We start from the raw sequence: 72,089 nt of genomic DNA on the forward strand, positions 1-72,089 counted from the left end.
GTCAGCGTTGTATTGATACTGTTTGTAGAAAGCAGCAGCCAGATCTTCCCAGGTGTGAACTTTTGCACTTTCCAGTTGGTAGTACCACTCGAGTTATGTACCCGACAGACTTTCCTGGAAGAAATGAATCCACAATTTGTTATCTGCTGTATGAGGTAGTATCTTTCTCACATAGGACCTCAGATGTAGTTTTGGGCAAGAGACTCCATCATACTTTGCAAAGACAGGAACTTTGAACTTTGGATGGATAACAATATCTGAGACTAGTCCAAGATCATTGAAGTCTAAACCAGGTATTTTTTGTATCTCCATAGCTTTCATGCGTTCTTCCAACTGCTGGTATTTGTCATCACCCTGTTCGTCTTCGGAATGATAATCTTCTTCGTTAGAAGAAAGGGAGGGTTTGGCAGAACCCTGGTTGCTGTGGTTGTCTTCTCGATCACCTTCACCGACTATTTCAGGGATCGGCGCCTTTTTGGACCTTTTGACTGGGATTTTGACCTTCCTTGTTAGGTGACTTAAACCTACAGATCCTTTGGGCTTCTTTTTCTTTTTGATTATCAGGGCTTTCAGTTCCTGTTGCCCCTTTGCTAGCTCCAGAATTGCTATCTGAACTTGGGCGTTCTGTGCTTCGAGATTCTTGACGCTTGTTTCGGAATCCATCTCTTCTAACTGAAATAAACAGCGAGGAGATGAGAAACCTGTCATGGGAACCTGTTATGCAATGTTTATGAATGAAATGCATATGCAATGTTTTCAAGGATCTTAGAATTTAGATTTGTTTTAAAAAAGAGAAACAAACATTTATTAGTCAAACAATTTATTTCTTTTTCTTTTTTTTTTCTTTTCTCTTTTTTTTTATTTGCCTCTTTCGGGCTTACAAGATAAAATAAAGAAAATAAAGAATTCCTCAAGCCTCCCATGAACGCTTTCTCTTCGCACCCAGGAACGTGTTGATCTGTTGTTCTTCCTGGAGTTGTCTGGTGAGCTCCAACACTTTCCTCTTATAGTCTTGACAGTGTGCTTTGAAGGTGTCTCTTTCTTCTCTTAGTTGAACCCAAGATTTCTGCAGCTCTTCCAGGTCAGGTTGCATGTCCGGATGTAGAATAACTCGAGGTTCGTCCCCTTCGACTTCTGGCTCAATAGTCACAGGTAGAATAGCGGGATATGGCATGATGAGCTTCTGAGCACGAGCACGCACCCATTTGAGGTAAGGCTCCATGGGAATAGAGTTCCATTGTCCTAAAGTTTTGCTTTCTACTTTGTAGACATTGCCCCACACATGTATAAACCTTCGTCGATATCTTTGGGAATCGTCTTCGTAGTCGAACATAATGCCACGGATAATCATGTCAAGAGGACCGTTTCTTCGTGCATATCCAAATTGGCGCAAAGCTAAAGAGGGGTTGTAAGTGATGCCTCCCCTGATGCCAAGGAGTGGCACATTAGGGTACTTTCCACAATGGTCAATGAGAGTGATGTCTCTTTGAAAGAAGTTGTTCCACCGGATATCTGAATGAGACAAAGACATAATCCTGCGAGGCCATTGCATTCTTTGTTCATTTCTCAACACTGATCGGGGAAGGTGTAATGTAAACCATCTAGCTAGTAGTGGTACACAGCACATAAGAGTTCCTCGTTTCTTCATGGTACGAGTGTGTAAAGAATGTAGTATGTCACCCAGCAAGGTAGGTACCGGATTACGGGTTAAGAAAATGTTGATAATGTGCACAGTTATGAACTGGTCGGTATTAGGGAATAAAACCAACCCATAAATCAAAAGAGCCACAACTTCTTCAAAAGCTAGGTAACTTCTGTTTTTTAGTAGTAATCGAACCTTTTCCATTAAGAACTTAGCAAGCAAACCCTTGACTCCACTATTTGTTTCCCAATTGGACTCGATTTCTGACTTTCGCAAATGTAAGGCAGCAGCAATGATTTCAGGTTTTGGAATCTTTTCTAAACCAGTGAAAGGTAATTGATCTCGAACAGGTAACCCAATCAGTTCAGAGAACTCTTCCAAAGTGGGTACTAACTGGTAATCAGGAAATGTAAAACAATGATGTTTGGGATCAAAGAACTGGAACAGGACCCGTATCATGTCTTCTTCAAATTTTGAGGTAACCAAATGGAGTAGGTGACCGTGCTTTTCGGTGAATTGAGCATTTCTGGGAAATTCTGATATTAAGTCCTTAAACTCAGATGGTATTGTTGAAATGTTGATCCGGACATAATCTCTGGTAGCGGGAGCCATTACCTGTAACAACAGAACAAAGGTAAACTCTTCGATCCTTGAAATGATTAGTGAGAAAATGATATGTTTATGATGCTTATGATGTCATGATGTCAAACATGTGGCAAACACAAAGAAATCAAACAATAGCCTTAGGTTTAAAGGCTTGCATGAGGTTGATAGGTGATACCCTCCCCATTGAAGTTGAGTTGGTTAAAACCTGTCTTAAAATAGTATTCGGGTTCTATGATCCTTGGAGACAACATCTCAATACGGCGCTCGGACGGCCGATCAAAATATTCCTCGAGGATAACTAACTTCGATCAATTTCAAAGCCAGTCACTTAATAGGCCACAAGTCAAGTTCAACTAAAGGTTCTAAGACAAATTAGTGTTCAATGACATTTCGGAAGCCTAACATACTCCTTGATCGTTTTCAAGGGATATCAGTACAGACCAAAGTGTCGCACTAACGGTGACTACCAGATCAACCGTATCCGTACATGCCGTACAGTTTCCTTGGTCCATTGTCACATACTTAAGGTATCTCGAGATTCGGGTTAGAATCTTTCACACAAGTAAATACCCAAACAAACCTTTGAAAAATAGAACAATCAAGACAAGCAATTGAAAACATCGAAGTGATCTAAACTCTAAGGTAACCCCTTTTGAAAACATTTTGTTTTTTGAAATCCCCAGCAGAGTCGCCAGTTCTGTCGCCCTCGGTTTTTTCTATCTCTCGTGAGAGAGATACGAACTGACTCTTCTTTTTCTTTTTGAGTTTTGAAAATCAGAGAGTCGCCACTGACTTTTATTTTATCCAATTAAGGAAAGGTTTATAAAAGAAACAGAAAAAGACCTTTAAGAGATTTTGGGTTCAGGGGTAGGTTATACAAAGGGAAGGTATTAACACCCCTTTGTATCCATGGTTATCCATGGGCTCTTAATTGCTTAGCTCACTTGTTTTGAATCATTTGTCTTGCCTTGAAATGCTTGTATGTGGTTTTAAAATACCTTTGTAAATTGGCTTTGTAATGATCCTTGTGCGGATGTATACAAAGTTTTTTATCTTTCGAAAGATGTTTTGAAAAAAAGAGCTTTAACTTCGTAATGATCCTTGTTTGGATATATACCAAGTATTGTCTTTTTTTGAAAGTTTTATTTTGAAAAAACAATGATATATGAGACATTTGTTTGTTTTGATTTGAGCAAGCAATTAGGAAATCTACCCTAAATTTATAAGGTCCTTGCCTATTTTCTTTTAGAAAATTTTCTTTGATTGGATACAGAAAGAAGTTATTTGAATTACATTTGAAACAGTAGAATTTGATTTTGAAAAGAGTAACAGAGGGATTACCCTAAGAGGTGCAAGTGTGATTGTGTTTTGATTCAGATATTTTTGTCTTTTGAAGTTAGTGATCTAACGCTTCAGTTGTTATTCTTGGCATACATGCAGTTTTATATGTACGGAATTTAAAGTGCGGGAATGTAAAATGCGGAAAGTAAATCTACGCTATTACATCGATTGTGCGGGAAATATAAACTACGCTATTTACATGAATTTGACAACCTATACACTTATCTATGAATTTAAATTGCAATAAGATAAAAGGAAGTATTTTTGGATTTTTTAGATGGTTGATTTTAATTAGGATTAATGCATGATTAATCTAATTAAAATGCTAAGAATTAGAAATAAAATTTAAACCTAAAAAATTAAGTCTAAAATATGTTCATATTGCTTGTTAATTAATTTTAAAACAAAACTAATTTTTTTGGGATTTTTAAAATTGTTTTTGAAATTGTTAAGTTAATTAACATATAATTATGCAAATAATTATACACATATATTTAAACTTGAAGAGAAAAATATTCTAAATATGTACAAAATTAGCTTATAATATATAAACTTAATTTAATAAAAAGAAAATATTTTTTCTGATTTTTTGATGGGTTAAAAATAATTAAAAGATAAATATACACATATTATGTAATTAATTATGCAAAATATTTAAATTATGAATAAAAATAAAATATTTTCTTGTAAAAAAATAATACATTATTTTATCAACCTAGAAATATTTTTTTTTTGTATTTTTTTGATTTTTGAAACTATTTTAAATTAATTTTGCAAAGAAAATAAAATAAAATGGAAAATATATAAATATATTAAATCTGGATCATGTGTGGCGAGCTGAAGAGTCCATAGTATGGACTTGCGTGTGATAAGCGTTGGATGAGATGGTAAGTTGATCTGATGGTTCAGATTGTGAGGAGCATGGCACGTGTATCACCTGCAAAGCACTGAATCAGAGAATTTAAAAAAATAAAAACGCGCGCGCTCTAGCCAGTAGGGATGCGCCACGTCTTCGTCTTCTACCTCCAGCCTCCACTTTTAACAGCGTTTTTGCCAAAAAAACGCTGTAATAGGTGAGCTTTATCCCTGCAAAATAGCGAATAGGGGTAAACATGCACAAAAAATTTTCGCGACCTGTCCATTCTATTTGCCATGATCCACTGAATTCAAACATGCCATTATTGTTGTCTAATTTTGCCTCTAACGAAAAACCCCAAAATAGAGTTCAAGAACCCTAAAATGGTATCTTCATGGATACGTGACCAAACTTAAATTAATTATCCAGAAACAATCAGAACATCAAACCAAGTTCAAATATATGATTACATCGTGCTAAATATGCGTGTTTGATGAGATTTTGGTAAGTTTTTGTTTGAACAAACCGTGACTTCTGAGTATTGATTCGAGGGGTTTTGAGACTGCAAATTGATTTGGTTATGTTCAGGGATGTTCGAGGAACGTGTTTGAGTGTTTAGTTTGGATTGAGAATGGCTTAAACTCAAAATTCGAAATTTAAATTTCCTTGAATATTTCAAGTTGTTACAAGAGTGTTACAAGCATGAGTTTGTTCAGAATTCATCTCCCTTTTTGTTACTGAAGTGTTCTACTCCATTTATAGGCCATGGAGGTACTTAAATCTTAAGCTAACAAGCATTAAGTGCCTTTGAATTTTTGACTTTTTAAATAATATAAAGCTTTGAATTCAAGCAACCATGGCTTGATTTTTCTTCACCCTCTTGCCCTAGGCCTGCTATGTACCTTCATGCTGCAGAGTGGAATCAATTCTTGATGACTTTAGCTTAAGATCAAAGCTATGTATCATTATCATTCACCATTTCTTTTTCAATTTAACTTTAAATGTAATAAAATTAAACCAAAAAAGAAATAAAAATGCTATGGGCCTTAGGTTGGTCGTGGGAGGCCCTTAGCATTGTTAGAATCATGTTTGGATCATGGAAACTTGGCCCCTTTTGGAAAAAAACATTTTTGATCAATGTTGGTTTCATGCATTTTCCCAAAATATAGCCAACTTCAACAAGGCATAAATCCCTCAATTTTTATCACATGAAGGAGTTCTTTTACTTTTTAGAAACCTCAAGATGTCCTCTACAAGCTACTTTGGAAACTTTTTTTCATTTGGAGAAGTTATCTTGATGTTATGGCCTTTGACAAAAAAACCACTTTTTGTTGACTTTGAAAATGACCTGTAATGTCTGAGCTCATATTTTTCAAATGGTGAATCCAATGACCATGGGATCAATTGCATTTGAAAGATAATTGAATTTCATTCAAAACAAGCTTTGGTTGGAATTTTTTGAATGAACATGGAGAGAGTTACGGTCAGTCAAAGTTCAGTTGACTTTTAGGAGAAAACCCTAATTTTGAAACTTAGGGTTTTGCTGATTTTTTATCTTTCCTTGATGAATTATGATCAACCAATGATCAAATGATGAATCTTTTGACAAAATATGGATGTTGACAAAAAATTTCATTTTTGACTGTCTGTTGACTTTTCGGTCAAACTGGTCGTCTGTTGACTGTTTGAGCTGCTGACTGTGCGTCTGAGCGAATTGAAGTTTGAAAATTTGTATGGTGGTACTTTGAGATATATGGAGGTCCATGAAATCCATTTGAGGTCTCAAAAAACTTGTTCTCCTGAAAAAAAACAAAAACCCTAGTTAGGGACTGTTCGTGTAGGAGACAGTTAAGCGTACCTGATTTTTATGCAGTGCTGAGTCTCTGCTGATCATGTGATGTTCAGAAGACTTCTAGAAAAAAAATCTTGGAATTTTGAAATGCAAAAGATTGATTTGATTGATGCTACAAAACACGGAGAATTGCACTATCAGCGGGTTTGACTGTCAACTGGCTGTCTGGGCATTAACGTAACAGTTAAAGTGAAAATTCAACAGTTAAAGTTAATTTTTTTCTTTTTGTTTTTTTGTTGTGTTAATGGTGAAAATTTATTTACATGAGTTGTTAGAAAAACACAGACATAATAAAAAAATATACTGTACGCGAACGAAATTACCGATAATAACCTTGAAAAAATATTTAATGCCCAGAAAACACACATAATATTATCTGGATAATTAAACTACAGTACGATAGATAGTACGAAATTTAATACTGACAGTACAAATATTATATAATATAATGAACAATACGACAAATAAACGGTACATTATTTGAAAGCAAAAGATACGACAAACTTTAAAAATGACGATTAAAAACCCATGCTATAAATAACAACATATAGATGATCGGGAGTGTAAACAACCCAGGTCCGCATTTTTCAGGGCTATGCAGACAGAAAAAGGACATGATCACCACCAAGACGGTGATGACCATAAGAAAACACGTATCCATCCACTTCGCCATTTTTGCCGGGGAAGAAGAGAAAATAAATATGAGGTAGAAATTTGAGAGATGAGTTGAAATTCGATGTGAGAATTTATGGAAAAAAATGAGAGGTATTGATAGAGTGAAACGAAGGATAGAGACGTTGGGGAATGAAGCGATTCTGTACAAAAGAAAAGGAAAATTTGAGTGGTAGTAGGATTTGAAAGAAAGTGTATGGTAGGGTTTGAAAAAGGGAGATGTGTAGAATAAAGTTAGGATTTGATTTTGAAAGAAAGAGATTTGAAAAGAAAGGAAAAGATTTTGAAAATAATAGAAGAGATTTTGAAAATAATAATATAGTACAAAAATTAGTGGGAAACAAAAACTAATAATAATTTACTTGTTACCAGTACAGTCTGAATCCCCGGACTTTGCGCCTGCAAAAAATTTAATTCTGTACCAATTGCGTCAGCACTATTTATCTGTAAATAAATCTCAAATAAACAGCGTGTGTGAAGTGATAAACAGTAATTGGCGTTTGTGTAAGAATAAATTCAACAGCGAACCAAAATACCGTATAAGAAAAATTCTAAAAACGGAGTATTCATAAAAATCAGGATATTTGTGAAATAAAATCCAAGATTATATGAAACTCCCAATTTTTAGACAGAAATCTGTTGCCTTCTTTCTAAAAAACATGCGGGCAAATTTTGGGGTATAACAAACCGTATATAGATGTACGGGAGTGTAAACATCCCAGGTCCGCATTTTTCAGGACTATGCAGACAGAAAAAGGACATGATCACCACAAAAACAGTGATGACCACAAGAAGAAACGTATCCACCCACTTTGCCATTTTTGTCGGGGAAGAAAAGGAAATGATTAGGAGATAGTATGATAGAAATTTGGGAGATGAGTGAAATTTGATGCGAGATTTTATGGAAAAAATGAGGGGTATCTATAGAGTGAAAAGAGGGATGGAGACGTTGGGGAATGAAGTGGTACCGTACAAAAAGGAAAGTTTGAATGATAGTAGGTTTTGAAAAAAATACATGGTAGGGTTGGAAAAAGAAAGATGTATAGAATAAAGTTAGGATTTGATTTGAAAGAAAGAGATTTGAAAAGAAAGAAAGAGATTTGAAAACAATAATATAGTACAAAAATTAGTGGGAAACAAAACCAATAAATAATTTAATTGTTACCAGCACAATTTGAATCCCCGGACTCTGCACCTGCAAAATTTAATTCTGTACCAATCGCGTCAGTATTATTTATCTGAAAATAAATCTCAAATAAACAGCGTGTGAAGTGATAAAAAGTATTTGGTATCTGTGCAAGAATAAATTCAACAGCGAACCAAAATACCGTATAAAAATATTCTGAAAAAACTGAGTATTCATAAAATCAGGATATTTAAGAAATAAAATCCAAGATTATATAAAACTCCCAATTTTTAGACAGAAGTCCGTTGTCTTCTCTTTGAAAAAAGATGCGGGCAAATTTTGGGGTATAACAGTTGCCCCTATTCAATCTTCTTAAACCTGAAGAGACCGATTAGAATCTGAAGGTAGAAGATGATTAAATATTTAGATGCCCTGAAATTTGCACTTACCTCCACCAGAAGTGATGCTGGAATTTGCATTGAATGCGGTCTGAGAAATGTCGTTGGCGGATCAAACCATTACCTGAGATGGGCTTTCAGATGCCATCTAGCGAATGTATTGATGATTTGTTCATCAGAATGAATCCATTGATTATATCTTGATGAAGGATTTGAACCTCTGCGTTGACCGTTATGGAACCGTCCGAGGTTACCGCTTTAAATCTTGGAGGTTGATCGTTACAGAACTGTCCAAAGTTTCGGCTTTAGATTTTGAATTTTGATTGTTACAGAACCGTCCGAGGTGTCTGATTTTAGATCTTGAAGATTGGTTGCTTTAAGGAACCGTCTGAGGTATCGACTTAGATCTGAAGGTAGATCATTAAGGAACCGTCTGAGGTATCGACTTATATCTGAAGGTAGATCATTAAGGAACCGTCCAAGGTATCGACTTAGATCTGAAGGTAGATCATTAAGGAACCGCCCAAGGTATCGACTTAGATCTGAAGGTAGATCATTAAGGAACCGTCCAAGGTATCGACTTAGATCTGAAGGATTTGAAGTTGTTTATTCGACTGTGGTATAGCCTGGAAATGTCAGAATGAGTCACCATTAGACCGTATCTGCTTTGCTTGTTTAGAGTTGATAAGTTGTTTGGAAAGAGAGAACTCTTCAGATTGAATCTTTGGTTCTGAGAGGAATGCTTGTCTGGACAGAACCCAGGAGAATATTGCATGTAATTGAGAATAACTTGCCGAGGATATTCGTCCACCTGAAAGACCAAGTTAGTGACATGCAATGTCATGATGCATGTAATGTATATATTGAGATTTATCAAACTAAATGAGAACCGTGCATGTTATGTATGCGTTTGTCATGAAAAATTATATGCTATGTATGAATATGCATGTAACGTATGATGTATGGACATGACTTATGCAGTTTAGAGCGTATCAAACTTCTGGTTGGGAAAATAAATCCCTGCTTGTTATTTCGGAAACGATGGCATTATGACCGTTGATGATCTTTGCTATCTTGTTCGAGTATACTCAGCTGGGGAACTTCCTTACGGACCAGGATGCTCTGTTGAGGGATCTTTGACTACCGCTTGGGGATGAAGGTAATTTGAGGGTTCCGATTTTGATGCACCCTAACTGGGAATAAGAGAGATGTGTAATCCTCTGATGCACTATTTGATCAAGCCTTGGTGTGGAGGATCCAACCTTCTGGGATAGTGATCTTGAACAGCCCTGCTAGGGAACGAGGAGCAATTGTCCGATGTAATATCTATCCAAGCTTTGAGATAAGGCTTTTTGAACCATTTTGTTGGAGAGGAAAATCTCATCGAGGATTATGCTGAGAAATGTATCTCTGTTGGGGAATTGTTTCTTCTGATGCCCGTACTCGGTGTCGGTGATGAAACACTCAGTCGGGGAATTAATTGAGCCTTGCTTATCTGGAGATAACTCCTTGAAAATTGCTCTGTGGGGGATATTCCCATGTTGCTGGTTTCGGGATTACGTCCAGATGATTGGGGCATTACCTGAATGCTATTCCTGTTTTTCTTATAAACATCAATCATATTCAAATGCATATGTTCATTCAAAATTATCATTGGCACGTTTACGCGTTGAAAACAGAAAAAGTGAAAACATTGATTTTGAGCATGAATTGTATTGATTTTGAAGGAGAGCCATAATAGGCTAATTAGTTCAAGGAGACAAAAATCCTAGTAATAGGAAGTTGTCATAAAACTTTGGAAAGCACTTATAAAGGAAAATAGCTATGCGAAAAAACAATCCAGTCAAGTTTCAACTCTGCTATTTCCAATCTGTCTTTGAGTATCTCATCCCTCACTTGTTGGAAGAAAATGATTGGACTGATTTGTGCCTTTCGGACTTTGACTCGTTGAATCTTGAATGTGAGTAGGTAGCCAAACGGGACATAGTCGTACGCTTTATTCCCTAACTTTTGCCTAGGCTGCCTTTTCAGGTTTTCAGCCTAACGGGATAATATATATATATATATATATATATATATATATATATATATATATTTTTTAGTCTCTAACTTTTTCCTGGATCGCCCTTTCAGGTTTTCAATCCACCGAGACGCTCATTTTTGCCTAAGTCGCCCTTTCAAGTTTTCAACTTAGCGAGCTTTTCTTTTCTTTAAGCGAAGTACTTTTTGACTATGTCCGCATTTACAGGGTGTGGGAAATCCTCGCCATCCATAGTGGTAAGCAACATGGCTCCGCCGGAGAATACTTTCTTGATTACAAATGGTCCCTCATAAGTGGGAGTCCACTTTCCCCTGGGGTCACCTTGTGGTAAGATGATGCGTTTTACAACCAAATCACCGATTTGATATGCCTAATTTTTGACTTTCTTGTTGAAGGCTTTGAACATACGTTTCTGGTACAACTGACCATGACAAATAGCCGCAAGCCTCTTCTCGTCAATCAAGTTCATCTGGTCCAATCGAGTCTGAATCCAATCGTCTTCATCTAGATCGGCTTCTTTCATAATCCTTAGAGAAGGAATCTGAATTTCAATTGGAAGAACTGCCTCCATACCATAGACTAAGGAGAATAGAGTTGCCCCTATTGAGGTACGTGTTGAAGTGCGATAACCGTGAAGAGCAAAAGGTAACATCTCATGCCAGTCTTTGTAGGTTACTGACATCTTCTGTATGATCTTATTGATGTTCTTGTTGGCCGCTTCCACCGCGCCATTCATCTTTGGTCGATATGGGGATGAATTATGATGTTTGATCTGGAACTGCGTGCAGAGTTCGGTAATCATCCTGTTGTTTAAATTCGTGCCATTGTCTGTGATGATCCTTTCAGGGACGCCATACCGACAAATGAGATTGTGTTTGATAAACTGGGCCACAACATTTTTGGTGACTGAAGCAAACGAGGCTGCCTCTACCCATTTTGTGAAGTAATCAATAGCGACCAGGATAAAACGATGTCCGTTGGAGGTAGTAGGCTTGATTTCTCCAATCATATCAATACCCCACATTGCAAAAGGCCAAGGAGCCGTCAGAATGTTTAATGGGACTAGAGGTACATGTACTTTGTCGGCATATATCTGGCATTTGTGACAAGTTCTGGAGTGATGGTGGCAGTTTGTCTCCATGGTAGACCAATAATAACCTGCTCTTAAGATCTTTCTAGCCATTGTATGTCCACTTGAATGAGTACCAAAGGCACCATCGTGTATATCTTCCATAATCTGTTCCGCTTCCTTCTTGTTCACACAACGAAGCAAAGTTGAGTCATGGTTGCGCTTGTACAGGATTCCATTACTTAGAAAGAATGTGGCAGCAAATCTTCTCAGAAACTTTCTATCATTAATGGATGCCCCTTCAGGATATTCCTGGGCTTCGAGATATCTTTTTACTTCATGGAACCATGGTTTTTCTTCCACTTCTTCAGTATCAATCTCATTGCAATAGGCTGGTTCATCCTGTCTGTAAATGGTGATCATTGGCGCCTCATTGTCCCACCTGACTTTGAACATAGATAACATGGTAGCTAGAGCATCAGCCAGTTGATTTTCTTCTCGCGGGATATGTTCAAAAGTGATTTCTTCAAAGTAAGGAATCAAACTCAGCACATATTCTTTGTAAGGAATTAGATTCGGGTGCTTCGTGTCCCATTCCCCTTTAACTTGATAAATTACAAGGGCCGAGTCTCCGTAGACCTCCAGGAACTTGATTCTCAGATCGATTGCAGCTTTGAGACCCAGAATACATGTTTCATACTCGGCTATATTGTTAGTGCAATTGAAACATAATCTGGCAGTGAATGGTGTATGTCCTCCTGCAGGAGAAATGATCACAGCTCCGATGCCATTGCCAAGCGCATTAGAGGCTCCATCAAAAACCATAGTCCATCGGGAACCTGGCTCGGGTCCTTCCTCCGGTCCAGGTTGTTCATAGTCAGTAACTAGCATAATATCTTCATCTGGGAAATCAAAGTTCAATGCTTGATAATCATCCACTGCTTGATGAGTCAAATGATCAGCTACCACACTTCCTTTGATCGCCTTTTGCGAAGTGTACTGGATGTCATACTCTGTTAGGATCATTTTCCATCTTGATATTCTTCCAGAGAGAGCAGGCTTTTCGAACACATATTTGATAAGATCCATTTTGGAGATCAGCAAAGTGGTATGGTTTAGCATATACTGTCTTAGTCGGCGAGCTGCCCATGCCAAGGCACAGCAAGTTTTCTCGAGCAGTGAGTATCTTGTTTCACAATCGGTAAACTTTTTGCTAAGATAGTAGATTGCATGCTCTTTTCGGCCAGACTCGTCATGTTTCCCCAGTACACACCCCATTGAATCTTCTAACACTGTTAGGTACATTATCAGAGGTCTTCCTTCCACTGGTGGTAGCAAGATTGGCGGTTTTTGAAGATATTCTTTGATCTTGTCAAAGGCTAATTGGCATTTGTCGTTCCATCTTTCTACTTGATCTTTCTTCAACAATTTGAAGATTGGCACACAAGTAGTAGTCATATGGGCAATAAATCTGGCGATGTAGTTCAGACGTCCCAAGAATCCTCTGACTTGTTTCTCGGTACGGGGTATGGGCATTTCTTGAATGGCTTTAACCTTGGCAGGATCAACTTCAATACCCTTGCTGTTGACTATGAAACCCAAGAGCTTACCGGATCTTACTCCAAAGGTACACTTGTTCGAATTCAGTCGCAACCTGTACTTCCTGAGTCTGTCAAACAGCTTGTGCAGATGACCCAGATGTTCTTCTTCGGTGTTGGACTTTGCAATCATATCATCCACATAAACCTCTATTTCCTGATGAATCATATCATGGAACAGAGCTACCATTGCACGCTGATACGTTGCTCCTGCATTCTTTAAACCAAAGGGCATCACTTTGTAACAAAAGGTTCCCCAGGGTGTTGTAAAGGTTGTCTTTTCCATGTCTTCGGACGCCAACTTGATTTGATTGTAACCTGAGAACCCGTCCATAAAGGAAAATACTTTGCATTGTGCAGTATTGTCAACCAGTACATCGATGTGAGGTAAAGGGAAATCATCCTTGGGCCTTGCCCGATTTAGATCTCTGTAGTCTACACACATTCTGACCTTCCCGTCTTTTTTAGGCACAGGCAAGTTGTTAGCTATCCATGGAGGATAACTCACAACTTTTAGAAAACCGGCGTTGAATTGCTTCTCAACCTCATCTTTAATCTTCTTGGACATGTCGGGCCTACTTCTTCGCAGCTTCTGCTTAACTGGAGTGCTACCTTCTTTGATTGGCAGGCGATGGACCACAATATCCGTGTCGAGACCAGACATATCTTCATAGGACCAAGCGAATATCTCAACGTAGTCTTGTAACATTTGAATCAGTCTTTGCTTGACATTGTCTTCTAAATCAGCCCCTATCTTGACTTCTTTCTTTTCTTCATCACTGCCCAGGTTGATAATCTCAATTGGCTCTTCATGCGGCCGTATAGTCCTTTCTTCTTGTTCTAGTAGCCTTGCAAGTTCCCTAGGTACTTCACAATCTTCCTCACTTTCGTCCTCAGTTTGGTAGATCGGATTTTCAAAGTCATGACTGGCAATAGCAGAATCGTTATCAACAGGATCCAGAGTGAATGTGAATCTACATTTATTATGTGGGTGTGTGTAAGAACACATAGCTATTTGAAAACAAATAAAGTAAAGAAATAAATAAAAAGGATCTCAAAATTTGAATATGCAAACTTCCCATGATTTTATTGAATGAACATATGATCATGGTATGACAAACCCTTATAAAAAGGACCAGTGTGCTTCGGTCAAGGCACCTGGCTTTTAAGTTCATGGTTCAATAGTACAGGAACCATTTTTATTTTTGAACATATAAGCAACAAAAATAGGAAATTGCATTTACTGCTGATCAAAGGAGATAACATTTTCAGCTTCCCAGTTGTTCAATCCATTGTTGTGAGTAGGGAATATCCAGTTGCTCCAGTTGCAGTTGTCTTCTTCGTCTTCCACAACATTGACTTCTTTGGTGACGAGATGAGCTGTTGATCCTTCAGGATGAGCAAGATGCTCTGCTGGATATGAGAGCCCAGGCTGAGGTACCTCTGTTGGCTGAGAGAGATACTCGATAAGATCGTCCCACCCAGTTGGGATGATGTCTTTAATAGAGACTTGTGCATTCTGGGGAGCGGTGTACTTTACCAGAAAATCATTCTTGCCATTTGGTGTTTCCCAGACTTCTTCAGGGGTGACAGGGCTTGTGATTGTCATATTGTCTTCGAAATGTTCATCCCATCCAGTTGGGATAATGTCTTCGATAGCGATTTGCGAGCTCAGGGGAGCGGAATACTTCACCATAAAGTCGTACTTGCCACTTGGTTCTCCCAGTGTATCCCATACTTCTCTTGGAATAGGTGGACTAGATGGACTTTGGTATTGCTTAGCAATGGAACCTGTGATACTTATGTCATCTTCGAACTGATCATCCCATCCAGTTGGGACAATGTCTTCAATGGCAATCAAAGAACTCTGAGGAGCAGTGTACTTCACTAGAAAGTCGAACTTACCGCTTGGTTCTCCCAAAGTATCCCAAACTTCCTTGGAAACGGGTGGAACTTCATTTGGATGCTGCTTAGTAATATGGTTCGAGATCACTTCGTCGTCTTCAATAGCATTTACTCCTTGGCTAATGAAATGGGACATTAATCCTCCAGAACGAGGACTTTGATCATTCTTCTAAATTCCATTAGCATAGCCCAGACCTAGCTTATCGAACTTGTAAGGCACATCAAGGAGTTGTCCCCATACTGTGCAACCACCCTCTTCGATCACAGCCTTAGCATCTTTGAGAGAAGCCATTGTTGGAGTTATTTTTGTAGCAAGAGTAGCAAAAATATGTTTGGCAGTAGAGACAGCTGGAGGGACCACCTCAAAAGATTGGCAGGGGGTTTCGATGAATTCACTATCCATCTCAACATACTTGGAGTTACTCAGGTGGCTAACCACATATTCTTCTTCACCATGAACCGTGACGACCTTTCCTTTTATCAGATATTTTAACTTCTGGTGCAGGGTAGAAGTTACAGCGCTTGCCCCATGTATCCAAGGGCGTCCTAGTAAACAAGAGTACGCTGGATGAATCTCCATCACATAAAAAGTAGACTCAAATATCTGAGAGCCCACTCTGATTGGGAGCTTAACTTCTCTGTATACTGTTCTTATTGACCCGTCGAAGGCTCTTACCACAACATCGCTTGGTTGTAACACAACTCCTTCGAAGTCAAGTTTTTCCAGTACTAATTTTGGTAACACATTTAATGAGGAACCATTGTCTACCAGCACATAAGACAAAGTGGTGCCGTTACATTCAATAGAGATGTGCAGGGCTTTATTGTGATTTTTCCCAGCAGGGGTTAAATCAGCATCAGAGAAACCGAGATCGTTATCCACTGTTAGACTGGCAACATAATTTTCAAATTGGTCGACTGAAATCTCCTGTGGTACAAGTACAACTTTCAAGAATTTCATTAGAGCTTTGGCATGAGCTTCTGAATACTTCAACAGAGATAACATTGAAATCTTTGAAGCAGTGCGCCCCAGTTGTTCAACAATATTGTAATCACTTTTGCAGATGATTTACAATATCTCCTCCATTTCTTGCCTTGAAGAATCTTCAACAGTGACTTCAACAGGTACTTGAACTGGTTCAATTAGTGGCTCTTTGCCTCGAGCATTGACATCTTGATTAGGAACTGGGACCTGGACTGGAGTAGTAGTAACATTTGGAGAAATTTTTGGCGAAAATATTCTTCCACTTCTTGTAATCTTACTAGTCCCCACAATATTATCAACAACTGGATTAGAAACATTCACAGCCTCATCAGTCGAGGTGTCTTGTTTAACTCCTTGGACATAAACATTTGCGCCATAACTCCACGGGACAGCTTTGTCTGAGGAATATGGAAATGGAGCCGGATTGGTGATGATTACAGATGCTACTCTGGGTGCAGCAGAAATCTTGAAGGGAGCCTTGGTAGGGATTTTCAATGGTACGTTAGAAACCACTGAGACGTCCTCTATCTTCATCCCATTTGAAAAACCTTCACACAAATTGTCTATAGAAGGGAGTTTCTCAAACATAATGATACGACGATCCATCCACTTTTGAATTCCTCTTTTCAGGTTTTCACAACCATTGGGTAGGTGTGCACAATAATAGCAATCAGGGTCACAACCTGGAAATAAACCAGCTTGTATTAGCTTTCTTTTGATTTTAAGGAGCGGAGTTGACAGTTCTCTCACATCATAGATATAAACAGTGTTCATGATAGCATTAACGGTCTTGTCGTGTTTTGGCATAGGCGCAGTGATGACATTTGGAGTCTCTGGAGGATCGAATTCAATTTCCCCAGCATCTATCATGTCTTGGATCTTGTTTTTCAGGGCCCAACAGTGATCTGCGTCATGTCCAGGACAATTGGAATGGTATGCACATGTTGCGTCGGGGCGATAACTAGGAGAGGAAGTGTTGACATTCTTCGGAGGGTCTTTCAATGTAATCAGATTTTCTTTTAACAAGTGCTGCAATGCTTGAGAGATTGGCATGTTGATTTTGGTGAAGTTTCTTCTTGGTGCATCTGGTCGACGCGTATATTTTGGCGGTTGATCTTTTTGAGGTGCAGATGCAGAGATCAGAACAACCCCTACAGATTGGTGATGCTCACTTTTGTTGCGACTTTTCTGACTGTGCACTGTATTGACTTCATTTCTCCCACTGATGGGCCTCTTTGTAGTACCAGAGGAGGAGCCTACTTGAATTTTTCCACTTTGAATGCCACTTTCAACATGCTCTCCAATTAATATCAGGTCAGTGAAACCTGATGACGAGCTTCCCAGCAAATGACTGTAAAAAGGGCCAGTTAAAGTGCCCATGAACATGTCGACCAGCTCGCGATCAGATAAGGGAGGTTGAACCCTTCCAGCTAGATCTCTCCATTTATGTGCATACTCTTTGAAGTTTTCTTTTGGTGCCATGGACATGCCCCGTAGTTCAATACGGGTTGGTGCAAGGTCAGCGTTGTATTGATACTGTTTGTAGAAAGCAGCAGCCAAATCTTCCCAGGTGTGAACTTTTGTACTTTCTAGTTGGTAGTACCACTCGAGTTGTGTACCCGACAGACTTTCTTGGAAGAAATGAATCCACAATCTTTTATCCGCCGTATGAGGTTGTATCTTTCTCACATAGGACCTTAGATGCAGCTTTGGGCAAGAGACTCCATCATACTTTGCAAAGACAGGAACTTTGAACTTTGGAGGGATAACAACATCTGAGACGAGTCCAAGATCATTGAAGTCTAAACCAGGTATTTTTTGTATCTCCATAGCTTTCATGCGTTCTTCCAACTGCTGGTATTATCTATCACCCTGTTCGTCTTCGGAATGATAATCTTCTTCGTTAGCAGAGAGAGGGTTTGGCAGAACCCTGGTTGCTGTGATTGTCTTCTTGATCACCTTCACCGACTTCTTCAGGGATTGGCGCCTTTTTGGGCATCCTGGCTGGGACTCTGACTTTCCTCACGAGGTGGCTTAAACCTATAGATCCCTTGGACTTCTTTTTCTTCTTAGTCATCAGAGCTTTTAGTTCCTCTTGTCCCTTTGCTAGCTCCAAAACTGCTATCTGAACTTGGGCGTTTTGTGCCTCGAGATTCTTGATGCTTGTTTCGGAATCCATCCCTTCTAACGTGAAATAAACAGCGAGGAAATGAGAAACCTGTTATGTGAACCTGTTATGCAATGTTTATGAATGAAATGTATATGCAATGTTTTCAAGGATCTTAGAATTTAAATTTGTTTAAACAAAAGAGAAACAAACATTTATTAGTCAAACATTTTATTTCTTTTTTCTCTTTTCTTTTGTCTTTTCTTTTCTCTTTTCTTTTCTCTCTTTTTTTCTTTGCCTCTTTCGGGCTTACAAGATAAAGCAAAAATAAAGAAAATAAAGGATTCTTCAAGCCTCCCATGGACGCTTTCTCTTTGCACCCAGGAACGTGTTGATCTGCTGTTCTTCATGGAGTTGTCTGGTGAGCTCCAACACTTTCCTCTCATAGTCTTGACAGTGTGCTTTGAAGGTGTCCCTTTCTTCTTTTAGTTGAACTCAAGATTTCTGCAGCTCTTCCAGGTCAGTCGGCATGTCCGGATGTAGAATAACTCGAGGTTCGTCCCCTTCGACTTCTGGCTCAATAGTCACAGGTAGGATAGCGGGATATGGCATGATGAACTTCTGAGCACGAGCACGCACCCATTTGAGGTAAGGCTCCATGGGAATAGAATTCCATTGTCCTAAAGACTTGCTTTCTACTTTGTAGACGCTGCCCCAAGCATGTATAAACCTTCGTCGATGTCTTCGGGAATCATCTTCGTAGTCGAACACAATGCCGTGGATAATCATGTCGTGAGGACCATTTCTTCGTGCATATCCAATGGTCAATGAGAGTGATGTCTTCTTGAAAGAAATTGTTCCACCGGATATCTGAATGAGACAAGGTCATAATCCTGCGAGACCATTGCATCCTTTGCTCGTTTCTCAACACTGATCGGGGAATGTGTGATGTAAACCATCTAGCCAGTAGTGGTACACAACACATAAGAGTTCCTCGTTTTTTCATGGTACGAGTGTGTAGAGAATGTAGAATGTCTCCCAGCAAAGTAGGTACCGGATTGCGGGTTAAGAAAATGTTGATAGCATGCACACTTATGAATTGGTCGGGATTAGGGAATAAAACCAACCCATAAATCAAAAGAGCCGCAACTTCTTCAAAAGCTTGGTAACTCCTATCCTTTAATAGTGATCGAGCCTTTCCCATTAAGAACTTAGCAAGCAAACCCTCGACTCCACTCTTTGTTTCCCAATTAGACTCGATTTCTGAATTTCGCAAATGTAAGGCAGCAGCAATGATTTCAGGCTTTGGGATCTTTTCTAAACCAGTCAAAGGTAATTGATCTCGAACAGGTAACCCAATTAGTTCAGAGAATTCCTCCAAGGTGGGTACTAGCTGGTAATCAGGAAATGTAAAATAATGATGTTCGGGATCAAAGAATTGGAATAGGACCCGTATCATGTCTTCTTCAAATTTTGAGGTAACCAAATGGATTAGGTGACCGTGCCTTTTGGTGAATTGAGCATTTCTGGGAAATTCTGATATTAATTCCTTAAGTTCAGATGGTACTGTTGAGATGTTGATCCGGATATAATTTCTGGTAGCGGGAGTCGTTACCTGCAACAATAGAACAAAAATAAACTCTTCGATCCTTGATTAGTGAAAAATGATATGTTTATGATGTTATGATGTTATGATGTCAAACATGTGGAAAACACAAGCAAATCACACAATAGCCTTAGGTTTAAAGGCTTGCACGAGGTTCATAAGTGATACCCTCCCCACTGAAGTTGAGTTGGTTTAAACCTGTCTTAGAATGGTATTCGGGTTCTACGATCCTTGGAGACAACATCTCAATATGGCACTCGGACGGCCGATCAAAACATTCCTCGAGGATAACCAACTTTGATCAATTTCAAAGCCAGTCACTTAATAGGCCATAAGTCAAGTTCGACTAAAGGTTCTAAGACAAATTAGTGCTTGATGACATTTCGGAAGCCTAACATACTCCTTGATCGTTTTCAAGGGATATCAGTAAAGACCAAAGTGTCGCACTAACGGTGACTACCAGATCAACCATATCGGTACATGCCGTATAGTTTCCTTGGTCTATTGTCACATACTTAAGGTATCTCGAGATTCGGGCTAGAATCTTTCACACAAGTAAATTTAATTCCCAAACAAACCTTTGAAAAATAGAGCAAACAAGACAAACAATTGAAAACATCGAAGTGATCTAATCTCTAAGGTAACCCCTTTTGAAAACATTTTGTTTTTGAAATCCCCAGCAGAGTCGCCAGTTCTGTCGCCTCGGTTTTTTTGTGGGATGCGAAATGACTCTTCTTTTATTTTTGAGTTGTGAAAATCAGAGAGTCGCCACCGACTTTTATTTTATCCAATTAAGGAAAGGTTTATAAAAGAAACAGAAAAAGACCTTAAAGAGATTTTGGGTTCGGGGGTAAGTTATACAAAGGGAAGGTGTTAGCACCCTTTGTATCCATGGTTATCCATGGGCTCTTAATTGCTTAGCTCACTTGTTTGAATTGTTTGTTTTGCTTGAAATGCTTGTATGTGGTTTTAAATATTTTGTAAAGAGTTAACTTTATAATAATCCTTGTGCGGATGTATACAAAGTATTTATCTTTCGAAAGATATTTGGATGGTTTGAAAAAGATTTTTAACTTCGTAATGATCCTTGTTTGGATATATACAAAGTGTAGTCTTTTGAAAGTTTGTTTTGAAAAAAACAGTGATGTGTAAGAGCTTTTATTTTGATCCTAAGTTTATAAGGTTCTTTCCTATTTCTTTAGAAAATTTTCCTTGACTAGATACAGACAGAAATTTGAATTGTATTTGAAACAGTAAGATTGATTTTGAAAAAAAAGTAACAGAGGGATTACCCTAAGAGGTGCAAGTGTGATTGTGTTTTGTTTTCAGATATGTTATCTTCGAGATTAGTGATCTAGCGCTTCAGTTATTATTCTTGACATACACGCAGTTTTATATGTACAGAAATTAAAGTGCGGGAATGTAAAATGCGGAAAGTAAATCTACGCTATTACATCGATTGTGCGAGAAATGTAAACTACGCTATTTACATGAATTTGACAACCTATACACTTATCTATGAATTTAAATTGCAATAAGATAAAGGGAAAATATTTTTGGACTTTTTGGATTGGTTAATTTAATTATAATTAAGGCATATTCAATTTAATTAAAAGGTTAAGAATTAGAAATAAAATTTAAACCTAAAAAATTTAAGTCTAAAATATGTTCAAATTGTTTGTTAATTAATTTTAAAACAAAATTAATTTTTTGTGATTTTTTGAAATTGTTTTGGAGATTCTTAAGTTAATTAACATATAATTATACAAATAATTATACAGATAAATTAAACTTAAAGATAAAAATATTCTAATTATGTACAAAATTAGTTCATGATATGTAAACTTAATTTAATAAAAAGAAATATTTTTTTCTGATTTTTTGATAGGTTAGAAATAATTAAAAGATAAATATATAAATATTATCTAATTAATTAAACAAAATATTTTAATTATGAAGAAAAATAAAATATTTTTATATCAAAAATTAATATAATATTTTATCAACCTAAAAATATTTTTAATATAATTTTTTGATTTTTAAAACTATTTTAAATTAATTTTACAAAGAAAATCAAATAAAATAGAAAATATTAAATATATATAATCTGGTGTGGTGCTATTCTGAGGGAGCATGGTGTGGTTGCGTGTTTTGGTGCGTTTGATGTGTTTTCAGATTGATCATGTGGCTCAGATGTGGAGGGTGCGTAGTATGGGCGTAGACTGCAAAGCACCAGAGTAGTTAGGTTTTTAAAAAGAAAACGCGCGCAGGGCAGCCACTGAGAGGCTGCCACGACTTCGTCTTCAACCTCTTCTCCGTAGCCAAAAGTCTGCAAGCGTAGCTAAAGGCTTTAGCTACGGTTTTTTTCTGTAGCTACATGTCCTGCAAATCAAACGTTAAGAAATATGCAAAATAAATGAGATGTAAGACCATGGTTCGACTGTAAATTCTTCCCTGAGTTCAAATATACCACTGATTTTGTCTAATTAGACCTAATTCATAAAATCCTATTTCGAGCTCCAAGAACCCTAAAATGGTATATGCTGCAAACAGCCATTAAAAACCAATTAAAGCTCTAGAAACGATCAGAGCACCAAACTAAACACAAATATGGGATTACATCTTATTGAATATGCATGAATAATCAAATTCGTGTTGTTTTTTGTTTGAGCAAACCGTGAGCTATGGAGATCTGATCTCGAGGCTTTGAGGCTGGAAATTGATTTGGTTATGTTCAGTGGAGGTCAGGGAACGTGTTTGAGTGTTTAGGACACTTGGAATTTAGCTCTAACTTAAAATTCGAATTTCAAGTTTTTATGGAAATTTTGAAGTGTGAAGAACTATGGCTTTGGCTCTGAATTCGTGGGTGTTTGATGCTGATGGACTCAAGCTACTTATAGGCAATATTGAATGCTGAGAACTTAAGCAACCATGCTTTTCTTCCATACTTGAGTGCTTTTAAATCTTTGAATTTTTTATGAATAAAAGCTTTGAAAATCTTGGCCATGGCTTCAATTTTCTTCACCCCTCTTGCCATAGGTCTTCTGTACCTCTATGCTTCAGAATTTGAATCAAACTTGGTGACTCATGCTAGAGACAAAGCATTGGATCATTATCTTGGATCATTTCTTTTTTAATTTAACTTTAAATGAAGTAAAATTAAATCAAAAAAGAAATAAAAATGTCATGGGCCTAAGATTGGTCGTGGGAGGCCTTAAACATTATTAGGAACATGTTTGGATCACAAATTCTTGGGCCCTTTTGGATAAAAAACAAATTTGATCAATGTCGGTTTCATGCATTTTCCCAAAAAATAGCCAACTTTAACAAGGCATATGCAGACAGAAAAAAGGACATGATCACCACAAAAACAGTGATGACCACAAGAAGAAACGTATCCACCCACTTTGCCATTTTTGTCGGAGAAGAAAAGGAAATGATTAGGAGATAGTATGATAGAAATTTGGGAGATGAGTGAAATTTGATGCGAGATTTTATGGAAAAAATGAGGGGTATCTATAGAGTGAAAAGAGGGATGGAGACGTTGGGGAATGAAGTGGTACCGTACAAAAAGGGAAGTTTGAATGATAGTAGGTTTTGAAAAAAATACATGGTAGGGTTGAAAAAAGAAAGATGTATAGAATAAAGTTAGGATTTGATTTGAAAGAAAGAGATTTGAAAAGAAAGAAAGAGATTTGAAAACAATAATATAGTACAAAAATTAGTGGGAAACAAAACCAATAAATAATTTAATTGTTACCAGCACAGTTTGAATCCCCGGACTCTGCACCTGCAAAATTTAATTCTGTACCAATCGCGTCAGTATTATTTATCTGAAAATAAATCTCAAATAAACAGCGTGTGAAGTGATAAACAATATTTGGTATCTGTGCAAGAATAAATTCAACAGCGAACCAAAATACCGTATAAAAATATTCTGAAAAAATTGAGTATTCATAAAATCAGGATATTTATGAAATAAAATCCAAGATTATATAAAACTCCCAATTTTTAGACAGAAGTCTGTTGTCTTCTCTTTGAAAAAAGATGCGGACAAATTTTGGGGTATAACAGGCGCATTTTAAAATATAATGTTTTAGAGTCATATACCTTATGACTACATCGTTACAGCTCAGTTGGTTAAGTGTGTTTGTGTTGTGCGTGTGCCCAAGGTGTGGGGTTCAAATCCCCCTCGCCCCAGACTTTTGATTTATTTTGCATTTTTTCCATTATGCACTAAGTGTTATATTTTTAGAATTGAATATATCCCTTTATCCCCACGCACACACAGCCCAGGTGGCCCATGTTTTGGGCATAGAGTGATAGGGCGTGGGTTCAAGCCTTGGCTCCCACAAATCCTTCTTTTTTAATCACTTGTTTTGTTAAGTTTTTTGCTAAACTTCAAAAACTCATAAAAAATAGTAGATTTAATATTTTTAACCCCTTATTTTTTGTGTGATTTATTTACTTTGTGTATTTTAATACCATGATAAAAAATCCCAAAAATATTTATTATTTCTTTATTTTAAAATTAATCAAAAACAAGTCTTTTATATGTTAAAAAATCAACCAAAAATCATTTTATTTTGAATATTTCTTCAAAGTAGTTTTGTGTATTTTTGTAAATACTTGTTTAGGGTTAGAATATGATGTCTTTGAGTTATGTTTAACAATTATTTTGGTATTTAAAAAATAAAATTAATTAGGTTTAGGAGTTATGTTTAAACCCTAATTTAAAACCCTAATTAAAAAAAACTAGGTTTAAAACCCTAATCCAAAAACATGTTGATCTTTGTTTATCCATGATTAATTAAGTTTGTTATCTTGTACATACTTGTTGATTTTAATCCATGTTTTGTACTTAATTGTTATTTTAATCATTATCTTGTTAATTCATATTAGGTATTGTTTATCTAATGATGCCTTGTATATCTTTGCCCCAGCTATTTAGGGAATTTTGAAGAGATTCGCCTCGCGAGGACCTTATGAGATGTGTACTATGGGTGACATGCCCCTAGTAATCATAAACTTTAGGATGATTCTCCTGACAGATCGAGTGATGGCTTCTGACCCACTTGGGTGCATGCTCCTGATTGTTTTGGCGCTCCTGAGAGATTCTCTGAATCTTGATTTGATTGCCCCAGATTGATTGGGCACAACGTGCCATGCCCCTTGTATACGTGGGAGACATTGCTTCTTGGAGTGATATTTGTTGGTCGGGAAAACTTTGAGTCATTAGTCATACCCTGTGCAAATTCTTTCTGATGCTAACATTTGAAATTATGTAGCAGAATATGTTTAATAATGAATTCATGAGATGCAATGCATACGTCTGTCTTGAGTTTTTGACAAAACATTAAAACAGGAGATGTAAAAGCGTGATATTTGTAAAAACATGATATTTGTAACAACGTGATGTTTGTAAAAACGAAATATCAACTCAGCACTTGTGGTAAATCCTAAGGAGTCGGGATACCTTTTTTGGTGACAGTATGCTTTCGAACTAACCATGCTTCAGTTAGGACTTTCAAGGGTTGTAACGTGGCTTGGTTCACGGTTTAAGAAATAAAGGATAATGGCTTAAAACTTTATTTATACCCATCCCCTTCTTCGTGATGTTCTTCGGTCCTATGCTCAGTTAACTTTGCGTTTTAGCTTTAGCACAACTTGAAGTATTAACATTGAAATTTGTTGATGGTTGAAGCACTAGAAGTTGATTTGGACAGGAAATCGTCCTTTGTTGTAATACTTTCTTTTTGTCGAGGTTTGTAATGACCTCTTTTGAAATGTTTTTCTTTTGTCGAGGATTTGTAGTGACCTCCTTTTTGACTTTGTTATCCCTAACTTTTGCCTAAACTGTTTATTTTTGAAATTACAGTCAGCGGGATGTTTCAATTTGATAAGTCTCCTTCATAGTTTTTGACTTAAGAGCTTTTTTCTTTTGATAGATGTCGACTGCCTGACTTAATGGTTACAGGAATCCATCACTATTTGTATAAGCAACAGCTGGTATAATTGAGTTAACTGAGTAACTACCCTGCCCCAGGTTATGATCAAGGGTTTAATTTGTATGAGAAAGAAACTTCTACTTCTTCGGCTCAAAGGGGTTGACGAGGGATTAACATCCTTATATCTCCACTATTTAGGAATTGAAACAATGTCTGTACATCGTCAACATAGTCCGTTCAAAAGCATACTGTATGAGGTTGCGGTATCATTTTCGTCATCCTCCCTTAAAAGGTTTACAGCTTAGCAGGAGTTGAATATCACAAAACATATGCAAAGTAAAGACGTAATTTAAAATGAGTGATAGCAAAATAATTTATTCAAGACAAACATATGCAATGCACTGATGATGATTATTAAGACAGATAATGTCTATCGTAAGTCGAATGTTTAAACAAACAGAAAAGAACCATGCAAATAAAGGTAGATCTAATGATCCAAAAGTTCGTCCGTCTAGACGTCAATCAGTCTTGTCATGACTAGGCATAGGAGCGGTGATCACCATAGGAGTTTTCAGGAGGGTTGAATTTGATTTCTCCGTCATTGATCAGATCTTGGATCTTATTCTTCAATGTCCAGCAATCGTTTGTGTAATGTCCAGGACTGTTGGAATGATAGGCACATCGCACGTTTGGATGGTATTTGGCAGAGGTAGTGTTGATGTGTTAAGACGGATCCCTTACAGTCATCATTTATGCCTTCAACAGGTATTGCAGTTCCTGATCTACTGACATGTCGATTTTGGTGAATCAACGCTTAGGTGCGTCTGGCTTGCGTCGTTGTTGTGGAACTGGTGTAGAGATTCAGAGTATCCGAGGTTCGAGCTTCCGGAATGTGTATCTGATAAGAATGTTTCAGAAAGTATCCGAGGTTCGAGCTTCCGGAATGTGTATCTGATTGGAATGTTTCAGAATGTCCAAGGTTCGAGCTTCCGGAATGTATATCTGATTGGAATGTTTCAGAAGTCTGGGGGTCAAGCTTCCAGAATGTTCATCTGATTGGAACTTTCAGAATGTTCGGGGTTCGAGCTTCCGGAATGTATATCTGATTGGAATGTTTCAGAAGTCTGGGGGTCATGCTTCCAGAATGTTCATCTGATTGGAACTTTCAGAATGTCCGGGGTTCGAGCTTCCGGAATGTATATCTGATGTAGGTGTCTTCAGAATGTCTGGAGGGATATGCTTTCCAGAATGTATATCTGACAGAGATTGATTTGTTGATGGTATTTATCTGACAGAGATTGATTTGTTGATGGTATATCTGATGTAGGTACTGTGTCTTTGAGTTGGAAGATATATGGCCAAAGAAAAATAAATCCTTTTGCCCCTTGATAGGTACGGTGTCTTTGATTTGGAAGGTGTGTGGCCAGAGGAAAATAAATCCTCTTGCCCCTTGATTAGGAAATCAGCCCTTGATAGGACCTGAAATTGTGTGCCCTAAATCCTTAAGATCCTTGAAAGGGTTAGTTAAATCATGTTATGCTTATGATGTCATGCGAATGCAGTTCACTAGGCACAACGTGAGGTAGTAAGGGCGAACAAGTCCTTTTAACAAAACCTGCAAGGAAACGAAGGTTAGTAGCAAACACAGACAAGTCACACAAGTCACACAAGTCACACAATTTCCTTAGGCTCGGCTTGCATGGAGTTTAGATCATGTGAGATACCCTTCCCCAAAGGTATTTCTAAGGATAAGAGTGATTTCAGCAACGGGTTCTACCAAGTTACTCAGAATTGTCAGCCCCCTCTAAAGCACCCTCGAACATGGTACATGCATACCACGCAATGATACTTTAGGAAGAAACCTATCTGAGTTGTAGTATCGGGTAGCGACCATAACTTGGCATGCACCAAGAATAGCCCCCCCACTACGTTCCTAAAAGTCAGGATGGGTTAAAGGTGACTAAAGGTCCTTGAGCTCCGACGCACCCAAAGATACATGCGTAAACCTCTCTCATGTAAAAGAGGTACACAATAACCAGTGGAGGCCTAACTCAAGCGCGAACTTCATTTTGACCAACCCCAAGCATGCACAAGGGGGGTCTCCATGACTATGTCGCTCCTAATCTTAAGTGTTCTTGAATCCGGGAATAGGATTCGTCCTTCATTTATTTCCCAAAACAGCCCTGAAAAATAAAGAAAACAAAGCAGACAATAGAAAACATTTAAAGTGTTCCTAAACTTTTAAGGTAACCCCTCTTTTAATCGAAAAATCCCCAGCAGAGTCGCCAGTTCTGTAATACGGTGAACTGACTTTTAATCGAAATGTCGCGGTTAAGCATGAGTCGCCACCGACTTTTATTTTATCCAAACTAATCAGAAAGGCTAAAAGAACAGGAAAAACCTTTTAAAGAAAACTGAGTTCGGGGGGTAATTTATGCAAAGGGAAGATGTAAGGCGCCCTTTGCATCCATGGTTTTCCATGGGCTCTTAATTGCTTTGCTCGTTTCGAAAAGAAATGTAGAAGATGAAACAAGGACTTTAGCTCGTAAATGAGCGTAGCCTTGAAAATTTTTAGAAAAAGGGTAAGAAAAAGATTTTTAAACCAAAGCATGCAATTAAGGGCAAATTACCTTGATATTTGAAAAAAAGGTTCTTTTAGCCTTTCAGGGTGAAAGGGTCTATCCATGCCATAAGAGGGCAGGAAGCCTTTCATTTGGAGGTTGAAGGGTCGTCGCAATATCATTCGCCATAAGACTGTCCCATGCCATAGAGAGGCAGGTAGTCTAAGGGAAGGATCAGAATAGCCTTTCGTAGGCAACCAGAGGATACCTCAGCCTTTCGTAGGCAACTTCCGAGGGACGAGATCATATTTAGTGTATCGAAGGCAGCATCATTAGGGACTTATGATCCTTGCATTATTCGAGGCAACATGGCTAAGGTATCCTCGTATTCGAGGGACATGGCTATTCTGCAAAAAACGCAAGGCAACAAGGCAACAGGCAACAAGGCAACAGAAGAGGTTACCAAAAAAGTGTGCGTGGGTGCAACAATCATGTGATTAATTCGGAAATTTAATCTTATAATTAGTGATGCTAATTCAGTTCAAGGCTTGCACTCCCTAAGATTACTAACCACGCAAATAATATAATATGCAGATTAAGTGCCTTTAAGGCCAAGCAATACAACCTCGGAACAGTTACAAATAATATGGGGAAGGGAAAAAGAAACCAGCGGATCTGACTCAAGTAATAATTAAAGCAGAATAAATAAACAAGGTTAAGATTTAGGGTTACCGACTATCGAGCTTTGACGGTTGGCTAACCCTGAAAAATTGGCAAAAGGAAAAAATACGAAGGGGTGAGTGCATTATCGATTCATTGACAATTAAGGCTAAACCTAATTAAATAAAAAAAGGCCAAAGGAAATAATAAAAAGAAAATAAATATGAAAAGGACTTAGTTTTTGATTTGATCTGATATAGTTTGTAGTCGGAGGTAGCCTCGAGGTTAACCCTGAAAAATTGGCGAAGCAAATAAAAGACGTGAGTGCAAAAGAGTCCATTGACTTTCGAGGTTTTAGCCCTATTATCAATTTTATAATGCAAGTAAATATTTAAAGGAAAATAAAATAAGAACTTAGCTTCGTAAAAGGCGTGGCACGTGATCGGGAGGTATCTAAAAATAACCTTGAAAAGAATGCACAAAGAAATATTTCAGTGTAGGGAATGATCGTAGCAAACCCTAATTAGGGCACAAGTTAGCCATGGTTAATAGAATAAAAAATGAATTAATTGTTGGTTTTCAACCCAATTAATTAAATCGGTGAAAATAAAGTTTCGATTAAATATCTTAACTCTAATATTTATTCTATCAATTAATTAAACAAATAAATTAGACAAATTAACTAATTTTAAATAATTAAAAGAGAAATTTAATAATAATTAAAATAAATATTTTTAATTTTCATGTTTTTTTTTAAGAGAAAGAAGAAAGGAAAAAAAAGAAATTTATAACAAATATTAAAATAGAGTAAAAAAAGAGTTTTGAAAGAATAAAATAAAATAATTAAAAATAAACCATGTTATAACAAATAGATAAAAAGAAAAGTTAGAAACACTCAGCTTTTATCCAGTGTGGTTGGCTTGTGAAATCTATGATACGCCTGCGTTCTGGGTCTTCATATGTGACCTCGGTGGAGATCCAAGGGTTATCCCTGAAGGTGCATAGTAGGGACGCGCAAGATCCACCGCGGGGAATATGAAAGCAATGTTATACCAAAAAAAAATAGAAAGGAGAGACGCTGGGGCTCGAACCCAGGTCTCGTTGGTAACAAGTCTTTTGCTTTGGCCAGTTGAACCAGTTTCATTCGCTGCTAATGTCACCCACACAAATCATAATATACAAAATTAAAACGAATAAAATTTGAAAACAAATTGGCGCGCCCCCAGTTGCTTCTTCTTCGTTGCAAATTTAGAGATTGCAGAGATCTTTTGCTACGATTTTGCAGCGTTTTTACTACATGTCAATTCGTAGCCATGTCCGGCAAAATCAAACTATAGAAACATGGCAAATAAATTACCTACTCAGATGCGAATCGATTGCAATTTCCCTTTTAAATCCATTGGTGCCCTCAATTTGGACTGGTTTCACCCCTAATTGAAAGCCCCCAATTCAGAACTCGTAAACCCTAGCCATGGTGTCACGCTATTTACGCACTTAAACTCAAATCAATCAATCCAAAAACATTGTACAGGTCCTCACGATTATGAATCTATATTCAAAACATGTTCATGATGCTTACATAACCAAAATCGAAACTCAAAATAAATGACAAACCGTGAACGAAGTGCGTTTGATTCTTGACGCGGCGACACCTAGGAGCGACTGAGAAAACTTCAAAGGCTTCCCCTGAACATGTTAGAACCTTCCAATTTCCTTGAGAAGTGCTGCAATCTGGAATTCAAACTTCAAAATTTTCTTCAATTTCAAGCACTCGGTTAAGCTATGTTGGTTGCCAAAAAACCTTTTGAATCCCCCTTTATGCATTGTCTTTGTTATCTATATATAATATAATGGATTAGGGTAAGAAAATTGACTCAAATCTCTTTCAATCAAGGATTGGAAATTGGAAAAAGATTGATTGGTGAATCTTTCCAAATTTGATCAAAAATTGATTTTCTCCCCTCAATCTTCATTAATACGAAATTGAATCAAATAATCTGTATTTGGATGATTGATTATGATTGAAGTTAAGGGAAAATCAAATCTTTTCAATTTTTCTTCCAAATATTGATTTAATCCATGATTTTAATGAAATAAAATTCAAATAAAATCAAATTTTAATAAAAAATTCGTGGCCTTCTGATTAGAGCTTTTAGATGACTTGTATAGCAAGATTGGATCATAACATATTGGGCCTCTTTGCAAGGAAATCCATTTTGAGGCCTTTTATTTCACATTTTTCCCTTTGAAATCGACCAACTTTGACAAGGCATATCTCTCTCAAATTTTAAGATATGGAGGAGTTCTAGGACTTTTTGGAAACCTCAAGATGTCTTCTACAAGCCACTTTGGAAGCTTTTTTCCATTTGAGCATTTTATCTTGATGATATTGGCTTTAGACTTGGCTTGTGAGAGACAAAATTGTAGAGAATCCAATTTACTTCAAAATGAGCTTTGGATGGAAAATTTCTGATGTTCCATGTAGGAGTTATGACTGGTCCAAGTTCAGTTGACTTTCTCCTGTGAAAACCCTAATTTAGAAACTTTTGGAATTGTTAATTTCTGATTTTTCCTTGATGAACCATGATCAATTCTTGATCAAATGGTGAATGATACTTCAATATGAGGATATTTGACAAAAAATCAGGAGTTTTGATGGTACTTTGACCACAGTTGACTTTTAGGTCAACTCAGTCGACCGTTGACTTTCTGAGCAACTGAGTAACCAACTCTTTGAATTGAAACCTGAAATTTGTCATGGAGGTAGTGTGGGATATCATACACCATATGAAATGTATTGGAACTTTTGATCCATTGATTTTTCCTCGGAACAACAAAACCCTAGTTCTTTGAACCTTGTTTAGGAGAGGGTGTCTTTGAACATTGTATCTTGATTTGAGTTTGAACAAGAGAAATAGTATGGGAAAATTTTGGGGTATGACAATTAGTCTCTCGGGAAAAGAAGACAGTTCACCATAGAAGTTTTACGATAGATGATGAAGACAGTTTATTGAAGAACCTAAGTTATTATGAATGGTTGGTCTCTCCAGCGTCGAGACAGTTCGTGTTAAAGGTATTATGAATGGTTGGTCTCTCCAGCGTCGAGACAGTTCATGTTAAAGTTTTTATGAATGGTTGGTCTCTCCAGCATCGAGACATTTCATGTAGAAGTTATTTCCCTCTTTTATGAATGGTGAGTCTCCCAAGCGTATGACAAAGTTCATTGAGAAAACCCATTGATTTCCTTCTCCAGCATAAGAATGCAACCTATGGAAAAGAGTTAACCTTGTTATGTGTGAATCCATAACATATCGTTGTCATTGCGAGAGAATCCGTAATTGACCCCTTTTGATCTGAGAGAATATAGGTGAGAATCCATAGCCTGGTGATGTGTTATGTGTGAATCCATAACCCTTCTTTTGTGTCGAAAGGACTAATATTTACACCTGGTTCATTCTGTGAGAATCCTAAATTTACCAAAGTCTGTGACATTGTCCATTTCCCAAGTGTCAGGGACTGTCTATCATATGTCCCTAGTAGATCTAGTTCCTTCCTTCTAGTTTAAAGGAAGGATGTTATATATTTGTTTGTTCCATATAAAAAACAAAAACATATGTTGCTTTCGTATCATGCATGTGGGCTCTCAGGGTCCAAAATTGTGCTATCTTTTGTATTTAAGTCCCTCCTACCGTGCTGTGATGAAGATTCCATCTTCCCCTCATCAGGTATCAGGAACTTAAATAGGGGCAGCTGTTTCACTCTAATTTTTTACCACTGAGATCCCACCATATCTTAAATATTAGGATCATCATTGTCATTGTAATCATCATGCATTTATCATTTTCTAACAAAAATACAAAAATATTATTGTTTGTTGCTTGTGTCCCAAGACAGGAGATTGATCAAGAAGAGATTGGGCAAATTAGGGTTTTGAGGCCCACAAATAAACCCAACATTCTTCTATGATTCAAGGGATTCTCGAATCAATATCAAGGTCCAAAGATGGGTCAACACAAGATCAATCACCTTCAAGTTCATCAGAAGCTCAAATTAGGGTTTTTGACCTAATTTCACTAGAGGGTTGACTTTTAATCAGGATATGGTTCCAAGACTCAAAATATGATTCAAGAGCATCCAAATAAAAATTATAGTCCATTCATATCATTCATTTGAAGAGGAGAACTTGATTCATTTGGAAATCACAAACCCGCTGTTCATTTGGAAAAAGTCAACTATGCAAGTCAACCCTTGACTTTTGAGAAAAATAGTCAACCATGGACTTTTAAGAATCCAAATCATCATCATGTGGATATTGAAGACATTTGATCAAAGAAAATTCAAAGAATTCATCAAGAATCAAAAAGTCAACAAAAAGTCAAAATTAAGGTTTTAAGTGAATTTTGACCTAATTTTGGGAACCCAAATTTTGCTTACACACTCAAACATCTCCCAACATGAAAGTTGTAGATCTTGGCAAAACAAACAACTTATCAGATTGGAACTTTTTGCAAAAAATGATTATTTCGAGAGATATGGAATCTCTCAAGTACAACCATTTTAACTTGTTCAAGAGGCCATAATCAGAAGATTACACATTCTTTTGAGCTATGGACCAAGTGTTTTATGCATTATCCAAGTTTAATGCCATTTATGAACTAAAGTCACCACTTCCATTTTTGAAAAGCTAGCTTTATGCACAAAGTCTACTCCTTGAGCCACTACAATGTCTCCTTTGCATCAAAAGCAAATTGAACACCACAACCAAGCTCTCCAAACTCAGAATAAAGTCATGGAAGCATGCTTGAACTTGTACCTTGCCATTGGAACTCCAATTTTCTCATTTATTCACAAACAAGCAAAGAAGTACAAAGTCACATGGGAGCTTCAAAACTCTGAACTTTTTCCTCCCAAAAACCCTAATTCTTGCCTATAAATAGAGAGTATCACTCCCTTGATCAATTACACCAGAACTCTCCAAGTCACATATCACTTGAAATTCTCCATTTTCCAATCTTTGCCATTTTCTAGTGATTTTGAGTTCCATAAGTTCTGGGTGTCAACCAACACTTTGGAAAACTTCTAAATATCATTTGGAAGCTGTATAAACCTTCCATAACCCTTCAAAACTCCCCTAACCAAAAATCACATTTTCCCTCCATTAAAGCTTCATGTAAGCTCATCACTATCCAAAACACAAACCAAACACTTTCAAACCAAATCAACCATTCAAATAGCTTCTATTAATCATATAAGAACTATCAATAACCATCAAACACCTACCAAAGGCCTTGAACCAGAAGTCATCTTTCAAAAACTCCATTAAAGCACCTTGTGATCCAAAGTTGTGATTTTCATTTTCACTCATGCGTTTTCAGGCCTTTTGTGTTGGATACCTTCTAAACATCATTTAAAAGCTATCCAAACACCTGTTTTGGATATGTAACATCTAGAACATGGAATTCTAGGCATAACTTTTTTTGGCTTGTAGGTGATATCGAATTTGAAGAAGGGGGAGTGATTAATCCAGTTTAGATGCCTAGAAAGCATCCTTGGACACTGCCCCTATTTAAGTTTCTTCTATTAGGAGATAGGAGATACTTAAATAAAAACAAAGACCGATTTTTAGCCTAAGATGCCCCAAGAATGGTATGAATGCATGAAATTTTTTATTTTTGTTTTTGAATGATATGACATGAGACAGACTCGAATCTCTGTGGGGAATATAGCGCCACAAAAAGACAAACTGTAAATGGAATGAGTAAAAAAATTGATGAAAGAGATAGTTGAAGAAAGGCATCACAACATCCAGGAATGAATATGAATGAGGTGAGAAAGTATCTGAGGCATTCAAGATAAAACATGAATGAAACCACATCAACGGACAATCAAGATAAAACAAGATTGGGATAGCCAAGATAAAACATGGTTGAAAGGGAAACCAAGATAAAGCATGGTTGTAGGGAACCAAGATAAAACATGGTTGTAAAGGGAACCAAGATAAAACATGGTTGTAAAGGGAACCAAGATAAAACATGGTTGTAAAGGGAACCAAGATGAAACAAGGTCGTAAGGGAACCAAGATGAAACAAGGTTGTAAGGGAACCAAGATGAAACATGGTTGTAAAGAGACACATCCGAAATAAACATCGGATAAACAGAGACAAATGAACCAAAGAGATAAATCTGTATTGGATAGGTGCCAAGTAAGTTGGACTTTGATCTCAAGGAAAGAATGTTGATTGCAACAAGACCTCGGAAAATGCAAATGAATATGAATTTTTCCTATGCTTTATATGAATGATGTATGCAACACATTTATTTGTGACAGATGAGAGAGACTCAATTGTGCGGCAGAAAAGGACATTTGATTCCTCAACATATGGAACACTGCCAAAAGTTCTTCTATCACACTTGCAAACTGAAATGATGTTCCTTTGAGAAGGATTGATAAACTGCTTGAAGAATTCCAGTGGAGAAGATTTCCCCAGCTTGTCTGATTGATGTAGAACAAACTGATCTTGGCTTCAGCTTGAATAATTCTTGAAATGACAACCTTACTGGGCGCTTGAAAACACTTGCCCCTAGCATGAATCTTGAAAGAGATATGATAAACAGAATATGAGAATAACTTGCACTGAGATAAACCTTGAATAGGACCTTGAAATGAAATACCCCTAATAAGACCACGAACCAAGTTTCTCAACTGTTTGAAATTCCTTTGACGAGGAATACTGTTTACAAGAAAAAATGTTTGTTCAAAACTGGTAATCTAAATGCAAATTTCATGCAAGTTTTTGGAATCAACAAGAATGGGATTGTAAAGCAAAGAGAAAGGCAAAGAAACATGGCATTTGAATTGAAAGATAAAGCAAGTAGATCGAGACAAATGATTGGCACAACTTTTAGGAGTCAGGTTAACGCAACCTTGCTGTAATATGCTTTCGAAATAAACTTGGCTTCAATTAGGACTTTTGAAGGTTGTAACTTGGTCTGGTTCATGGTTCAAGAAACAAAGGATATAAGGCTCAAAATTTATTTGTACCCACCCTTTCTTCGTGATGAACTTCCATCCTACATTCAGTTAATTCAACCTATGCATTCAGGTTTTCACGAGAACTTGGAATTTGCAGCACTTGTTTGACAATAATGATTCAGAAGCCGGGGAATATACTTTGAGATGGCAGTCACTTCTCTTACACAACATTTGTTGTTTTGAGGATTTTTGTCAACTCTTTTCCTTTTGAGGATTTTCTTTTATTATCCCTAACTTTTGCCTGAACTGTTTTATTTGAAATTACAGTCAGCGGGATGCCCCCGTTTTTTGCCTAAGTCTCATTCATAGGTTTTGACTTAGCGGGCTTTTCTTTGATCATTTTTTCATTCATTTTCTTTTGAAGATAGGGACTGCCTTGCTTTAACAATTACGGAGAACCATCATCACCACTTTTGACTTAAGGAACATCCTCGACACTTCTTGAATGTGTGCGAAGGAAAGCTTGAGATTGCGACCTTATTGAAAGGTATCTTGAATGAAACTCTTGTATTTGAATGCACAGATGAATAAACTGAAAACTACCCATCCCCAGGTTAAACTTGTTGGTTTTTTCGTTTAAAAAGAAACTCCAACTTCTTTTTATTCAAGGGATTAACTTCCTTATTTCTCCAGTGTTTGGGAATTGAAACAAGGCCTGTACATCATCAGCAAAGTTTTATTCAAAAGCACACTAACAGCAATTATTGGTATATTGTTTTCATCATCCTCCCTCAAATGTTTGCATAAACAACATGGTAAAGAAAGCAAATGGGAGAAACATATTTTTGTTGTTTTTTTTAAAGAAATAAAGCAGTAAATGAGAAGAATTGAATTAAAACATGCGATGCTCATTACATTAAAATTAACAGTAATAAACAAACAAGTTTGAAAGTAAACAGACATTACAATTGAAAGAAATATAAACAGAAGAGAAACATGGCCTAGTGACTAATCAGCAATAAGGATGAGTTGTCCTATCTGAAACACTGGCTTTAGGAGATAATCTGATTCTGACTGAAACTTCACTTGTCTTGCCTGATTTTGAACCATCAATCTCCATTCCGACTTCCACATTGTACTGTTCTTAGTTTTCCATTCTCAATCTGATGGTAGCTCTAGTTACGTAGTTTGTGTTGAGGAAACAGCTTGACAGTTGACAAGGAACTGGGAGAAATAAACAACTGAAAATGAGGTCTTTGGGCAACCTGTATGTATGTGAGACTATGAAAATGATATGCAATGCAAAATGTAATGCAACATGTATATATAAGGTCAAAGATTCGACACTAATGGAGCACAAAGCAACCAAGTACCATGACGGTCAGCAGCATGTACCTGTACCTGTAAAGAATATGATTCCCTCCCCACTCACGGGTTGAAACTAGGCATGGGTAGGTCAAAAGGTCCACAGACTACTAGCGGCACGTGTGAAAGTACTATCATCGTAGCAGCATAGTGTGCATGACAATAATATCCCACAACGAAATCTTCGTCTGAGCGTGGCTCACACGACCGCACTAAACAGATCTGCACCTGAATAGCCGTCATATTCCACTATATTCCTAAGTTTCCTAGGTAACAACTCATGGCTGGGGTACTGGGCCTTTTACCTCATGGTATCAACCCACCCATCAAGAAAAACAGAAACAGCATAGCAAAAATATAATATATACAGAAAATAAGACATAACAATAAATAAAGCAATATAAATATATATACAAATAAAAAAATAAAGAAATAAATAAATAAACACCCAAAAGAAATGAAACAAGCAAAAGCTAGGATTGACACTCAGGAGTCCCCAGTGAAGTCGCCAGCTATGACAACCGGATCGAACATCAACTAGATTTAAAATCAATGAAGTTGCCATCGATTGTTTATTTATCCCAAGAGACGGGAAAGGAAAAACATCGAGTAAAACCTAAAGGAAAAAACAAACAAAGGTCTTACGACCAAGAAAAAGGTAAGGGTGTCGGTTACGCAAGGAGAAGGGATTAGCACTCCTCACGTCCGTCGTACTCGACGAGATCCGCTCTTGTTAGTCCAAATCTATGGGTGTCATCTAAAAGTCTAAAATCTAAAGCTAAAGGGAAATGCACGAAGAAAATAAAAGAAAAGAAACACGGGGAAAAGAAAGAAATATTTACAAAGATGTGCTCGTTCGAGCCCCGCGACCCAACGCCTACGTATCCCTTTAAGGAATCAGAGCAGCCGTAGTTCGGCTTACAAATTTTGATATGTTTTGTGTTTTTTAAATGAACGATGTTAAACATCGGATTCCACTACTGCTCGACCTTTGGAGACTTACACAATTGTTGTGGAAAGGAATTAACATGTTCTTAAAGAAGAAAAGAAAATGAAATTGGTTTGTATTTTTTTATGTAGATAATGGTGAATTAAATCCCAATGTAAGGATACTCACCCTTCTCTACTTTTTAAGGATCTAAAATTTATTAGGTGTATTAAGTTTTTTTTTTTTGTCTTTTGTGAACAATAAAATGTGATGAAAATGGGCTCTCAAATAATGGGCCCTTGCAACTTGAATTAACATGGGCCAAAATGACATCTTGCTTTGCACCAATAAAACAAAGAGAAATAGAACAAAATGCAAAAATATGGCAAAATATATTTTAATTTAAACATTTATTAAAATTCAATCTAAAATAAATAAATTGAGTTTTAATTAATATTTAAATCAAAAGACTAATAAAATGCATATGAATAAGTATGTTTTATTTATTTATTTTCGAATGAAATCGAAATTATGTTAGTGTGCTAATAAAATGATGCAAATGATTATGAAGCAATAAAATTAGTAAAAGTATGATATAATCATATGAGATGCAAAGATGCGAATGAAATGGAATCGTAGGGTAAAAATCAGGGTGCAACAGACACCACCGAAGGTTTCCAGATCCTTGTAGCAGCTCTGCAACACCTCTAAGCAAAGGTTTGATTCTCATTTTCAAAGGTATCAAACTCAAACTTTGGCATATCTGTTTAAGGGTACTTTAGACATTTAAGAAAGGAAAACATCACACTCATATTATTGAAAAGTTCAAAATACATAAGGGGGATTTCATAAAAATTGAAAGTACAAAGAAGCATTGCGGAATTCAAAGTGCACTATAGAAAATAAGAAAAGATCTTAATTTATCTCATCATGATCGTCACGGGAAGTCACTGGAAAGGTAAGATTTTTCCTAACCATTTTCTCGATGAGCATGTTGATTTTTACATTTATTTTTCTTTCCTCATCACATATTTCACTATAGGGATTGGATGTAGGAGTGTTTCTTCTTCCCCTTATTCTTCTAGGTTGTTGAGGGATATATTCTCCTTCTTGAATTGCAACATTTCTCTTTATTTATGTTATCACAAGGTATTATATTTTATACCAATGTTGCTTTTAACTTATCCACATTATAAATTTATTAAAATTCATAAAATAACCACTTTCAAATAAATTTTAAGAACGTTTTATAAAAGTGATAAAATACTTTTATAAATTTATTAAAATTCATAAAATAGCCACTTTCAAATGAATTTTAAGAACATTTTATAAAAGTGATAAAATACTTTTAGAATCATCTTGTTGTTTATATACTAAATTTTATGTAGAAGGTATGATATATATATATATATATATATATATATATATATATATATATATATATATATATAGTCCTATCTTTTTGTGTATATAGATGGGTTCTTATTCAATACAAGGATAACCAGTGTAGTGTAGTATTTTTATGATAATTTTGGCACAATGTATGGTGTTGTTTTTCCTTTTTCTTTCTAGCATGTGATGAAGTACTGCATCTGCCCAATTTTTGGGACTTGGTTTTCTAAGAATCGGACAACTTTTCCTCTTTCTTTCTAGCATGTGATGGAGTACTGCATCTGCCCAATTTTTGGGACTTGGTTTTCTAAGAACCAGACAACTGGGAAAAGTTCAAACCATAATACTTAGGTTTGCATCTTTAAGCGCTTAATCGTTCATAATTGACTTATCATAGTTGTCATCTGAGGTTTCATCTGAGGTGTCATGATTGACTAATACCTAGAACTTGGAAATATATCCATTTAAAATATTATTATAGTTAGACTATTTGTAATTTTTGAGGGGGCACACCACCCGCCTATGTATGAACTTTTTAATATTTATAAGCAGGGATAACATTTTTGTTACGGTGTCATGTATGTTAGACTATCATAGTAAGATCCTTGTTGCCTTTCCAAGAAAAACATAAATTTCTTATTTCCACGAGAATATCCTTGTCGCCTCTTAAAGCAATACAAATATGATTGACTTCAAAGAGAAGTTCCTTGTTGCCTCTTGAGGCAATAGGAATACATTAGACTTCCACAATAGGATCATTTCCTCCTCTTAAGGCAATACAAATACACCGGACTTTCATATAAAATTATTATTGTCTTAAAAGGAAATATGATCATACTATGCACCAGGGACTGCCTCATCTAATGTCTCGTCTGAGGGACACGACTGAAGTCTTGCCTAAGATACTTAACTTAAAATGTTTTATGAGGGCTTGATCGAAGTCTTGACCAAGGGGATCAAAGCCTTTCCTGAGGGACTTGGAGTCATACTAGACAAGCTCAACATATAATTTTTCTTAAGGGATTTAGAGTCCCGTCAAACAGGCTCCATAAAAATCCTCGCCTAAGGGACTTGTTTTCTCTTGGACTTAATGGAGCCTCAGACGAGGTCCTACTTGAAGTATCACCCAAGGGGCGTGACTAAAGTCTTGTCAAATATGTGGAACATTGTTTTGCAAGTAATACAAACATCTACTTTTAATTATGACAACTGCTATGATGTAAACACTGATGACAACTATGATAATGAGTAATCTTCTAATTTATTAAGTGAGTGAACATATGTAAAGCAAATGGCCTTTTTCGTAAAAGAAAAAATATAAAAAACACACAAATTATTTTCAAAATGATTTACAAAAATAAAATACTTTGAAAAACATATGGGAGCAGTAAAAAATTGCCATGGGCGAAAATTTGACTTTTTCATCGTTTAATGCATATGTCCAATAGATTAGAAATGCACAAACTTAAGGCCCAAGCTAGTTAAGACGCGCCTTGACTCTATGCAATGGGTAGATATCTTTACCTTCCATTTTGAGAACTTTAAAAAGTTTATTTGTAGCATGTAATAGATTACGAATAGACTCTAATCATTTAGATAAAAGTAAAATGTATTGATTGCAAAATCCTTTTTAAGCCAACCTTAGACCTATATATAGAGGTTCAATTTCTCATTCCAAATCATCCAGAATCGTGTTTTGACACGTTCATCCCCCACTCTCTCTCTCTCTCTCTAAAATTTTATTTAACTTTTCTCACTAAATGTTTTAGCCAAATATCTTTGTGAGAAAAGTTTTGTTGTGAGTGAGGATATATTTGTAATTTTGGAAATGATAGAATTATAAAATTCACCAAGGGAATATTTTGTATACACCTTGGTTAAATATTATCCATTTAGAGATTTATTTGGGTTATAAGCTCATCATATAAAAAGCTTATATTTGGGGATTGTGTGATCAATCCAAGGTTTGGTTGAAGATCAACCATCGTTAAAATCTTCAAGGTTCTTGGTCAGCCCGGTTAAAACCAAGATAGTTTGAAGCTCATCCCAATATTAAAAACCTCATAGGTTCGAGATCATCCCGGTGTTAAAATCTCATAGGATTTTGGTTAGCCCGATCAAAACCAAGGTATGGAGCTCAAATTTTTTGGAACATGAAGACTAACTACTCCAAGGTCCATGTTCGTGGAAAGAATACTAACCACTTCAATCCATCATTGAGAAGGAATATTGACCGCTTCGTTCTCAAATATTTATTAAAGAAAAGAGGCAAACGCCTACATCCATCGTCTTGTAATATTTAGTTGAAGATCAACGATTATTTCCTTGTATAAGGGGGTTCATGAGTTTTTCCTACTATAATCTATTAACTATTATATGGAATTCTCAAGATCAATTCTTGAGGAGAGGAGTATGTCCTTTTAATTTGATCAAACCTCAATAGATTCTCCATTTAATACAACCAAGAAATTGAAGAGTGGGAGATTTTTCCTTTCCCGAAAATCTACACCTGATTAGGGTCAAACTCTTCATCCAATATAACCAAGAAATCGAAGATCTAATCCCTCTCAATGAGAGCAATAAGTGTGACAATATCTTGATTTTCCATCATCTTTAAATTTTAATATTAATCTAGTTCAAGATAACAACGACTAAGAACCCCAAAATAGCCACTAATTGAGAGACCTAATTTTTTGATGTTGAAGATATTTCTTTTTAAGTCATAACAACACTAAGGTCTGAAGGATAGAAAAACACTTAGAAATGGGGGGTTTGAATAAGTGTGACTTAAAAAACTCTTAAGATAAAAACAATGAACACAATTATTTTTATCCTGGTTCGTTGTTAACGAAACTACTCCAGTCCACCCCCTTAGAGTGATTTACCTCAACTGAGGATTTAATCCACTAATCAATCTGATTACAATGGTTTTCCACTTAGATAACCTCTAAGTCTTCTAGAGTATACTGATCACAACTTGATCACTCTAGGAAATCACCACTTTGATAACTTCTAAGTCTTCTAGAGTCTACTGATCTCACTGATCACTCTAAGAACCTTTTACAATCAATGTAAAATAAATGTTACAAGAGTTTGAATTGCTTCTTAAAAAGCTATAATCACAACTGTGATATTTATCTTAAGTTCTAAGCTTAACACTCACTAAATATTACAAGAGTTTGTGAGGTTGAAGATGAAGTTCGTGAGCTTTGAATTTGACAGCGTTTCAGTATTTTGCAAGAGTTGGTTTTTGCTGCTTCTGATCTGAACTTCCATATTTATAGGCGTTTGAGAAGATGACCGTTGGGTTGCATTTAATGCGTTGCGTGAATAGTACAACTTTGCATTTAATGTTTCACACTTTTGTCAACTACCTCGAGCCATGCTTTTCCTGCTTTACTGACTTTGCCGTTTGTAGCTTCTAGCGTTCCTTTTGTCAATCAGAGATTAGACTTAATAGCCTGTCATCTAGTACTAGCTTCTGATCTCAGATTTGTGAGTACAATGTTTGAATAATCAGAGTCACAGCTTGGTGCAGAGCATCTTCTTGTCTTCTGACTTTGAAGAGCTTGAGTGTGATACCATAAGAACTTCAGTGCTTCTGCTTCTGACTTCATGTTCTTCTGATGCTTCATAGACCATGTTCTGATTCTGCTTGACCATCTTCTAATGTCTTGCGAGAGCAAGTTCTGATGTTGCAATCCTGAACCTTCTGAGTCAGTGCTTCTTAGCGCTGAATTGTGCATACTCTTTATATATTTCCTGAAATGGAAAATGCAAAGGATTAGAGTACCATATTGTCTTATACAAAATTCATATATATTGTTATCATCAAAACAAGAATATTGATCAGAACAAATCTTGTTCTAACAAGGTCTTGTTTCATGGTATAAGTGTGACAAAGGTGATCCCAAATTGACATACCATTTATACTAATTTATGGAGAGATGGAGTCTTAATAATAACTTAATCATATTTATCCCAACAATTATTATTATGAGCAGTTACTGAAGGAGCATTGCTTTCAAGATTGTCAAGCATATAACAACCTTTCAATGTGTGATAGATTAACTGAGACCATTAGAAATAATCTATTCCATTAACTAATACAAATAATATATTTTATGACAACGATTTCACCTCACTTAACAAAAAAAACGACGTATATTCCTTGACGCACCATTTTTTTCTTTCTAAAAAATTAAATTTATTATGTCGGTTGTTGTAGATAACTGAGGGGTGAAATAATTCAGGGTACATGCTTCAAATTCCAACAACTGTAGTTTCTGTTCTTATTTCATTAAAAGTGACTTCTTCCTTCCTGTTTTATTTTTAATAAAAAATAAGCCACTTTTTACCTCGGTTATGTTTCTCAACCAAGGTAGAATAGTTTACTCTTATTATATAAAGCTTAGCTTGTAGCTTTTAGTTTCCCTTGCCTTAAATAACACACTAAAACAACACACACAGAACCCTAATGAAGAGCCCTAAACAACAAGAGTCCTAAACACATATCATCATCCAGAATGATGATATGTGTTTAGGAATCTCGTTCGATATTTACCAGAATGAAAAACCGAAATCATTTCTTTCACTTCTTCTTCACATATGTGGTATGTCAAACATCATGACCCATGTTACAATAATTTTTGTTGTTGTTGTCGTCGTCATTGTTGTCGTTGTTATTGTCGTTGTTGTTGTTGTTGAGACCCTAAACCCTAGAGGTTTAATCTTGTTGTTTAAATGAGCTAGAATGTTATGCAATGTCATTTATGTTGAGAGTTGATGTTGATGTACTTTATTGAGATTTTTTTAGTTGTTGTTTAATGTTGTTGTTTTTTACATTTGAGATTTAGTATTAATGTTGTTGTTATTTATTGTTGTTTTTTATTGTTGATTTTGTTATTATTGTTGCTGTTTAGTTGTTCTACTTAGCAATATTTTGAAAGATGTATGTTGTTGTTTAGTTGTTGTTATTTAATTTGAGAGTAAGATTTTGTTTTTGTGATTCTTTTTGTAGCTCCCATCTTTGTTCCGCCGAACATGTCAAGAGGACATTAGAGTGACAGAAAATACAGTTGAGCTTTTTGTATCTAATATCGATTGTTTGATTCACTAACCTCTCTTTGAACATATAACCTATTAAATTGATTTTGAAAATAATAATACGACAATTTTGATTTTTTTGCAAAACATCTTACACTAATTAATATTTTTCGAGCATTTACAACTCATCATTCATCTCACGTTTTTTAATAGTTAAAATTTCTCTGAATGCTTCTAGTTGTCGTTTCAATGAAGAACTTGAAACAAAGAACGAGATTCAAACCATTAAAGAACGAAAGATGAATAATGAGTTACAAGATGCTTGAAAATCCTTGATTACTGTGAGTTGTTCTTCAAACATAACATAATTGTTCTCAAGACTAAGGGGAAACGTGTTTTCGTCACTTAAAAATTCTAAAAAGGTTATTGTTGTGGATCGAACTCGTGACCATTACACCTTTCTCGTTGGTGTAATTTCAACCGAGAGGTAATGGGACACACTTTTTATGATGTCCTTCGTCACGTCTTATATGAACCTAAGGTAACGTCTCATATCCAATCGAAGTTAAATGTATTTTTCATAAGCCGATAACTTTTTGAATGACAAAATATTTATTGTTGAACAAAGTTAGTGGAGATTTTGGAGGCAATAGTGTACCTTCGTTAACAATTGATGTCATTGAATAAACGAGAGTGAAGAATGTAGTTAACAAATAATCGATAGTCAAATAATGACTATTTAAAAAAGATTATTAAAAAATACGAGGAATTTCACTACTAGAAATACTCTGTTTTCCTGCAGATTTTAGCTAAATTTTCGCAAGAAACAGCCAAAACCTTCGTGGGTAATATTTTCGGCAAGAAGTTCCGCAGGTAATTCCGCAGCTAATAAATGTCAAAATTAAAAAAAAAATAATAATAAAATTTAATATATAATTCATAAATTGAGACTACATCTTTAATTTAGAATCCTATTGAATTTAAAAGAAGATTGCTTCCTTCTACAAAAAAATTTACACATACACTTGAATTTAAAACAATAGCGGCATTCCCCAACTTAGCAATCATGTGCCAAAAAAATATTCATTGTTATAAAAACATTCGAGAAGTGCAATAATCCATGATGTTTACATCTCCTCAAGAAGATTTAAATCTTCTAATAATCTGTTTAAGGTAAAAAGAGAATTACCTGAGATGGTCCTTTCTATCAATTGGCAGCACATCTAAGACAGTTTTGAACAAATCAGAATGTCGGGTCCTGCGACCAGATTGTGTGTGCAACAAACTTTAACAGTGGATATTGATATAAAGTGTGGGTGAGATGAATGCTTACAGTGGATATTGATATAAAGTTTTGAACAATTTGCAGTGAATGTCGGGTCCTATAAACAATTGAATAATTAAGTCATAATCTCTGTAGTATTGATATTTCTTACACTTATTAGCAACTGAAGCTCTGCCTCTTCGACATGCCTAAACTAGATTTTTACTAACCATATTAATTAGATATTTCACTAACCTTATTAACTAGATCTGTATCATTGGTAAATTACCACAAGTTAGAACCGACACAACAAATTCATATCTCAAGATACTAACAACCATTGATCCAAGTGGCAAGGAGCACAATTTCCTTTAATGGAATTTCAATCAACTTTGACTGACACTCATGGATGGTCAGACTGCAGAGACAGAACTACGGAAGAAGCACGAGATTCAGATAAATCTTAAGGTACCAGATTATTGGCAGAATATTAATATTGATACCACCCTGGATGAATAGAAAAAACTATTTAATTATAGCTATTAAAATGACAAAAAAAAAGGCTTACTAGACGGTTTGTAGGCAGTAACATACTCAGCTAGTATCTGAATCTCAATCAACAAGTTTGCACCGGTGCCGAAGCACCTTGTGTGGCGTCCGAAGTACAATTTGATTAATTCCATTCAAGTCCTTTGTAAGTTTAGTTGCTGCTCTAAATTCCCATACAGCAGCAGAATGCCCCATCTATGAAAAAAACTTAATAAGCTTATTGAATTTAGTACACGCCAATGCCCCGGATCGAAAAAAGCAAAAGTTGTATGAGTGAACTGAAGCTTCACATTGTGGTGGTTTAGCAGAACTGAATTTGCAAATTATGAAGTTGTTAGTTGCTAGATAATATATAGCCTTTTAAGTTCCTCTTCACTTTTGGAAGTGTAAGACCTCAAAAGTAATTAAACATTATTACTATGAATGTGATAACATAGGAGGTGGCTTAATATACTAATTCATGTTGATTGAAAATGAAAGTAATTGAGATATATAATATGATTACACGCTATCTTATAACATAAATCACCACAACACCTAATAAACTTAACTAACTGGTAATACAAAGGATAATCTTATGACAATGTTACATTATGTAGTACCACAGTATTTACCGTACTCTCCAGCTCTTGCAACACCATCCATAAAAACATCAATTGTCCAAGATACTTATAACAAGTACTTATGATAATACTATTTGATTTGATAAAAAGCATATATTAGTGCAAGATAGGCATGGCGAATTTGGTAGTGTCCTATGTGGAAAGCATGGCATAATTTGTGAGGGTGTTCTTTCAGAACTTAAGGAGTTGGTGCAAGATAGCCATATGTTTCATTCACAAGTCAGCAACATATACAATCAAGTTCATATCAAGGGAATATGTATTCAATCCAAACACATTGCAATTCAAAAAAAAAGGGGAAGCACCTGCAGTTAACATAACAGGGGTTTTACCGATTCAACAGAGAAATGTGTAATCATCAGTTGATTTAAACGAAACAACAACTGAAATTATTATAAAATCAATCCCTAATAAGCATAGACGTGATATCTGCACACATTTACAGCAGCCACACAAAGGCTTTAAGGATTCCAGAAAAAATATATACCTTCACATGCCAATCTAAGAGGTGAGAAGCACTTTGTACATTTGCATCAGAGTCTGCAGAAAGCTTGTATAATGCATCAAAGATCTGGTTGAAGAATACAATAAACTCCCCTCTCACAACCTGTCAAAAATTAAAATATGTCATTACACATAAGTAGATGATTGGATCGAATCTGAACATTCCAAACAATCGAATTCTCATCTTAGCTATGTTATATAGTGCTTCACAAACATAATAACGAACTCTGCTATCTTGGTCAGAGAAAGAATTTAGCACAGGAGGCACAATTTGCTGTCGAGTACAAGGATCAGATCTAGGTAAGGCAGATACTGAAAAGCATATATATGTTTAAACATGTCAAAATAAGCCAATTCATGTTGGGAGGTTCTTCTTCATGTTGTACAAAATGTTGCCCGCGATTAAAACCGGCAGCATCAAACACCATGTCTTGGTATCTATGAACATGTTCATAACTTCACTGCTGACTACTACTGCAAGGTGCAACAGAAGATCAACAAATCATGGGTATAGACATAACATTTATCTCATGTGACTAAAGTATTGCTGAAAGACTAGGAATTCCACTATAAAATGTATAAATGACATTCTAATGTGAACCATTAGAAGGTGTCAATGAATTAATCACCAGAAATCCTAACATGTAAATCTGCACATCCTTATTAAATAAGTCATTAAAATACTCACAGTTTCTTCGTCAGTATCTTGTCCAGTGCCTACATCATAACTTTCCAGAAATTTAGAAAACCCTGGAAACTGTAGATTTCAAGAAGATAAGTCAGGTCAGATACTAGAATCCCATAATTTTAAAAAGAGAGAATGTATTATCCATGAATTCCAATGAGAAAGAATAGAGAGAATAGAAAATGGGATAGTTAAGGGACAAGGCACTTGAAAAATAACAACAGAGGAAAAATATATTGTCGTTTAAATTGTTCTGCGCAATATACACAACAAACACACTTGTTTTTTATGAAATGAAAATTTAGACTAACGTTTCTGTTATACTCTTTGGATGTGAGATAAATTTTGTTCAATGACACTGTTATTATGCAGCAACTTTGAAGGGCTGATAATCAATCTTTTTCTTCTTCAGAAGTTGTAAACTTGTTTAATACTCCAACTTCTTTTAAATATTTTCATTTGTAACATGCTCATGAATCATTATCATCTCAAATGGGATAATTGGGAGAACATATCAGTGCCAACTGCCAAGCTGAAAATAACGTGACCATTATACAGTGAGTAGACACAAGTGGAAAACTCCAAAGGCATTGACAGCAAAATTATATGTTTACTCTAGCTATTTATGATACAGAAACCATGAAGTTAAATTATTTCTCTTTCCTTTTTCTTCATTTGTATTGGTTCTTTCTGTTTTTGTTTTTCTATTATTTACTACCTCTTCTGGAAATTATGGACCTTGATTGCATAAGCAAATACAAATAGAAACACAAGAGCAAAAGCAATATGAGCATGATATGACAGAGCATCAAAAATTTGTGTGATGAACTTCAAGAACTCAAGGAAGCAGCTCTATAATCTATTTTACAAACTACACTTTGAAGGCTTGGTGATACTCAACTTTCTATTCATCTACTGCTTAAATATTACCATCTAATTGATTCCTAATTGAAATACAAACTGATTGATTTAATTACTTATTTAAATAAATGTTTGAAATCAACAAGGCACAAGATCAGGGTAATTCATAACCTCCAAAATGATTTCAATTGATATTCACAACAGTAATAACAGTATCTCTGTGAGATCAGAAAAACGATATTAACTGAGTTTTCACAAAAAGTATAAGGAAATAGTTCTGGATTCTTATTTCACAAAAATGCATACATTAAACACTGCTTATTGTTACAGTAGTGTGAAATGGGACTCTATAAACCTCGAACACCCTTCAACATTTGAAACCCTAGCTATGGAAACTGAAACTCTTGAAATAAATATGCTTTTGTTAATTGTTCTCATACTTTTGTTACAATTTGTTATTTACGGTTTAACACCAGAATGTATAGTGGAACTATGCAATCGCTATGGAACGTTGGTTCCATCATTTCTAACTGATTACTTATGTTATGCTTTTTTACATGTAGAGAATCTTTCTTAGCATAAATACTAGTTTTGGATGTCAAATAATTCTTAAGATGATCTAACTGGCACTGCAACCTTTGCTGCTCATAAAAAAAAAAGTGTCAAGTACACAAATTTTTGTATATAATCTTTAATATTGATACATATCACAATATTATGAGTATTTGCAATGGGTGTTTTGTTTTAGCTTGTTTGCTAGGGGGACCATTTTAGTTAATGTGCACTTGTGCCAAATTGCAATGTTCTGTTAGTTTTCAATTTCAACAACAATGAAAAATTGCATCTAGTATCAAATCCATTAAAGTTCAATAACATCATTAAAAATAAACTTTAAAGTATGAACAGTTTCATCTTGCATAACAGGACAGTAGACAGTTCAATAACAATAGAGCATTGTTAGAGTAGAAGAGTACTATGTCTAACTTTAACTTGGAGCTGGGGCCTGGGCGGTCTACGAGCTGTAGTTTTGAACCTCTTTTTACTATTTGTTACAGCTGGAAGGACTTGTTTGATCTTCACCACCTCCTCTTCTTCATCTCCTTCGTGCTCGGAACTTAGATCCACATAACACCTCTTCTTTTTGTTTTCCATAAGAGATGCACTTGGACAAGTTTTTACTTTAGTTTCCAATCTGCTACTAGATGATTGTGAAGATGTAGCTGCACTCAAATCACTCTTTTCTTTCTCTTTAGCCTTTGAATCATCACCATTATCATGCATAAAGGATTCATGTTCCGCTTCATCTGTAGCTCGATCTTTTCCTTTTTCCGGTCCATCACCATGCATAGGATCATCTGTCATGAAGGGTTGTAGGATCTCATCTGGAAATTCGGGAGGAATCAAAACTCCGTTGTCAAAATTCAACTCAAACATTTTCCTCTGGTAAATAAATGCTTCTTTGTAAAACCCCCAGAATTTCTTCTCTTGTTGCATATGCTTGAATATGACACTTCTAACAAAGGCTTCATCAGCTCCAACAAATTTCTCCTCCTCCAACCGTTCTCTTTTATCAGCTTCCTCTTTATAAAATGTTTTAACAGAATCCAAGTCTATGACTCCTTGATTGATCAAAACCTCATCATCATCCTCCTCAGCATACACCCCACTTTCAATACATAAGTCACTGATAAGAGAAGCAAACAACAACCTATCTGTCTCCTTCTTCTTAAAAGCACAATCAATTATCTCATCATATATAATCTTCCCCACATTGATACTACGCCCTTCAAGAATACAATGCAGCAACAACAATCTATCTCTATCAACATTTTCAAAATCCGAATTCGGCAAAAGCCTAGCGCAAATAAATTGGTACCAAACTTTAGGTACAGGCTTCAAATTTTCCCATGAGACCTTCCAAATATTTTCACCTTTCTCCTTTTTCCAATTAGTACCCTCTACAGTTAGGGTTTTCATTATAGAACAAAGATTCTCTTCGGAGACAGTATTCTTTAAATCTTGATACTCATCTACTATATCATCATCATCATCATCACATTCAGGATTGTAGATGAGTCCATAGTGAAAGTTGATGTATTTTGGGGTAAAATACACAGGAAAGCCTCTAACGAAAACAAAGTTTTGTGTACGATCAAGAATGCATGAGTAAAATACTTGAACTATTGAGGCGTACAGATTATCATCAGCAGAGTGTTTGACAAAGGTTATCCAGTTGTGTTTGTCAATGGTTGATGCCAACTCCTTTGGAAGACCGTAATAGGGTTGGTGATGGATAATAGGGAAGCCTGTGTCTGGATGAAACTCTCTGTGTTGGATTATATCGTGGAGTTTATTTAGGGTTTCTTGAGTTATGAATCTTGGAAAAGTGTAGCCTTCAGAAAACATGTTGAAATTGAATAGATGAAGAAAGAAATTAGTAGTTTGCTTTGAATGAAAGAATGTGAATGGTTTAGTTTCGGTGTTTGGAAATATATATAGGATCACAACAAAGCTTGGCCTGCAAGTAAACTCTTAACCTTCTCTTCCGATAAAAATCAAATCTTAATTTTTATCAACAAAAAAAAAAAACAAATCAAATCTAGATAAGATCTTAAAGTTGGATATAGTTCTCTCTCTCATTAATTTCGATGCCACCTACATTAATTTCTCTCTTAAACCTTAATGATTTTTTATACAATTTTTATTGACTTTATAATTTTATTTTACATGCTACTTCAATAAGTCTTCCAACTTACAGATTTTTAGGTCATTTTTATAGGCATTATTTGAATACAAAGTTAAATATTAATTAAATATATATTTCAATATTACTTTTTTAGTTATCAACTAAGTCAACCTTTAATTTTATCCAATATTTTAAGTTAAATAAGTTGTTTATCTTCTATTATCTTTTATCAAACTAGTGTGTAAGCTAAAGTGTTTTAATAAATTTTCAAAATAAGTCTCACAAATGTTAATGTCATTAAATAAAGTTAAATAAGTCAATTCATGAAACACTTTTATAATAAGATAAAATTTAAATTTATTATTTTATGATTTAATAAAAAATAAAATTAAATAAGTCAATTCAAACACTTTTACATTTGAGAAAAGGGGATGTGCACTGACAGTGTAAATTATTTTTACACTGTCCACCAATGACAACCATGTATCTTACCAAGTCAACCTTTAAATTTTAAAATACTGAAATGATTTGGCACTTTAAAATAATCTGATTGGTTGTCTGTGTAATACTTCTTTACACTGACAGTGCATTATCATTAAACTCTTTATATTTTATTTTAATTATTAAGTGTCATATGCTTTTAATTATATAATTGGTGAACATACATGTATTATGTGTTATCAGTGTGTGTTGATGGGAGTATAGATAATATATACATTATTTAGATTTTAGTTTATTTTAAATAGTTGAAATAAGGGAGTAATATTTATAATAAATAGAATAAAGTAAAATCATGAGATTTAGTGGGAAAATAAGATGTTTGTAAAAAAATTAAGAGAAATAATAGAGTTTTGTGAAAAATTAATTTATTAGAATAAATATTAAAATAAATAATAAATAAAGGGAGTTAGTAGAATAGAGCTTAATTATTTAATTCAATAATTAGATAATTATTCTATTTTAAATAATAGAAAATTATTTTTAAATAAAAGAAAATTAGAGTTAGTAAGAGGAGCAGGGGTATTATGGAGAATATAAGGATAAATTGGGGGTAAAAGGGGAAGAGTCTGGTTAGAAGTAATTAGGTTTTGAAATAAAATAAGAGATTTGGAGGACTTGAGAGTGTCAGTACATATTTTTGAAAGTTAGAGCAAAAGAGGCAAAGAGGGAGAACAAGGGCTTGAGGTTGAGGAAGAATTCTAGAAATCAAAAGTGCTTTTGCTGGAAATCGGGTAAGGGGGGAGATGACTTTTATTATGTGTGTATTGCATGATGACGTTTGATTGTGATACGAGGCACTTCATTACGAAAATTCACTATGTACATAGAGGACAAGGTAGCAATGGCGTCTGCCATTTGATTCTCATCTTCGGGTATAAGGTGAAAGGTGACTTTGTCGAAGAACAGTAACAACCGTCAAGCATAATCTCTGTATGGGATCAACCCTGGATGACGAGTTTCTCATTCACCTTTAATCTATTTGATCGCCAATGATGAATCTCCATAAACATCAATAAGTTTAATCCTCATATCAATAGTTCTTCAAGGCCCATGATGCAAGTCTCATACTCTCCTATATTATCCGTGCACTCGAAACAAATTCTAGCAGTAAATGGAATATGGGAACCATGAAGAGTAATGATGACTTCCCCTATCCCATGACCATGAGAATTAGATGCTCCATCAAATACCAAACTCCATCAGGATCTAGGCTCGGGTCCTTCCTCAGGTCTTGGTTTATCACAATCTTTAACTTTCATATACATAACATCTTCATCAGGAAAATCAATCTTGACTAACTAATAATCTTTAACAGGCTTATGAGCCAAGTGATCTGCTAGAATACTTCCTTTGATAGCTTTTTGCATACGATATTTGATATCATATTCTAACAACAACATCTTCCAATGGGTAATCCTCCCTGTCAGAACAGGCTTTTCTAAGATGTACTTGATTAAGTCTATTTTGGATATCAACCACGTAGTATGATTCAGCATATATTGACGAAGACGACGATCAACCTAAGCTAAGGCACAACAAGTCTTCTCAAGCAGACTATAACGGGATTCACAATAAGTAAACGTCTTACTCAAGTAATAGATGGCGTGCTTCTTTCTTCCAGTCTCATCCTATTGACCAATGACACAACCAATAGATCCTTCCAAAACAGTCAGGTACATAATCAAAGGACTTCCTTCCACAGGTGGGATAAAGATAGGAGGCTCAAGCAGATACTTTTTAATGCTATCAAAAGCCTTCTGGCAGTCGTCACTCCACACAATACTCTGATCTTTGTGAAGCAACTTGAAGATTGTCCAACATGTGGCAGTCATGTGGGATATGATTCTAGAGATGTAGTTCAAACGTCCAAGGAAACCTCTGACTTGTTTCTCAGTTCTTGGCGCAGACATATCACAAATAGTTCTGACTTTTTTTTGGATTAACCTTAATGCCTTTCTGACTAAGAATAAAACCTATCAATTTCCTAGATCTAACACCAAAAGTGCACTTGTTCGAGTTCAATCAAAGTTTGTACTTTCTCAAACGCTCAAACAATTTCAGTAGGTAAATCATATGAACTTCTTCAGATTTGGACTTAGAAATCATATCACCACATAGACATCAATTTATTTGTGCATCATGTCATGAAAAAGAGTGGCCATAGCTCTCTAGTATGTAGCACGAGCGTTATTCAAACCAAAAGTCATCATTCTATAGCATAATGTTTCCCACAGTGTAATAAACGCGGTATTCTCCATGTCTTCAGGTGCCATCTTTACCTGATTGTAACCAGAGAATCCATCCATAAAGGAAAAGACGTTGAACTTAGCCGTATTGTCTACCAACATATTAACGTGGAGCAGAGAAAAATCGTCTTTAGGACTAGCTTTGTTTAAATCTCGGTAATCAACACACATACTAATTTTGCCATCTTTCTTAGGAACAGACACTATGTTAGCCAACCATTAAGGATATTCTGATGTAATAAGGAAACCTGCATCAATCTTCTTTTGCACTTTCACTTTAATCTTGACAGCCATATCGGAGTGAGTTCTTCTCAACTTCTGTTCAATCGGTGGGCATTATGGCTTTAATAGAAAATGATACTCCATAATATCTTTATCTAACTCAGGGATATCTTGATAAGACCAAGCAAACACATCCACACACTCTTTCAACAACTCTACCAACTCTCTCTTGACGTCTTCAGCAAGCAGTGCCCTAATCTTGACTTCTTTCTTATCTTCTTCATAACCCAAGTTGATCACTTCCACTAGATCCTCAGGAGGTTGAATTGTCTTCTGCTCATGCTCAAGCAATCGGGAGATCTCATCAGGAATCTCTTTAATACTCTTCTTCAGCTTCAAATACAGCGAATTTAAAGTTGGGAGAGGGCATAGGGTCATGGTTTTCAATGGGTTTATCATGAATTAATCTACCCATGTGATTCATGCTTGATTTTAGAAACAAATTAAAATGCAGAAGTTTTATGCAGATATTGAAAGTGATTATTATCCTTTTTTCTTTTTTAGGTTTTTTAGGTTACCATTTTCCAAAAAAAGCATAAAGTAAAAAATAAGTATATAGGAAGAAAAATAACATTTTAATGATGGTATTAGGATTTGAAACAAAGTCAGACACGCATTTTCTTTCATCTTGGGAAGAGCAAAAATATTTATTTTATTAAAGTCCCAAAACAAAATACTCTTTTGCCTTGGGCTGAGCGAATGAATTTTTCAAAAAACAACAGAAAGCATTACTCAGAAATATGAACAATAGACATCAATCTGATTCTGGAAGATTTGTTTTCCATCCGATTATTCAAATTATAATATTAAGATTCTCAATTAGAATGAAAAATAAAATAACCAACCAGAGTTATTGATGCATACATCACAATGGTTTGATTAAAGATCAAACAATCCAAAATTTATATTTGCTATTTCAAAACTAAAAACAGAAATAAAAATCAAATTTAAGAGATGATTCTCTAAATTTTATCAGGATCAAAGAAATACAGGTCCAAGGTAGGACCATGATTTTAAATTGCGGTCCGCAACCGCAATTGCACCCGCAATATTGCGGATGCGGTTGCCTCCGTAACCGCATCGGACCGCAATTGCAGTGTGATTTTAAAATCTCGCCTCCGAATATATTCGGAACCCCATCGGACAATTTTCATCATGTTTTTTTAAGTATTTTCATCAAAAATCAATATATTAAATTTCTAAAACTCAATTTACTTTTTATATAATGAAAAAACATAACATTAAGTGTTTTTCAATATAATATTTCAAACACTTCCTTTAAAAAATTCACGCCGCAACGGTCGCAATGCGCATCGCAACAAGCGCAATGACCGCAATCGTAACATCTGCAACCGCAACCGCATCCGCAACCGCATCCGCAACCGCAACCGCAATTTAAAACCATGGGTGGGACAGTAGACAGTTTCGAACACATAAAATCAGAAGCTAAGAAAACTGTTGTATAACAAAAAAGCATTGTTAAATTTTTAGAGCACTTGGTCTAACTTTAACTTGGAGCTGGGGCCTCGGTCTTTTACGAGCTGTAGTTTTGAACCTCTTTTTACTATTTGTCACAACTGGATGGAATTTTTTGATTTTCACCACCTCCTCTTCTTCATCTCCTTCGTGCTTGGAACTTAAATCCACATAACACCTCTTCTTTTTGTTTTCCATAAGAGATGCACTCGGACAAGTTTTTACTTTAGTTTCCAATCGGCTACTAGATGATTGTAAAGATGGAGCTGCACTCAAATCACTCTTTTCTTTCTCTTTAGCCTTTGAATCATCACTATTATCATGCACAAAGGATTCGTCTTCCGCTTCACCTGTAGCTCGATCTTTTCCTGTTTCCTTTCCATCTATAGGATCATATGTCATGAAGGGTTGTAGGATGTTATCTGGAAAGTCAGGAGGACTCAAAAATCCCTTGTCAAAATTCAACTCAAACATTTTCCTTTGATAAATGAATGCCTCTTTGTAAACCCCCAGAATATCTTCTCTTGTTGCATATGCTTGAATACAACACTTCTAACAAAGGCTTCACTACCTTCAACAAATTTCTCCTCCTCTAACCGCTCTCTTTTATCAGCTTCCTATTTGTAAAATCTTTTAACAGAATCCAAGTCTATGGCTTCTTGATTCATTAAAACCTTATCATCATCCTCAGCATGAACCCCATTTCTAATACACAAGTCACTGATAAGAGAAGCAAACAACAATCTATCTATCTCCTTCTTCTTCAATGCACAATAAATAATCTCATCATATATAATTTTCCACACATTGATACTACGCCCTTCAAGAATACAATGCAACAACAACTATCTATCTCTATCAACATGTTCAAAATCCGAACTCGGCAAAATCCTAGCGCAAATAAATATGTACCAAACTTTAGGTACCGGCTTCAAATCTTCCCATGAGACCTTCCAAGTTTTGATACTCATCTACTACATCATCATCATCATCATCACATTCAAGATTCTTGATTAGTCCATAGTGAACTTATGTGTTTTTGGGGGTGAAATACACATACACTCCTCTAATCGACACATAGTTTTGTGTACGATCAAGAATGCATGAGTAAAATTCTTGAACTATTGGTGCGTACAGATTGTTATCAGCAGAGTGTTTGACAAAGGCTTTCCAGTTGTGTTTGTCGATGGTTACAGCCAAGTGTTTTGTTTTGGAAGACCGTAGAAGGGTTGGTCATTGATAATAGGGAACCCTTTTTCTTGAAGAAACTCTCTATGTTTGATTATTTTGTGGAATGTATTTAGGGTTTCTAGTGTTACGAATCTTGGAAAAGTGTAGCTTTGAGGAGGCATGTTGTTTTTGTTAGCACCTGTGGTGGTCGTTTTCTTTACCTCCCCGTTTCACTTGGGAGGACGGCACGCTAAACCCTTCACGCGAAATTTGGAAGGAGAATGCGCCCGTGGTGGGATGAATTTTATTTCAGTTCTTCCTACGATATCACACGAACTTTCTTATTGGTCCTACGAGTAGGAAAGGGAAAAAAAGATCTCAACTAAACCCTAAGAGTTTGCTAAGTGTGGGGATTTCACCTAGACTAGAAATTCTGGAGTCCGGGGGGTCGGTTATACATAGGGAAGTGTTTAAACACCCTACATATCTGTAGTACTCTACAGGAACCTTCTCTGTGTCATTGTGATTGTGTTTGCTGCTAATGATTGGGAAAGTTTCTCCTTTGTGTTAGGAGAGAGAATTGAATTGATTTGAAAAGACAGACAGATAGACAGACTGACTATTTTTGGTATTTTATTAGCTCGCTGAGATTCCTTGTGAACCTCATGCCTACATATCCCTAGTGGAAGTCAGAGCTTAATGTAGTTCGGGGAACTAACTAGGGAAATTAATTGTTTTTTGGTGCCTTGCTTGAAGCTCAAGGTTGAAGCTTGGAATTAAATCTCTGTTTACAGTAAAGAGACATGAAATCATCTTTACAGAGAGGTATTTGTACTATTCTACCACAAACATTTAAAAGTGACAGAAAAGCTGGATTCATTTCATTCAAGAGGGGAGTCTACTTGGTTGATCAAGTATGACAGCCATCGTGCCTCTAAAATGAAAGAAAGATGCTCATCCAAATTAGGGAAAGTGTACAAGTCTGGGGATGTGCCAGAGCATGTCTTTCAGAGTCCTAAATGGGAGACTTTGAATGAAATTGAAATTGAAATGTTTGTTTGTTTGAATGTGGTAGAGTAGTAAAAATATCTCTCTATAGAGATAAGCTATGTCTATCTACTGTATAAAAGATTTGAATTTAGCTGGCTTGTATGAGGCCCAAGCTTGAGGCTTTTTGATTGACTTATTAATTATTGACTTTGGGAGATGACTCCACTGGGGATTAATTACAGGGTACTTTTGTGTTCTGTACAAAGCCCAGAATTGAGGCTGACTCTGTTTATTTGATGGATTTTTATTTGGTGTTCTGTACAAAGCCCAGAATTGAGGCTGACTCTACTTAGGGAGACTCTATTTATGTGCCTTGTACAAAGCCCAAGGTTGTGGCTAACTGTTGAGGATAATTGAATTTTTGAGACTATGAATGACTCTATTTTGTGTGCCTTGTACAAAGCCCAAGGTTGTGGCTGACTCTAGCTAGGGAAAACATTATTTTCTGCCTTGTATAAAGCCCAAGGTTGTGGCAGACTCTTAAATAAACTGAGTATGGATGACTCTATGGGGAAAAGATCCTAGGTGTTAGGAATCTTTGACACATGAAAATATGGTTTATCTGCCTTGTACAAAGCCCAAGGTTGTGGCTACTGAATGATGAAGAACTCACTGGGGAGACTCTATTATCTGCCTTGTACAATGCCCAAGGTTGAGGCTGACTCTTGACAGGGGAGTTTTATTGTTTGGGTGCCTTGTATGAAGCCCAAGGTTGAGGCTAACTGTTTTTGTTGGTTTTGACTCTATTGAGGAGATTTTATTTATTGAAAGACTGTTTTTCTTTGGAAGCTAACCCTTTCCAGGGATTTTGACTCAGCTGGAGAAATTATTTGGTAAAAGACTGACTTTATCATGTTTTTTGGAGGCTGACCCTTTCCAGGGATTTTGACTCTTTTGGGGAAATTATCTCCTAAGAGAAATGAATCTTTATTTATTTGACTTTGGAGGCTAACCCTTTCCAGGGATTTTTATTGAAATGATGGATTGATTTTAATTGACTTTGGAGGCTAACCCTTTCCAGGGGTTTTTATTGAAAATGAAAGAATGTGTGGAAGCTAACCCTTTCCAGGGAATTTTATTGAAATGATTGGCAGAAAGATTATCTAATGGAGACTTCTTGTTTAAAGCCCAAGATGAAGGCTGACACATGCTGAGGAGAAGATAAACATAGATCCTAGACTCTGCTAAGGAAGATTGATGAAGATAAGGGTGACAGAGACTGTCCATGTCTCTCATTCCAAAAATGTACTCAATGTAGAATTGAGACAAACTTAGCTTGTTTAAAGTCTGGTTTAAATTGGAAGAAACTCACCAGGGTAGGCTAAAAGGTGACTAAAGACCTGTTCCTATGTTTATAAGAAACCTGATGGGTCCTTGTATACAAGCTCAAGAGGAAGCTGGAAATGCTTTTAAGAAGCCTGTGGGTCCTTGTACAAAGCCCAAGAGGAGGCTAATCGAGGGTCCTTGTTATAGCACAAGAGAAAGCTATGTAGTTTTGAACTTATTTTGGCTCTAAGCAAATGGGTAAGAGGTTTCACCGGGAATAATTCCTCTTTGGGTGGATGTGTCCTATTATTTTTGGATTCTAAGGTTTTTGCCAAGATGTTTCACCGGGAATAATTCATCTTGGGGGTTTGAACTACAGATCTCTAATTAGGAAAGAGCCTTCACCGGGAAGACATTCTCAATCCTAGGTCATATTCCTATAATATATATATAGTTTAACTGTCCTAGGGTTTATACTCAAACGTAGTTCTAAACTAATATATGCACAGTTTATATTTGACAGTAATTTAAATAAAGACTGTAAATTGAAAGCTTGTAAAGCCTAACCTGGATGGAGTGGAGGCCATTGAAGAAGTATATACAGAGCCTCAACAGTAATTTTTGTTGTTTTGTTGATAACAGTTGAATATATATGATAAACAGTTAATGGTTTTTGAAAACAGAAAAAGTGAAGATGGACAAAGGTCACATAGGTATCTGAAGAGTTTCACCGGGAATAATGCCCTTCAAATACCAGAAGAATGTTTTGAAAACAGAAAGAAGATTTTGAAAATACAGTTTTGAAAACAAGCTAAGAAGAGAAGGTTTTTGGGACTTACACTCTATTAGAGGCCCAGTACTTTACAGTACTGGTGTAAAAGCAATTTGAAAATGATTTTGAATGATACAAGGTTTTGTTGTTTGAAAACCCTAATCATTTGATTTATTCGGAGATTGAAAACAGTTTTGAAAATTGACAAAAGTCAACTTAATTAAGGTAAAAATAAAGACTTTTAACTAATTAAGACATAAACAATTAGGGTTTTATCATAGAATTATTTACAAAGTGATTAGGTTAAAATAAAGTGACAATATATATTTAAAGTATTTAAGAAAACACTTAAAAACATACTATTTTAAACCTAATTAAAATACATGAAATAAATAATATTTTTATGATTTTTTTGACTATTCACAAAATAGATATATTGAATAATAGGTGTATGAAAAATGAAGTGAAAATGATTTAATTTGATAGGTGAATTAATTGTGTGAAGTTGTGAAGAAAATAGGTGTGACAAGTGATAAAAAATTAGGAATGTCTCCACCAAGGTTTGAACTCACGCCCTTTAGGTCACATACCCAAAACCAAACCACTGGGCCAGCGCGCGCATGGTGATAGTGATACACATCCAACACATTATATTTTCAGATAAGCGTGTAAATCATGAAAAAAATAAAAGGAATAAAAAGTCTGGGGCGAGGGGGATTCGAACCCCAGACTTGAGGCATGAGGAGACTAAGAGCGCATGTGAGGCCACTAGGGCAAACGATGTATTCGTTTAAAACACGCTTTCAGTTAAATATATTTTAAACCCTCCCCTGAGAATCAAAAATGGCGCCACCCACCATCTTCATCTTCAACCTCAAGCTCTTCAAATTTGAACTTCTGAACTTACTCGTTTCTCAACCAAACGTGATGATGTAAAGATGAATTTCACTCCAAATTTCCTCACGAATCTAAATATGTAACTAATATCTATTTATATTAACTACATCTAACTAATTTACCAGAAATCGTGAAGAACCCTAAATTTAAAAAATCAAATTAAATGACTATACTGAAAGATAAATGAATGATGATAGAGGGTTTTCAATCCTCTGATGATGCTGAACAAGATAGAATCGAGCTTTATCACAAAGAGTGCTTAAATTAAAGAGGTGAGGTTCAGAAACTTACCTCTGAAAATGGAGGTCGTGAGGATGATAGAGAGCACCTGGGCTTGAATGAATGATCTCAATAGCTTCCCTGAGACTCAATGATGCTAACTGAATGCTTATTGGAGCTTGAATCCTCCTGAATTGCTCTATGGACCTCCCTCGATTTCAGCTTCAAGTGAACATGGAGGTTGTTGAATTTGGAGTTACAGATGAGCTGCAGCCATCTGGTTAGCTTCACTATGACCTGAGGAGTGTGCCTGGATGATTGGCTTGGCTTGAAACCTCCTGAATTGTTCTGTGGTCCTCCAACTGCAAGTGCTCCAAATGAGAGGTGGAGATGATGATTCTCCACGCCCAGCAGTGTTCCAGAGGTTTGGATCACCTCCAAATGCCTCCCTCAATGTGTTTGAATACTTATTTTCAAAGAGAGAGCTTTGGTTTGAAGAATCCGAGTCTTCTTGCCAAAGGACCTTTGAAAAAACTAAGTATGAAGAAAGAAAAGAGAAAGCAAGAATTCTGTTGCTTTGGTGTGTTTTTTGAATGAGAATGAGGCCTCTATTTATAGGCAATTGGTTCAGTATAGTTGCAGAAGAGTGAGCTTGCTTAATGAAAGAAGTTTGGTTTCTTAAGCATGAAGGAAGTTTGCAAATATCTCTTATGCAATGATGAGAATTTTGATTCCATTTGATCAATCCCTTAGCCCTCGATTTTGCTTGATCTTAGGGGACAATTCTGAGCCAGAAATGAGCTCTAATTGGTTGGTGAGAAGATTCCTTGGGTGATTCATCAATTTGCCATAAATTCACAAATGTAATCATTACATAATCACATGTTCTTGTTTTTAGAATCTTCTTCAATCCTTATGGCATGGTGAAAATGAATGCATGGCATTGTTTCAGATATGTTATGGGTCGTGTAGCATCCATAATTGAGGTCATGTGCACAAAATTTCAAAGTTCAAAAATGATGCATGACCTATAATTTTACTTCATGAGGCCAACTTTGAACAAGCATAACTCTTAGCTCAAATTGAATTTGGAGAAGGTTGAACACAATTTGGAAAGCCCTAAACATCTACTTCAAATCATTAGTTTATGTCTTCTTCAGAATCATTTGGGAAATTTGTGAAAAATGAGCCCAAAGTTGGATGAAAACTAGGTTAAAACACTTAGAAAATTTTCCAAGTGTTTATGACCTAAAACTTCAAAATTTTCAAAACCCTTAAATGGTTGATCTTTTGAAAAAAGTTGTATTGTAAGATGTTGTTTTATTTTGCAAGATCTACAACTTTCATGTTGGAAGTTTTTTGAGTTGTGTAGGTGAAATTTTGAGTTCTCACCATGCCCTCAAAAACCCTAATTCCCGACTTTTTGCTCCTTGATGAATTTCTTTGAATTTCTTTGGTCAAATGACTTTGACATCCATATATTGATGATATTGATCTTTGAAAGTCATTTTTTTTGACCAAAAACCTTAAAAGTCAATGATGATCCCACACAGTTGACTTTTCCTGACAAAGTGAATTTTTGGGCTTTTGTGTAGAAACAAGATCTTTTCCTCAAATGAATGATGTAAATGGATTATATTGAGGTAGTAGAGATTCTTGAATCATGTCTTGAGTTTTGGATCCATGCCCTGATTAAAAGTCAACTATCTTGGTGAATTAGGTCAAAAACCCTAATTATCGACCAGAGGACAATGATGAGTGTAGACTTTGAATTGAGGTGTAATGTCCAATGGATCTTGTCATAAGAGTTATTTGAAGATGATTAATGTCTTTGAATGGTTTCCTGGGGCTTTTTAGGGTTTCCCAAAGGTGATCCCTGATTTTAGTCCTTGATAGGCTCCAAACCCTAGTCTGTTGATCTGAGTAATTCTGTACTTAGATGACTGGGTGTCTAATCAATCATAGGTGAAATAATGAGGCTTTTGAGTCTTATGATTGTATTAGAGACTAATACCTCTATTGATTGATCCTTTGCCTGAGTTTTCTTGTCTTTGAACACCCTCGATTGAATGTCAGACTGCTCTGGGTACTTACTTTGACTTGATGAAAATCCTGAAGATATGTCATCTCAGGGGGGTCAAAAATTAGGGTATGACAGCACCGTATATCAATTTTTTTAAAAACCGTATATCAACTGCATCTTTGCGTCACTTTTACCGCTCCTAGGGTTGGTTGAATAGATGAAGAAACTACTACTAGTTTGATTTTTATGTAAGAATGTGAATGGTTTAGTTTCGGTGTTTGGAAAGACATATATATATATATATATATATATATATATATATATATATATATATATATATAGGATCCCAATGAAGCTTGGCCTACAAGCAAACTCCTATTAACCCTTCGCCAAAAATAAATCAAATCTTAACCTTGATATAGTTTTTTCTCTCATTAATTTCTATGAGATGGACATTTAAATTGTATTTTATAAAGATTCTCGTATATATGATTTTTTTTTTTTTTTAAGCAAGATTCATTAATGATAAAAAATCGGTTACAAAGACGCCGAGAAAGCTACTCAGAAAAAGAAAAATTACACATCAAATGAAACCTAAGAGAGGTAAAACAAAGGGATTTTTCAAAACTCATGGAAGTTACAATTAGTATGTGTAATATTTCCTATAAAAGGCCATCTCCATAACAACGCTTTGATGTTCCAAACCACGTCCAAAATATTCCAATTCTCCTCTCTAAAGATAATCCCATTCCTTAGAGTCCATAAACTCCAAATGGTTGCAAGCCAAATACAACCTTCTTTTCCTTTTTTGGCCCTCTTAATTTTACAAAAAGAACTCCACCTCAAGAAACTTTCCATAACATTAACCGTTTCAAAATCAACAAAATCAATCCAATCGGCCACTTCCTTCCAAACTAGACCGGCCACATAGCAAGAAAGTAAAGAATGAGACGAAGATTCGGGAACCGCTCTACAAAGAACACAAGTGATATCAGTAGTGTTAGGAAGAATACCTCGAAAAGCAAGCAAATTTCTAGTAGGAAGCCTATCGATAAAACACCGTCAACCAAAAGCTTTAATCTTTAGAGGAACTTCCATCTTCCAAATAAGACCAAGAGCCTTATCAAAAATATTCGCCGGACCTAAAGGGATAAACGAAGAAGAAAGAAACTCATATCATCCCTTTACCGAAAAAGTTAGGTCTGAAGGATAGAAAAACACTTAGAAAGGGGGGGGGGGAGAAGTGAATAAGTGTAACTCAAAAACTTGGAAGATAAAAATAATCAACACAATGATTTTTATCCTGGTTCGTTGTTAACCAAACTACTCCAGTCCACCCCTTTAGAGTGATTTACCTCAACTGAGGATTTAATCCACTAATCCAACTGATTACAATGGTTATCCACTTAGAAACACTCTAAGTCTTCTAGAGTATCCTGATCACAACTTGATCACTCTAGGAATTCCTTTACAATCAATGTAAAAATAAATGATTACAAGAGTATAACTTGCTTCTAATAAAGCTGTAATCATAAAGTGATATTTCTCTTAAGTTCTAGTTCTTAACACTCACTAAGATATTACAAAGTTGTGAGGTTGAAGATGAAGTTCTTTTTTCTTTTCAGTTTGACAGCGTTTCTGTTCTTTTACACAAGAGTATTGTTTGCTGCTTCTGAATGGAACTTCTATATATAGGCGTTGAGAGGAAATGACCATTGGGAACATTTAATGCTTTGCGTGAATAGTACAATGCTGCATTTAATGTTTCACGCTTTTGTCAACTACCTCGAGCCATGCTTTTGCTGCTTTTACTGACTTTGCCTTTTGTAGCTTCTAACGTTCCTTTTTTCAGTCAGAGATTTGACGTTATATCCTTTCATCTTGTACTTTCTTCTGGACTCAAAATTTGTAGATAACAACGTTTGAATATCAGAGTCTTCAGCTTTGGTGCAGAGCATCTTCTGTCTTCTGACTTTGAAGAGCTTTGAGCGTGATACCATCAGAGCTTCAAAGATTGTACTTATGACTGCCATCTTTTGATGCTTTCCAGATCATGTTCTGATTTTGCAGGACCATCTTCTGATGTCTTGCCAGACCATGTTCTGATGAAGCCATCCAGAACTTCTGGGTCAGTGCTTCTGAACGCTGATTTGTGCATACTCTTTATATATTTCCTAAAATGGAACGCGTAAAGGATTAGAGTACCATATTGTCTTATACAAAATTCATACATAATGTTATCATCAAAACTAAGAATATTGATCAGAACAATTCTTGTTCTAACAATCTCCCCCTTTTTGATGATGATAAAAACATACAGGATTGATATGAATTTGTATCCAGAATATTAGATGAACAAAGACAATTACACAGATATAGCATAAACATATAGTTCATAGTGTGTGAATATGTCTCCCCCTGAGACTAACAATCTCCCCCTGAAATTAATACTAGAAGAATTTATAAATAAAAGACTTCCCTGATTATTTTTCCATTTCAGTTGAGACTTTCACGTTGAACTTTGAACTTCGGAACATTCAGAGCTTCTCTTCAGAGCTTCCATTGGACAGCTACAGAGATTTGAATTTCTCTTTGAGATAACTTGTATCAAGAAAGCTTGCTTGTTTCAGAGCTATCAGATCTTAAGACTTCTTGTATTAGAGCTTTAGGCTTAACAAGGCATTGCTTGCTTCTGATCTTGAAGCTTCAGAGCACTAAGCTTGCTTCTGATCTTGAAGCTTCAGAGCACTAAGCTTGCTTCAATTCTTCAGAATTGCTTTTCCCCATGTATTTGCTTCTCATATTAAGCTTGTCCAGAATATCACATTCCTGCAAAGACTATCAAAGACAGAAAAGCTTGCAAATAATTGTTAGGAATGTTGAGACTTAAGCCCAACAACTGATATTATCAATCAATTCAATTAACACATTTATCCCCCTTTTTGTCATAACATCAAAAAGTATGAAAGATTCAGATGAAAGACATACAGAGTGAAGAAAGAAAAAGATATTTCATTGATAATAATCAGAAGAAGAGAATACAAAAGCATATGCAGCAAAATAGATGCAAAAAACAAAGAAAAACCAACTAAGACACAAGACAGACTACGACTGGCTAAACTAAGAAGCTAAGGCGGCCATAAGGTTCTTAATCTCAGAAGTGTCTTCATCTCTTCTTGGAGGTTTCTCCTTGGTTCTTCATCCAAGTTCTGAATTCCGCATTGATGTCATCTTGCTTGTCCAGACGACTAGCCGAGGTAGCTTAATTCTGTTGGAGTTCCTTTAGAGTGTTCAGCAGAACAAAAGTAGAAGGACAAGCAGAAGAAGCAGCAAAGCTATTTTCCAAAACAGTATGAGCAACATCAGCTTCAACCATTTGGACATCCTCTTGATTTTCCTCAGCAGGAGTTTCTTCAGTAGGAAGCACTTTGAAAACAGGAGGTTCAGGTTCTAGAGGATACTCAACTTCTGGATATACCATGTCAGGATCCTTTTCCAGAGGATTCTCCCGGAACCAGTTGAGCAACAACTGAAAATCTCCAGTCAGAACCTTGTAAGGATATGGCTTCCATACAACTATAGCCAGAGGATTTTCTTCTTCTAACTCATCAACAAACAGCTTCTCTTCCAGAGGCTTCCAGTTGGTGATTGGATGATAGTATTTTCCATCATCATACTCCAAAAAGAGTCCAGAAGGACCAGGTGAAGCAACCAAACAATCTTTCTGGAGATCCAGAAATTCAGCCTGTACTTCCTCACCAAAAGCTCTCCAAATCTTTCTAGCAGCTACATGATCCAACTTGGAATTATGAGCAGCCTTCAGAGCATCTAACCATGTCCGTACCTTATACTTCAATAATTCAAAATGAATATCAACAGAGGGTTTAGGAGGGTTGATTCTGAGACGGGTGATTGAAGAGTCTGGGTTAAGAATGAAATATGGTTCAGGTTCTCTAGAGAACAAATCAGAGGTGATTGAAGAGGATATAGAGGGTGATGATTCTGCTGTGGATATAGATGAAGAGTCATTTATAGGTGACATTGCTTTAGGAATGGAGATGGTTGAATGAGGTTGATTAGTGGAAAAGATATTTCAGATGGAATTTGTGGGAAAATAACAGTTAGAGGTTGGGGGTCCAGAGTTGGTTCAGAATGAAGTGGACGGTTTCTTTTAGTGGTGGTAGAAGAGGATGGAAGTTCAGAAGATGGTGGTATTTTCTGAGGGGGAAGGTCAGAGGAAGAATGTAAACTAGAGGTGTCTACATTATCAATTTCATCTAGGAGCTTCTGAAGCTGTTCAGAAGTTCTAGGTACTTTGAGGGACTCTGTTGATATGTATTCAGAACTATTAACAGGTACAGATTCAGAGATAACAATACCTGAAGGTTTCTTCTACTTTTTGGCTTTCTTTGCAGCCGGACCTTCTTCTGTGACCTTTCTCTTCAGCTTCTTCCATTTCTTCTTCTTATCCTTTTTCTTTAACTCATCCAAAGATGGAAGAGTTCTTCCACAAATCCATGCAGGGTCAACTTCTGACTGGTCTCTTACACAAGATTCCAGATAGAGTTGAACAGATTTTGATAGTTCTTCCTTGAACATCTGAGGGAAGTCAGCAACTGGAGTTCTTCTGGTCAGAATATCAGGAATCACCTTTGGAGTGGAGATCACCTTTTTAATCAACTGCATTCTTCTCAAAGACTGAGCAGTCAGAGTACTCCCATGAACGACAGTCGGATCTTGAATAGAGCCAGCTGCTCTTAGAGTATCAATCAGACCATTCTCAGTCAGAATGTCTGATACCAATCTTCCTATAGGGATGGTATTCTTCTTAATTTTGGGATACTTCAGACGTTTTGCCTCCCTTGATTCTGTCACATGAGTACATAGATGATTGAACAGAACTTGAGGTAAGTTTATTCTCATACCCTTTCCAATGCAGTACAGAAGGAACTGCTGATCTTGACTGATGTAGGTTGCAGAATTTGTAGTTTTTTGTGATTGAAAGATCCCAGAATGATCTTCACCCAAACTCTGTAAGAAGGCTTCAGATTTGTAGATTGAGGTGAGCCTTTTCAAGAAGTAAACAACTCTGGATGAACTTTTTCCCAATCAGTTCTTCCAGGGAGAGAACCAGTCATTCCACCCAAACCTTGAAGACTATATAACTTCCTTATCAGATTCTCAAAGACAACAACTTCTTGACCTAGCACGAAGGAGATGATGGCAGTTGGGGTAATAGTGGCATGAGTCCAAAATTCCTTAACCAAAAGAGAATAAACCGGTCCAATTAGACGTTCAAAATAGTTTGCCCATCCTTGAACCAACATATCAGTTTTGATGTTGAAATCATGTGCTTGCAGATTTTCAAAATCAACCATAGATTCACAGAGAACTTCCAAATCTTTGTATGGAATTAAACAAGTATTCAAAGGAGTAGAGACAGATTTCTTTTGTTGTTCTTGTTGAGACGACGAAACTTTTTGTTGAACATTTGATGAAGAAGCCATTGAAGAACACTTGAGATTACTGGGTTTCACTTTAGGGTTTTTGAAAAGAGAGAAATAGAGGCAAAAATGCATAAAACGATGAACATTGAAGATAAGTGGAAAGAGATGAAATGAATGAGAGATGCATTTATATAGGCACGGATTTGAAATAAAATGCAATGAAATTCTGAATGCAAGAGATTACAGAATTTGAATCAATCACAATTAATGCTAATGACGTTAGGAGAGATAACATGAAATTTGAAAAGATTTGCACAGTTACCTAGGGCGACGTCTCATCAAATGCACGCATGCTTGTCCCTTCAGAATGAACACATGGTCATCATCTAGAATAGTTGGTGACAGCTATTTTGCTTTAACAGAAGTTTTGTATCATATTTAGATATATGAAATGTTAGGAATAACAGAATCAGAGTACTTAAATGATCATACAAGTCCAGAACATCTGATAAGAAAAATAAATACACATTTCAAATCTAATCCATATTCAGATCTTCTCATAACTTCATTCTGGGCATAAATCCATACTGATGTTCTTCAGAATGAACTTAAACCTATCTTCAGCAAGGGGTTTTGTAAAGATATCAGCCCATTGATGGTCTGTATCAACAAAGTTTAAAGAGAGAACACCCTTCTGAACATAGTCCCTAATAAAGTGATGTTTAATCTCAATATGTTTAGCTTTAGAATGTAAAATAGGATTCTTAGATAAATAGATAGCAGAAGTATTATCACAGAATATAGGAATGTTACTCTCATATATCTGATAGTCTTCTAGCTGACTTTTCATCCAAAGCATCTGTGTACTACATCCAGCAGCAGCAACATATTCTGCTTTTGTTGTAGAGAGGGAAATTGCAGCTTGCTTCTTGCTATACCAGGAGATCAAGTGACTACCCAGAAACTGACAGCTTCCAGAAGTAATTTTCCTTTCAACTCTATCTCCAGCGTAATCAGCATCACAAAATCCTACTAAGTGAAGGATAGAAAAACACTTAGAAAGGGGGGGTTTGAACAAGTGTAGCTATAAAACTCTTAAGATAAAAACAATTTGCACAATGATTTTTATCCTGGTTCGTTGTTAACTAAACTACTCCAGTCCACCCCCTTGGAGTGATTTACCTCACTTGAGGATTTAATCCACTAATCACACAAGATTACAATGGTTTTCCACTTAGATAACCTCTAAGTCTTCTAGAGTATTCTGATCACAACCTGATCACTCTAGGAACACAATGCTTAGATACCCTCTAAGACTTTCTAGAGAATCCGATCACAACTTGATCTCCTCTAGTTCTTACAAATGAATCTAAACAAATTCTTATAAGAGTTACAATGCTTCTTAATAAGCTATTATCACAACTGTGATTTTTCTCTTAAGTTTAAGCTTAATCTCACTAAGATATTACAACAGTAATGAAGTGAGGTTGAAGATGAAGTTTGAGAGCTTTTAGAATTTGACAGCGTTTCTGTATGTTTGCGCAAAGTGTTGTCTTCAGCTTCTCATCAGAACTTCTATTTATAGGCGTTTGAGAAGATGACCGTTGGGAGCATTTAATGCGTTGCGTGATCCGTACAGCATTGCATTTAATGTTTCACTGTTTTGTCAACTACCTCGAGCCTTGCTTTTCTTGCTTTAACTGACGTTGCCTTTAATAGCTTCTAACGTTCCTTTTGTCAATCAGCGTAGCCTGCCATCTTGTACTTGCTTCTGATCTGATGTTTGTATAAACAACGTTTGAATGTCATCAGAGTCAAACAGCTTGGTGCAGAGCATCTTCTTGTCTTCTGACCTTGAAGAGCTTATAGCGTGATACCATGAGAACTTCAGTGCTTCTGCTTCTGATCTCAAGTTCTTCTGATGCTTCAATAGACCATGTTCTGATTCTGCTTGACCATCTTCTGATGTCTTGCGAGAGCATGTTCTGATGTTGCATACTTGAACCTTCTGAGTCAGTGCTTCTTGCGCTGAATTTGTGCATACTCTTTATATATTTCCTGAAATGGAAATTGCATAGGATTAGAGTACCACATTATCTAAAGCAAAATTCATATACATTGTTATCATCAAAACTAAGAATATTGATCAGAACAAATCTTGTTCTAACACTAAGTTATATTCTTCAGATCTTCTGTAGACTAAACCAACATTAGTAGTACCTTTCAGATACCTCAGAATTCTCTTAATAGCAGTTAAGTGAGATTCTCTAGGATCTGATTGGAATCTAGCACACAAGCATACACTGCATAAAATATCAGGTCTAGAAGCAGTGAGATATAGAAGAGATCATATCATACCTCTGTAGATTTTCTGATCTACCTTCTTGCTTACCTCATCCTTACCTAATACACACGTTGGATGCATTGGAGTTTTTGCTTCTTTGCTTTCTGACAGATTGAACTTCTTCAGAAGCTCTTTCACATATTTGGTCTGATGAACATAAGTTCCTTCAGAAGTTTGATTAATCTGGATCCCAAGGAAATACTTGAGTTCTCCCATTATGCTCATTTCAAACTCTTCCTGCATAGACTTAGCAAACTTCTTTCCAAGTGTAGCATTAGATGTTCCAAATATAATATCATCAACATATATTTGACGAATTAAAATATCCTTTTTAAAGGTTTTACAGAAGAGAGTTGTATCCATTTTTCCTCTAGTGAAACCTTTATACAGAAGGAAAGAACTTAATCTTTCATACCAAGCTCTGGGAGCTTGCTTCAGTCTATATAATGATTTCTTTAGTTTAAAAACATGTTCTGGAGACTTAGAGTCTTCAAAACCAGGAGGTTGATGGACATATACTTCTTCATCTATATAGCCATTTAAGAAG

The sequence above is a fragment of the Vicia villosa genome, unplaced genomic scaffold, assembly GCF_029867415.1.
Source record: "Vicia villosa cultivar HV-30 ecotype Madison, WI unplaced genomic scaffold, Vvil1.0 ctg.002015F_1_1, whole genome shotgun sequence".
NCBI classification, from domain to species: Eukaryota; Viridiplantae; Streptophyta; class Magnoliopsida; order Fabales; family Fabaceae; genus Vicia; species Vicia villosa.